At 38.2% G+C, this 72089-nt stretch overlaps 1 protein-coding gene across 1 annotated transcript; it reads right to left on the reverse strand.

Moving 5' to 3' along the window:
• Positions 1 to 9245: 9245 nt before the first annotated feature.
• On the reverse strand, positions 9246 to 23974 carry EDNRB (endothelin receptor type B; the record flags this gene model as incomplete). The annotated part of the gene is given in 9 exon segments (XM_029960994.1): positions 9246 to 9812; positions 11310 to 11418; positions 11971 to 12104; positions 13019 to 13168; positions 13555 to 13759; positions 13922 to 14034; positions 23522 to 23787; positions 23790 to 23833; positions 23835 to 23974. Coding segments are annotated over 9 exon segments (1293 nt in total), but the record flags the coding sequence as incomplete, so codon positions are not given.
• Between the last annotated feature and the right edge of the window lie 48115 nt (positions 23975 to 72089).

Below are 72089 nucleotides of genomic sequence, written 5' to 3' on the forward strand. Positions count from 1 at the left end.
AAACACAACAAAGGCAAAGATTTCTGAGCAACAGAATTACTGCTTCAACATCACTTGAAATGCATACAATTGTCTATGGGACAAAATGGAGGAAAGTGTATACAGTAGCTCTAGTGTCACTTACAAATAAGATATTCCTTTGCTTTTTACCCTCTGAAAGAAGCAGTAGTTCATATTATTTAATCCAGTTATAGAAAAAAATATTCAGAGAAACAAATTCTTTAGAGATCAGGGCTTCATATTGGCTATACAGTGAATTAATGCAATGAGAGGCCCAGTCATAACTTAATCCCTCTTGAAGGATATAAAGTGGTAGACAAACCCCAGATATGCTAGTCTACAGAAAGAAGACATGCAGACTTTGAATATTTATTTAAAACTAAAAGTAAACATACCTACCTAGTATTATTAGCACTATATCTGATATGCATTTGCCCACAATAAACTAAACTAAACTAAACTAAACTGAACTAAACTAAACTGTTTTCTAAGAAAGCTCAACACATCTTTACCTGGCAAACTTCCATTTATTTCAGCTGTCCAGCTATCTCACAAGGAAGACAGTTTTGGTGCATTTTAAGAGAAGCTTTCCAAAATATCTACTGAATCTTGTAGTTACAAGTACCTCTTCTCTTGCTCAACGCTGCATATGAAAACATCAGTTTTTTATCTATAATCTCTATATTTTTAATAATTAATTAAAGAAAAGTGATTAATGAAAAAAACTTGACCAACACTGAAATATGAACATGGAAGGGAAAAAATGGAAACTTTTTTTCTATTGCAGTAACCTGTCTGTCTGATCTCATGTCTATTCTCTGACAGTGGCAGTGTTTTTAGGTCCAGATGGGACTTACACACTTGATAGAATGGACTACATTTGAATCACTGAATTGCTGAAATTGGCAGCGACCTTTGGAGATCATGTACTCCAACATCTCACTCCAAGCAGGGTCACTTACAGAGAGGGTGCACAGGGCTGTACTCTGCCAGGTTTTCAGTATCTCCAAGGATGAAGGCTCCACAGCATCTCTGAGAAACCTGTTGCAGTTTTCCACTACAGAATGTTTTTCTTATAAGTGAATTTTCCTGTGTTTCAATCTTTACTCACTGCCTCTTGTCTATTCACTAGGCATCACTGACAGGTGTCTGGCTTTGCTTTCTTTACTCCCCTGTCAGGTACTTTACTCCCCTGTCAGGTATCAATGAGATCCTCCCCCAGCCTTCTTTTCTCCAGGGTAAGGAGTCCCAGATATCTCAACTGCTCCTTATCTGTCAAATCCTCCTAAAGTGCATTTAAGTAATGAAATACCTTAAAACAAATATTGCCAGTTCTTTGTTGATTCTTTCAAACAAATGCAATCAAATGTATTGGAGAAGTATTGGAGAGGGACTTTCTCAAGGGCATGTAGTGGCAGGACAAGGGGGAATGGCTTTAAATTGAAAGGACAGGTTTAGGTTAGATGTTAGGAAGAAATTCTTTATGGTGAGGGTGGTGAGACACTGGAACAGGTTCTGAGAGAAGCTGTCGATGTCCCATCCCTGAAGTGTTCAAGGACAGGTTGGATGGGGCTTTGAGCAACCTGGTCTAGTAGAAGGTGTCCCTGTCTATGGTTCCTTCCAACTCAAAGCAATCTATGAAATTTCTGAATATAAGCAAACAACCCCCTTTTTTTTTTTTAATACAGCCAATAAATTATGATGAACTTGCTATATTTGTACAGTCAAATGGTTCAAACACTTAGCCTTGCTTTTGTAAGTAGTTACACATTGCTTAGGAGCCACCTGCATGACAACAGATTGACACTAGCTCATTCTACCCAAGATCTTAGTCTGCTTAGCTCTGGAAGCAATTAAACTACTTCAGCTTGAGCTTGGAGCACACGGATGTCTGCAGCTCATGGCTTTCTACACTCAACCTTGTAGACATCCTTAATGCTTATTCAAATAATTGAGCACTATTTAATGAATTCCAGATTATAATAAATCTTTCTAACTATACAACTAAAAGTTACACAAAGATTTAAAAGCCTTTTAAAACATGTTTATAAAACTTAACAAAGTCAGTTAAAAAGGGGTGATTTAGATCCACTTAACATTGAGTTGACATATGCTTAAAGAAACTCTGAGTGTTAAGATACTGATTTTACATATAAATTTTGCTTTTCATCCTGAAACACTCCCAAATATTCTAAACTGACAATGGATTTGGAAGGCTCCCATTTTCTAGTATTTAAATGCACTCTCCTCCAGTGCAAGACACAGCAGATGTCTCCCTGCAAAGTGTGAAACTGCAAAACAGGGCAGTATGCTCTGCTAACTCATGCACTGACAGGAAGAGAGAAGAACAGAGGAAACAGATTTTAATTTGTAATTATTTAATTTGGAATTTGGCCAAAACCCCATAGTTGGCAATCCTGCTCTTGTGTAGGAGTGCCATGAAATGTGATTCTACTGTGGGTTTTGCGACTCATTGGGAAGACTGGACTAATCATGCTCAGACCTTGAACAGTTGGAAAATTTGGTTACTTCTATGAAAGCTGTAAGTTCTTCAGTTCAGGCAAAAGCACAGAAGTCTCAGTAAATTACATGTACTCAAAATTTCTGGTATTTTTACTCCCAACTATACCTTCTCTAGTTTTTTCTTCTGCATCTTTTATGTTGTGACCAATATTTTTGCTTACGTAATATATGTATATTTGTGCATGTACGTACACACAGAGATAAAAATGCATTATGCATAGATATGTTTATAAATACAGTAATTTAAAGGTATTTGACTTGTATTACAGTATCAATTTATTCTGTCAACTAAAAATAATTTGATTTCTCTCATAAACTGAGTATATACCTAAACAAATATTAAATAACCTCACCTATATGTGACAAATAGATCTTCCTATGAAGACATTTGTAAGTGAAATACATCAACTAAAGTATGAATGCTTTTATAAAGGTCAAATGCTTTTAAGATACTTAATAATGAGTTGCAAATATTAAGGAGCTTGCCATATTCTTTGTCTGTTTGTTCTTTGAAATTTTGTCAAACAAATTTAACAAGATTGTTTTAGTAGTTAGTTCAGCAGGAAGGATCTTCAGAACCTATGGAGGTGCTTGAAGTAGAGCATTAATTTCACAGTCTGTTTCCATCTCCTATGAAAATATGAAGTTCTAAATTTTTTTGAAAATAATATTTTTCTGTTGTCATAAAATGGCCAGGAAAGTTACAAAATTTGATTCTATGAAGAATTTTAAATTATAAATTCTTAAAATGACAAAGTTATAAAATTATTTCATAACCAATTATCTTTGGAACTTATTAATACCAGTTAATAAAAGTTTAGACATATTTTCATTACAATTCATAATATAGCCATGCGGTGTGAGTACTACATGATTTGTCAGTATTTCAAATTTTTATATCCACTTCAGAAAACAATAAAAATATTTGTCAGTGAACAGTTGTCTTTATTATTAATGCTAATGAACACATAATTTAAAAATGCAAAAGACTAGTCCAATAGTTAGGCAGACATTCATAATTTGCATGTGTGACACACATAGCTTACATTAGTCATATTCTGGCATAAATTAATGTAAAATTTTTTACAAGTCTAATAAAAACTCCTTAAAAATCAAACAACAAAGTTATAGAACACATTAAAAGTGGCATGTTCAGACTTTTTAAAGAAGTCAGTGGACTACATTTTGTTCAGATTGATATGGTTTTTAAAAAATTCTTGATTTCATTGTAAACTTTTTCAGATAAAACTAATGAAAAACATTTTGTATACTACACGTTATATTACATAATATGCAATATAACTCGTATAAATATGCATCAAAAGTGTATGCACCTGGTGACTGTAGGTGTCAAGTATTCGATTACAGCAGAAGATTCCTGCTATGTCTATGCTAGTACATTAAGAAGACCAATGGGGCCAAATCTGTAGGACGTGCTGCCTGCTGCAGGTGCATTTCAGGGAAAAGCTTCCGGTATCTTTGGCAAACTCCAGTCTGGTTCTGTGAACACCCAATAGTAATTACGATGTTTGTTTTTTTTCATTTATGAAAAAAAAAAGGAAAGAAGAAAAATCCAGTTTGCCCCTGAATTCTGCCATCTCGCAGCTCAAACTAAAACTTACCAAATCCTCCAGTTTTGATTTTGTCAGCTTGGCATGTTTCTTTCCTGCCCCTTCAAAGGCTGAGCATGTATTGGGAAGACGTGAGCATCTTGGGGATTTATCATCAACCTTTTTCCTAAAAGCTTCAAATGAGACCCATTGACTGCCTGGGTTTCACCACTGATCTGTTTCTTCAGGGTAAATAGACTTATGAGCGACTCACACAAACTGGGAAATGAAGGTCATGAAAAAGTAAAATGGCAACAAATGCTTCCCCCCATTCCGCTCACCCAAGAGCAAAACCAGTAGAAGCGATTTCTGGAGGATGTGGCTTGCGAAGAAAGTATGGTTGCCCTAATTTTTTATCAGTGTTTCAGGTTTTACTGGGTTTCAGGATTTGACTCCCACTTTTTTCCAGGGCACTCCTCTAGGTTGACTATAGGGGATGTGAAGTTTTATGGCAATACTGAAGTCAGAGTTGTAGATATCCACTGATGGGTATAATCTAAGTATTGATGTGTTTTCCATATTACTGTTTTGAAAAATTTTGATGCAGGCCTTACATGCCACAACATTCATAGCCTCGTGCTGAGGTGTATGACCTGACTACTTGCCACGTCATACTTTAAAATTCCTTTCAGATACTACCTCCCACAATCAGGACACCCTTGGATTGTCACAAAGATTTCATGAAGATTTAGGATACTGATTACTAAGGTGTAATTTCTGAAGGTTTTACTTTTTATTACAGTAGATTTTTCTTGCTGATAGTTTTATTTTTCAAGAGAATGAAAGAGGACTGGGTGGGGCCTGTGCCCTTTCATTGGTAAGGGTGATCTTTGGGACCTCCTTCACAGATAAATGAGAGTATATTAAAAAAACTGGCAAGACCAAACAGATGTCAGGGGTTTATTTAATGTTTTTAAGCTAGCAATTGCAATCCAGTAAATCATGTGACTACTGCTGTTATATAACACAGTACTCTTACCACTGCTGACTGAGAAGAAAAATGACCAGCAGAACATATAAGGCTAATCTTGAGTCCTTCTGTTTCCTTTGGTCTTCTAATGCGTTCAGCAACTTGGCTTAGAAATTTAAACAGAGGTGCACAGCATGTACATGGAGAACTCTCGGGCCTTCTTGAGCAGACTCCAAGAACCCAGTGGTCAGAGCAGCAGGCTGCAGAAGAGTGCAGTAAAAAGTGAACCACTCTATGGACCAGACCCAGGCACAGGTTGCCAGTTGGACCATCCTGCTCCACCAACACCAAAGTGCCAAATCTGCCCTTCTCAGGAGGGGTCAGAGCGAGCCAGTGTTTGAAGAACATAAGCTACATGTATATGCATGTTGCTGGGAAAGTTCTAGTGTGTTTAGGAAACTGTCAACAAGCTGCAGTTAATCTCCCCAGTGAAAGAGCCAAGACCACAGTAGATAAAAAGTTAGCTGGGCTGTGAAGACTATGGCCTACCTGTAGAAGGCTGTAGGATCTTCAAAGAAATATGCAAAAAATGCTTCTTCATAGTGAGTGGTTGGTGAAGACCTTGGACCATAGGACAGGATAAAGGGAAAGGAAGTGAAGAGGCCAGGAGAGATATTAAGTAGAACATTTACTTGCAAGGTATCTCCTTTCTACAGGTGCTTCTGTTCCAAGCACAGGGAAACTTGAAACTATGTGCTAAAGGTGCTGGGACCACGAAAAAAGACAAATCTACATGGATGCAACAGGCCACCAAGTAAAGAGAAGGAAACCTAACTATTAGGAGCAAAACAGCAGTGGTATCAAACACATTTTGGGATGTACAGACACTGCAAACATCTAGTTATATATTTGACCAGTTACAGCATATTTAGTCTGATACTGTTTTCCACTGCTTTAAGAAAGGTAAATGAAAATATGCACAAAATTACACTGTCAGCATACAAAGGTATGATGCTTTTCAAATGGCATATTCCACCATAGAGTGCATACACTTCTAAATTAATGAACTAAAAGCTTAGTGACTTTTATTTGTGATGTCCCTAACATAAGAGAATTTGTGACTATATATGGGTGTGTAGAGAAGAGACTGAGATGGACATTTTGTGCAAAAACAAACAGAGCAAAGATAAGCACGACTGTTCCAATAAACATCGGACAATTTTGCAATGCATATGCAAGTCTGAACTCTTTTCAACTAGCTATATAAAACCATCCCCCTCAAAAGCTTTGATATTTAGTTCTGAATTGCTTACTTCTTTTTATATCTCTGTTACTTTTTAATAATTGAGACCCCCCAGAAGAAAAAAGGCCAGACATCTTTTTGTAATGAATCAAAACTACAAATATTTTATTGGTAATTTAGTATGTTTACACTGCCTGAACCACAGAAGTTCCTATTTTAAGTGAACACAGAAAATGAAATATAGAATTATTTTACACAGCTATACAGAACAGTATTAAAAGATCCTTTAAACATTATTTCAGTTCATATGACATTTTCTTGCTAAGCCACTTATGTGTTGATTAAGAGCTGTTTGGGACACTGAAATGTCACAGCTCACAGCAGATGCTCCGTAACTGTCAAATTTTGCATTTGATTCTCTGAGTTGTAGTACCAGTGTTTCCATTCAGTTTAGGCAGAATTCAGAGCAGCTGGGGAACTAAAATCAAACTACTCTCTGAAGGCCAAAACCCAGAGTTGTGATGTAGTTTCTTGCAAGTTTTTTTCATCTTGAGCCATTCTGTATCAACTCATCAGACCACTGGGACAGATGACTCTTACTCTGTCATACCACTCTCTGCAAGCACATCAAACTCCTATAAAGAAGGCTGTGCCTCTCTGCAGTTGTTATGCTACCCCTGTTTGGGGCTTAGAGAGCCTTAGACTGGGTGTTTTACCCCACAAGCTTATTTTACCCTCTTTTCCCACCTTTCCTAATCAACTCCTTAAAAAAAAAGTAGCTTTTTTTAGTTCAGGGTAGCAAATGTCAGCTAGGTTTTTCCAAGAGCTATGTTCCATGTCCCTAGTTCTGCTCCAGCTGAATTGAATGGTTAAACATTCAGTGATTTCAGTGAATGGAGGCATAGACCTATACTGAGGATTTCAGAAAACACCTGTATTGAGTATTAAGATATTTAATCTTAGCTAGAACTGTATAGGAGCAGAAGTTTTGAAATTTTTCATTAGGGGAAATGAGAATGTCACTAAAAATACTGCTTTGAATAATACTGAAAAAAGGACAAAAAGTGCACTAATATTTGTATATTTCATTTGTATATTAAAGGGGGCAGTATATATTGTCTTTATTTGCAAAACCTAAATATCTGACTTAGCAGGACTTGTCTTAACTAAGAATTAGTCCAGGAAAAAATGAAAAGTATGTTACACAATTGCCAATAGAACAGCTATATTTTAAATAAAAATAACAATAATATAAATGTACAATATTGTAACGATATAATTTGATGAAAATAACACTGATCAGTATCAAACTTAGGATTTAACTGATTATCCATCCTTAACAGATGAAATGCATTTCACAGAAATAGATGCAGGTAGGGTGAAGTGAAGTAATATTCACAGCTTACTGTGAGAAAGTTACCATGAAAGTTAAGGTAAAAATGTAAAGAACAAACCTTAGAATAGAATTATATTTATAAAAGTTCAGCATTATAGCAGTTGAGTGCATTTGCTGCAGAAAGGTGGTAACAGCAACCTAATGGTAAACAACATACATGCTTGCACACAATACTCACACACCCACACCCACACACCCATGTGCCCATGGTCAAATGCATGTGCATAGGTTCTCCTCAGCTTGATTATACAAGCATACACTTACTAGCTTTTGATGGGGGCAACACCACAACTGGGGTTCACCTCCCCCGTTATAAGCTGTCTGCAAGGTAGCTGTAGCTACCTAAAGTCAGAAAATCACCTAAGTTAATATCATCAGTTGAACATTTTAATGAAAGCTGTTTTCATGCAGAGCATATTTAAAGCACTTTATTAAAAAATCTGGAGTTAATCAAAATTGGAAAACAAGGTAAAAATCCTTACATGAGAAATTTGGAAATTTAAAATAAAAAAGTTCCTGAGTTTTGATAAATATTTGTATTATAATAAAATACCAAGCCTATTGAAAACATGTATTTTATAAAAGCACGTTGTATGACAATTTTTCCTGAAAAACTCATGCTTTAGTGCATGAAATACATTAATAAGTCTTTGGGGACATCTGTAACAAATTAATAGGAAACAAAAAGCCAAAGAATGACCTGTCACGTATGTACAAAATGTGCATTGCTCCTGGCAACACACACCATGTTTACGACAGGTATCTTTATCTTTCTGTTTTCTTACAGGGTCCTGCCCATATCTTAATACTTTACAATTAATTATGTTTCTCTAAACTATTTACAGATGCAGAAACTAATCACACGTCTTCTTAAGCCATAAATATGGAACTAGAGAAGTAGAACATATTTTAAAACAGTATGAAGATGAGCATGCTACATAGTACTGTTCTCTAGAAGTACAGTTCATGAATTATTTTCTTTATTAAGATTTAAATCTAAATGAAAATAGCAGTTCCAATTCTCTCTCTGTTTTCCTTGGTTAAATTTTTTTCCACCTGATCTTTCTAAAGCATTTTTCCCCAAGACAGTATTTGGATTGCAAAAACAGTTGTAAATTGTTGTAAAAGTATCTCCAGTAAAGAACCATCAGGCTCTCAAATGCCCACTTTTTACATGGAATACAATCAATTTGTTTTCAGCTAAAAATAGCTGAAATATCAGCCATTGTTTGTATGTTTCTAGTAGTTACAATTTTTTGGTTTTGGTGTGTTTTTCTCTCTTTTGCTATGAGTAAACACAAATACTCACACCCACAGTGCTGCCAAATGCCCTAAACATGCACAGTGGTTACAGAATGGTATTTAGAGAATCCCTGGGAGGTTCCTTCTAACAATAATAGGTAAAAACAACCATCAATGTAAAATGCACTTTTGACTTCACTGCATCCTTTAATATTTTCAGTAGCTATCTCTATAGAATCCCTGATAAAAATTCTACTTTTTTTTACATTTAAACATCTATTAAAAAATATTTAATGCTTTTTAAAAAAAAACTCACAATAGTGATGGTGGTTAATCTGCTTTATAAAAGATAATACATTGAGTTATATATAATAATGGCTTTGATCCAATTAACTTTATATTATACTATTTAGTAATTACTGTGACTTCAGTTCCTATAACTGTTACAGAGAATACAAATGACCGTTTAATGTACAGGAAGTGGGGATCATTTGGAAGTGCTGATTCAGAAGTATTCAAGTGCTAACAATGACTCCTTCTTTCTATGCTTTTCTTCGCGTTCCATAAATGACGATTTTATAAATGTCCGTGATTTTCAATGTGACACAATTTTAGGGCAATTTTTTTCATGCTCTCTTTTTGTGCAAATACAAAACTATATATTTCTGAACATTACCATCTTGTTAAAAGTAATTGCCACTTTTACTTAAAAAGGCACCAACTTTAATGTAAGAGAATATATCTTTTATGCTTGTTTTATGAAGAGCTGTACTTGTTACTGGAGCGGAAATTATCATATCCGTGATCATTAGCTTTGAACTTTAAACAGGACTGCCTTTCCTCCAGGGACAACAGATCTTTAGATTGGCACCAGCAACACAAGCATGACTGTTAAAACAAAAGGAATAAACATATTACATCACTTTGTTTTGCACGTGTGGCAAACTGCACTGAAAAGCTGCCCTTCTTCAGGGGTACAGTAGGAAATGGCAAATGTACAAGCTGCTGTTTTGGGATTACAGTGTAAGCAAAGAAATGGGGTTAATCTCTGAGTTGCTCAAATGGCCACTACTAACTACTGGGATGCCCCATTAGCAACTTGAGTGCTGGAGAGCAGGAGGAGTTATACTGAGTTATACCTGATAGCAGCCACACACGTACCCTTTCAAATCTGGTCTGCAATTCTAAATGCACCTGAAAATAAAATTAAGACTCCTTGTTGTCCTTTCTTTGATAATCTTTCTCGGGAAAAAAATGTATGCGCATCTATACTTTCTAAGCAAGATATTTAGCTTATTTTTTGAGGTGCAAAAACGAAAAGTAGAAGAATGGTGAAAATCTACATAAATTCATACATTTACTAGGTGTACTTGCAGAACTTTTAATGACCTTTGATGCTACTCTCTGGTCTTTGGGTGCTGGAAGTATTCCTCACACCCACTTACTTCCACACTCAGGATGCTAGAGACCTCTTACATGCTCTCAGCTCCAGTGACTCTTTCAGAGAGCCAGCAGCATAGAGAGGGAAGACAAGACCAACACTAAAACATCTGCAACATGTGCTATCACAATTATGAGGGAAATACATTAACATTATTAGATGTAGGGCTGGCTAGCTTCTGGTTGAAAGATATAGCCAGTAAGGAATTTACACAGCCAGGCAATAAACCTGGCAGTGGTGAGTGGTTAAATGTTTGTCAAGAAAAGAAAAATCCGAGAATTTGTCAATGTAAAAACTCTGATACAATGTCTGAAGATGGTAAGAGGCCACAAAAAAGTCCAAATCTGGTCATTTTCCAAGCAGACATGAAGGCTAAAGGTCCACGTGCAATCTAGAGCCTCAAATACTGCATGGAGAATTAGTGCCCGGGTATATTTAGTCAGACCAGGGCAAAACTGTGAACAGGTCTGTCTCATAAAATGTTGGCATTGCAAAGGGATGAGTGGATACTCGCACCCTCTGCCTTACAAAACTGATTTAAGTGCTCAGGCAGGAGGGGGGAACCCAGGGTCAATGCCCTCCCAAATGGGTTGCAGAGGATATGGCTACGTGAATCTCTGCAGCGCGGTCTGAGTCTGCTTTGTCAGTGTTCTGGAAGTGGCTGAGTGCCAGCTTCAGTCAGGAAGTGATGTAGCACTGATTAGCATGGTGCTGAGAGGGTTTATTATACACTCTGCTCTTTTGCTTTCTCTTTTTGTTCCCATTAAACCTTAATTCCTTTCTATGTAGCTTCAGCAGGACAGGGAGAGAACACTTACCACAACCCAGTTAAAATTTCAAGTCAAATTTAATGACCATTTGAAACAGTCTGTTCATGTTAGGGAATGAATTTTACTGTTGACATCATATTTTAACAAAAGGAGCAGCTCCCAACAGCCTCTTACCTTAAAGCAGTTTTGGAATCTTTTGCTCACCAAATACAGGGCTATTGGATTGATGCAGGAATTCAGTGAAGCCATGTTAATACCGATGTAGTCCATCACAAGAAAAAAGCTGTGTGGAAATTAAAGTGAGACACTTCTCTTAAAAAGCTTAGTAGAGGTTTACAACTATGAAAATTGGTCTCAGCTTCACTCAATCAAGATTAACTATTAAATGTAATAGTAAGGAGTCTTAAATCAGCAGGATTAGCTCATGGTGAACACAGTTGTGGTCAACATTAAAGTCTGAATCAGTAGACTGTTCTCATGAAAGTAAATTCAGAAGATCCAACCACCTTAATTTGTGGAAGAAAATGTTCATGAAGTTTTTCTGCACAAACTGAATCCTAGCTGTTCTGTTGAAAGGGAAAACAGGGACAGAAATCTCTCTTCTACTCTCAAGACAGTAGTACAGTCCCAAAAAGGATCAGGAGTAAGACAGGGAAAAGTGAGGGCATTTCTCACAACTTTCTTTCTCTGCTACTGGAGTGAAAGCAGAGGGTCCTGGACGAAGAAGCAGGGACAACTTCAGAACTAACACAGAACTAAGTTAGTTCATTAGGAAATCCAGATACGCATATGGAGAATGCCAGCGTGTTTAAGCATTTTATTTTTGCAGTCTCACCTTAAAAGTTCACATCTGTTGGGGTCCTTCTGATCATAAATAGTGAGTTTTAATATTCTGCTTAAGTGAAGTGGAAGCCAACACAAGGCAAAAACAAGTACCAGACAGAACACAGTTTTGGCCACCTCACGTCTCTGAGAAAGAAAATTGGACAGAATAGTGTTATAGTTTCTGATTCTCTCTGGATTGTTGTTTTCTAATATCCAAATGTTTAATAAACAAGATAAAAAAGCTTATCAAAACAGGAGTTACGAGAACATCAAATACCTTATTTTCTTGGAATATGTACTTAATCTTTTCTATTGTTTTAGATGTCTTGCACTGATTCACTGTATCTCTTACTTCAAAAAGTATGAGTAATAATATGAAAAACCAAGGTCATGAAAACAGTGATTTAAATTAAAATTAGGAACATATTTGTCTTCCCAATCACTTTCAAATACCAGTTTGCTTTCAATTGCATTTTCTTGTGCTTTGATCTCAGGTCTTATTTTAAATGCCCCAAGAGATTTCAATTACAGTTTTAACAAGGTAAGAGGAAAAGAGCATATTTATGCATTATAGTACAACTGTAGTTTAATTCTAGTGATGTATGATGTTTGTGTCTGATGCACTAATAACTTGGAATGTATGCTGGAATGTGTTTTGTTCTGTTAACATTTACTGCTAACCTCACTAGAGTTTAGCAAGAACATGCTTCAAAATAATTAACAGTTTCATAGCACCATCTTCTAGACTATAGCATACCTTCAGTTTGCATTACAAAATACTCAGCTCTAATTATTGTAAAGAAGAAATAAAAACTATAAAACCTGAAGCATTAAAACCAAACAAGAAAGAACAAATCCTGTAACTATCAGTTAAAATCTTAGGTTTCTGAGGGCTCTGATGCATACACATGTATATGAGTTCAGCAGCACCACTACTAGGAAACTTCTCTTTACTAGTAATTATACAGGAAGAGAAAAATGATGTGTCAGTAAAGTCAGTAAAGGTGTTATTGTTATCCTGTCTACAGTCAGCAGAGTTGTCAGGGATAAATGTTTACCTGTTTTAAGTGGTCATTTAAAGCAATCTGCATCCCACTTTTCTTTCGTAACATCTCACAAGTCATGAGAGTATAGAAAAACGCTGTGATAGCCAGTGGCAAACAGAAGTAAAAGCTGAACAGCCACCAGTCTTTAGCTTGCTTGTAAAACTAAAATGAAAAAGAACCAAAGCAAAAACATTGTTAGGAGTTGAATGCTGAGCATTTTGCTAAGTGTGCTACAACTAGTTCATCAGTCTGTCCTGAAAAGCATCTCTGTAAGGTGTACATTACAGATGAGAAAACAGGACAACAGGTTCAAAGTTCACAAAAAGTCAAACGTTTCTGAATGCTCTTTTTAAACCAATATATTTAAGAAATGACAGTATTTCATATGAATGCTCTTTTTTTAACCATTATACTTCAGAAATGTCAGTATTTCATTTAAGCATTATATTCACCTACATGTCACATACACCTGTGCACATTACAATCCACACAACACTGAGAAGATCCAAGGAACTGCTCCAGAAATTTTATAAATGTCAGTGTATTACCATCATAAAGGATGTTTTCTGTGTGGGGTGGAGCAAGCAGATTCTAAGATCCTTTCCTCTATACTCCATCGTAATCATGTCAAATGCAATAGCTTCTGGAACAGCCAGTATCACTGATATAATCCAGATCAGTACAATTTCAACAGCAGTCCACTTCGGCACTCCAATTCCTTTAATGCGACTCCAAGAAGCAACTGCTCGGTACCTGAAGCAACAGCACACATTTACAAATTAAAAATATGAGAAACCCCACCTGATTTAATGGCTTAAACTCATCTTCTATTATATCAGCTGAGTGGAAAGGTGAATACAAGCCAGTGCCCATATAGAAAGGAAATTATAGAGTTTGATGAAAAATGGGTCTCACCTATCTATACTGAGGGCACACAAACTCAACACTGTGATGCCAACTGATGCCTTTTGAATGAAAGGTACTAATTTGCACATTTCCACACCAAAGGGCCAGTCCTCTGCAAGCAGCTGTGAAAAGAAAACAACAATTAAAGGTGAAATAATAAAAAATAAAAAAAATCCCCAAACTGAAACATGGAGTTTTGTCTAGACTGTTTTTCTTTTCCACCATGTTTTGCCCTATGAAGACACACTGAGTTGGCTTTGTTCAGACTGGAGAAGAGAAGACTGTGGGGAGACCTTGTAGCAACTTTTCTGTACCTAAAGGGGGACTGAAAGAAGGCTGTGGAGGGACTTTGGATAAGGGCATGTAGTGATGGGATAAGGGGGAATGGCTTTAAACTATGAGGGTAGGTTTAGGTTAGATATTAGGAAGAAATTCTTTACTGTGAGGGTGGTAAGGCACTGGAACAGGTTGTTCAGAGATATTGTGGATGCCCCATTCCTGGAAGTGTTCAAAACCAGGTTAGAGAGGCCATTGAGCAACCTGGTCTAGTGGAAGATGTTCCTGCCCATGGCAGAGCATTGGAACTATACGACCTTTTAAGGTCCCTTCCAACTCAAACCATTCTATGATTCTATGTAAAACTTAGTCAAGAAGAACCTTTTCACAAGGGACTCTCTGAGGTGTGTATTCTAAAAACTGGACAGTAGCTTCAGTTACTCCTTGGCGGGGCAAGGATATGAATTAAGGCTTAGTCCTGACTTCTTAAGCCCACAAACTCCACTCTTTTTGCTTTTATCTTCATCATCTCAGTGTGATGCACCAGGGCAGGTGAAGATCTTCCTCATGTGTATTGGCTTTATCTCCCCTGAGTGTTCATTGCTTTTCATACATGTTCCAAGTAACTCATCATTTACTAGAAATACAGAAAATTACTTCAGGCTGATCCGAACAGGGACAAAGCCAAAAAGTGCACATCTGGGATGGGATTTATTTGAAGCTTAGTGTCTAGGCTCCATCAGCTGAGAAATCAGGCAACAGTGGAGAGAAAATGTATCCCCCATAGTTTTTAGCTGATCTTCTGATAACAGAGGCCCACTGGACACACAGGGAGCCTAAACAGCTAGTTTGATCTAAATGTTTCACAGCAAGTAAAGACAGACCAGATGAATCTCTCACTAAAGATCTTTATTGACCAGTTTTCCAATGATTCTGTATAACAATACCAAAAGGACTATCTGCACATTCGACATACCTATAAGTGCAATGGAATAAAAAAAGCACAATGAATTTCAGGTGGGTTCAATTACACTTTGAGTCATACACTTTAATGGAAATCTTGTCACATACCCAACTGCACATTTTATGTGATTTAGGAGATAAGACTTACTGGACATGGGAAGCACCTTCCTCACAGCTGATGCTATGGACTGTTTGACTGCAGCTTCAGTTTAGAAATATTTAATCTTTGAACTCTGCTGTGGGCTGCTCTAATGCCTCAAATACACCACAGCAGCAGCCAAATCTTCCAGGTCTCATAAAAACAAGACTCTCCAAAACAAGGGTTATGCCAAGAAATAGAGATGCAATTGTTATACATAAGAGTAAGGTTTCTGAGTTTCTGTAAGTAGTTAATCTAAGCCCATTTATGTTTTCATAACTTTCTTCAAATGAGGCCTTTTCGGTCTGCTGCAGATAGAGGGCTACAAAATGCAAAAGGAGAGGGAAGAAGAATGATGACTACACAAAAGAGACTGAAAAATCTTTCCTTTGGCTCAAGTCTCTTCAAACATCTCATTTAAAAGTGTTGTAAGAAAAGAAGAAATAGCTCATCATACTGTATAGACTTTGTTGGGTACCAAAATGAGGGTACGAATGCTCTACTGACCATTCTGGACAGGCTGGATTGATGGGCCAAGGCCAACTGTATGAAGTTCCGCAAGACCAAGTGGCAAGTCCTGCCCTTGGGAGGACAGGACAGCCCCATGCAGCACTACAGCCCTGGGGAACAGTACCTGACTGGAAAGTGGTCGGAAGGATCTGGCAGAAAAAGACATGGGGGTGCTGGTCAACAGCTGGCTGAACACAAGCCAGCAGTATGCCCAGGTGGTCAAGAAGCCCAAAGGCATCCTGGCTTGTATCAGAAGGACTAGAGCACTAATCATACCCCTGTACTCAGCCTGGTGAAGCTGCACCTTGAGTCCTATGTCAAGTTCTGGGCTCCTCACAACAAGAAGGACATTGAGGTGCTGGAGCATGTCCGGAGAAAGACAATGGAGCTGGTGAAGTGTCTAGAGAGTAAGTCATATGAGGAGTGGTGAGGGAGCTGGGGTTGTTTAGCCTGGAGAAAAGGAGGCTGCGGTGAGACCTTATTGCTCTCTACAACTATCTGAAAGGAGGCCGTAGTGAGTTGGGGGTTGGTCTCTTCTCCAAGTAAGAAGCAACAGGAGAAGAGGAAGTGGCCTCAAGTTGCACCAGGGAAGGTTTAGATTGGGTATTCAGAAAATTCTTTGCTGAAAGGGTTGTCAGGCTTTTGAACAGGTTGCCTAGGGAAACATTCAAAAAACATGTACATGTGGCACTTGGGGACATGGTTTAGTGGAGAATGTAGTAGTGCAAGGTTGATGGTTGGACTTAGTGGTCTTAGGGGTCTTTTCCAACCTTAACAATTCCATGATTCTGTAACTGAAGACTGACACAGAGTTGCCTGCTCACATCAGTTTGGTTCAGCAAAGTCCTTACGCACAAATGACATGTGCATCTAAAGATAAACACTTACATGGTCCACAAGAGTTTTTTGAAAAGCCCTGACATAATTTAAGTCTCATTTTATTTGAACACCAAGGGAGTTAAGTACATTTCATGACAATGGGCTTTTGGAAATCTGTGAAGTGCCCACCAGTATTTTCAGATACCAGAATGCTCCAAATACCTGCTTTAGCCCTGTGCTATGATGGAGTGTTTAAAAGAATAGCAGAGAAACTGCAACATGGCCCAGCTCTGATTTATTTCCTCAATGATCTACTTAAGTAAGACAAAGAACATGATGCCTCTGTAGAAATGAACCAGAAAGATAAATTCTAAGGATTTATGTTTCTTGAGAATTTTATGGAAAGTAATAAAGCAGCAGAAGCAGGGATGAGGTTGTAATAACTATAAAGTATCTTTTTCTTATGTGATGTGGGAAAATAACTCAGTCTGCAATTAAAGTATTTTCAGCAAAGCCTCTCCCTGACTCTTCTCCTGAATTGCTGTGAGGGGGTGACAGTAACAATCACTATGAAACTGCAATGTGAATAATTACAGGTGTTCTAAATGTTCACTCTACAGAATCAAATGACACCTGAACTAATTTAATTTATATAAATCAGGCAGTGAATCTCCAGCCTATTACATCTAGTTGCTCCAGAAATCAAGGACTAGATAGCAAGTATATTGTATACTTGTTTATGGTACCTCTTGTACATGTGTGTATATTAGATGACAGATGACTCATTAAAAAAGCAGTTCAAAAGTAAAATATTTCTTTTCTTTGTAATTTAAATTCAGAACTTGGTCAAATCTCTGTTGGCAGATTCTGTTGAAAACTTTTATCTACATCTAGCTGGTGTACATGCAAGACACTCCCCGTCTCTTCTCCCTAAAATCACAGTATGATTATCACAATTCAGCCCTATGCTGGAGATTTCCCTGAACTTATCTCTCAGGTGCAGACAGTCATACCTGTGCTCCAAGCTGACTGGATTGGAGCCAGCTCCAGTTTGGGACCCCTGCAGCTGGATTATAAAGGGGTGGCACATGAGTGAACGCCTTCTACTGAGAGAAAGGATGCCTGGGTTTAGCATAACATCAAAATATTATATATATTACTTGCATTCAGCCAGCTTAAATCAGGGCAAAATGGACATGCAGCTGCTGCAGTGCACTGGGAAAACATGTCCTTTATCTCTTGCAGCTGATGGATTTTGAAATTTGAGCATTTTAATGCATGTCACAAGTTTACCATGGTATTGCAAATGGTTAATGATATGCTTTACACCAAAAGCTTGAAAACATTAAGAAAGTAAAAGGAAAAAAAAGTAGAATGTTTTAATTGCTGAACTGTGTTTCCTTGGTTTCTGTTTGTTCTCTGTATTGCCATCTCCTCCAAACACTGCCTTAAAGTACAGTGAAGATCCAATGTAAAGTATTCAGGAGCATCACATTTGTGGACAAGAGCAACAATTATTCTTAGTGAAGTACAGATGTAGTGTATTGCAATTTTGTATAAGTACAATGATTTTCTTATGATTCACAATAGGGTAGTTGTAAAAACAGTGTCATTTTATAAATGATAAACAACTTAGAGCCATGAGATGAGATACTGCCAAGTGGCAGCAAAGAGGAAAATAATGTTGTGTTTTCATCAGTAAAATGCCAAGAGAAGTCTACCACTGGCTATATTCCGAGTGACCTTTTCCAGTTTCAAAATTATGTGAAATCATACTTGAAAGAACCAATACCTCTGATTCATTCCTAATCAACACTTTCTCAGACCAGACAGATCTGAGCCTAAACTGATACGCAAGCTGCACAGCTATGAAAGTAGCCCCAAGAGATGTTGTGACTCAGAGAGACACCTGCGAATCACAATTCCTGCTCTGCTTCCTCTTGGTTGTGTAAGAACTGAAAGATGTTCACAATCTGCTGCTGGAACACACCAGCATGCAAGCACAATACGCTGCTCTTGAGGGCTCAGCTGCCGTGGTCACCAGCCAGAAGGCTGACACCATGGCTCCAACTGGTGACCCACTGCAGTTGAGCAGGAAGAAGTGGCAAAGCGTGCGAATATTTATGTCAGTGTTCTAGTCCAGAGCAATGAATGCACATGGGAAATGCAGGGCAGGAATTTATATTTCCTCCTAGCTGTGTGCTCACAGCAAGTCCAGTTCACAGGAGAGTAGGATGTGATTTTCATCACTATGAACTACACTTACAAGGGAAATCAGATATGCAGTGGTGCACCTAATTCACAAGCAACGGTTTTTCAATATATCTATGAAATTACTAGCAAATTTTCACCTGATATTTTTATGCAGATAAAGTATTTTTAAGTATTTTATAGGACCGTTTTTCAAAACAGAAAATTTGCCCAGGAAATTAAGCTTATGGTAATGGATAAGTCACACAGCATTACAAAACTTATTAATATTCAGCTATAATTATGTTAGGGTGAGGATCTTCCCTCTAGACAAGAACATGTATTTCCCGCTTTCTAGTTAACTTAACTATCCAATAAACTATATCAGTCCCATAAACTGTAATTCTTAATAGGAGGCATGCAATTAGTTTCTTGTATTTTTATTAGTGACTTCTGCTTAGAAACTTCATTTAAAAATACTTAATGAAGATTAAAATTACAGAAACCTCATAATGTGTTGTCAGAACATTTCTGCAATTTCACAACCCCAGTGAACAGACTGCATCAAAAGTAACCGCTTAGAAAGCCATGCTGCTGTCAGATTGGGATATATAAACACAGGGTAGAAGCAAAAACCGAATCAGATGAAAACTTCTCAAATTTGTCACATATATCTTTTAAGTGAATGTATACACAACAAATGTATACATAATGAAAAAACTACTCCCCTAAGTTTACAAATCTATATTAGCATCATCTAACTTATTTCAGTTTGGAGATCCATCATGAAAACTACGTATGTGTACTTTTAACAACATTCAGACATTTCCAGTAGTCCATATATCTGACTTCAGAGTAGATTGTTCCCACATAACTACAGAACCAAGTTACCTTGCCATTGCCTGCAGAGTCCAGACAGGTTCCTCCACTGGACAATTCAGATCCTTTTTAAGTGCCTATAAACCGCACTTGTTCACCAAACAAACTTCTAGCTTGATACGGCCAGATGTCAATAAACTTTGCATAAGAAATTCTGAGATGAACTTTGCAAGATCCCAAGTAAGTGGTTCAGAGGTTGAAAGAAAGGAAATGATGCATTTCTCCCAGTTAAATGGCAGTTATCTTTAACATCAAAAGAACCAGTGGCCAAGAGTTCTAATATGGAATATTAGCAACGTTTTCTAAAGACAAGCACCTTGATTTTTTTTTTTTTGAAAGTTAGGCAAGGGTTGGCTTTATCATGATGCAGGTAATTGCATTACAAGAGTTAGTAAGATCATCACAAACAAATTTCCATGGAAATCTTGCCTTTTTCAGAGCATTGCTGGATTAAAAAAGGAGCCAGTTTGTGTCTGCATGGGATATAGAGTCCCTAATCTGGTCTTTCTTGTATTTCCAGTGCTTGATAATGCTACGTGTTAACCATAATTTTTATGTAATCCTTAGAATACATTACTGAAAAGAAATCAGTGCCTACAAAGCTGAGTCTGGCCTTTGATCACTAGCTTGGATAAAGACCAGATTTTTTTACTTCCCTGGAAATTTTTTTATCCACTTTTCTATTGTGCTCTGAGAAAAAGGAACCTATGACAATATTACCAGGTAGATATTTTTGCTTAGTCATCTGTGTCATAGCAAGTTGACAGAGTTCAGAAAGCCACACAATAATGTGCAGAGGATAGGTTGTTTTTGTTGTTAAAAATCCATGGGACATGACAATAAATTGGATTTAACATGAGAGAATAAATATCACAAAATGAGAGAGTGAGGTGTTGTTTATGTATCAAAAGAGAAAGCATGTTTCTGTGCTATTTCATTATGGCTTTTTAAGTCTATGAGAAACAAAGCTAATGTATGTTTGGAATTTTCAGTCCTGATGTTTTGGTGCCTTATACACGGCACTTAGCAGCTTTATTGACTTGGGAAACTGAGCATAAGCCTTCCAGAACTGCAGACCTGTATTGTCAGGTGTACAAGCCACCATTGTCTTGTCTTCCAAAAATTAAGTGCAGAGAAGGACATAAAAAGCTCACTGACCAGCTACTCTTTCCTTCTGCTCCTTAATTGCTGTTTAAGGCCTCAAATTAACAAAGACATGCTAACTTAGTCTGTTTAGTGAAGCAGTTGACCAGGCACAGGACCACCTGCACATCCAATTAGTAACAATCTTGCAAAGTATCTACACTGCCACAACATTACATACTGCAGAATGATTGCCTCAGACTTTCATCTACTTGCCATTCTGCAGTTTGGAGGTTCAGCCGAAGCCAAACCACTTACCAATGCTGAAAAGCTCTGCCAGGTTCTGCATGCTGGAACTGAACACCCTTCAAGCCCTCATTTCATACCCAGTTGACTGACTGTGTGACAGATTCCAGATACTTTCCATTTTCTACTGAAAGTATTGATTGATATTCAAATTTATGAAGTGCAATGGGCTAATTAGCATCTTATGCATTGGACGGCATTTGCCTCACAATCTAGATAACACCTGCTTTTCTTTAGATATGCTTGATTTAAGAGACATCAATTTTCATTTGTGTGGTTTTTTCCAGCTACTTACATATTTACTTATGTAGTCACAGGGGATATCTTTTGCAGTTATCACTTTTAATACCTAATAAAAAGCTGCTTCTGGTGTGGATTCTGGATTGTGTCCTATGGGTCTGTCTGGAAAGCATTCACAGACACTTTCACACTTTCTAGGACAAGTGTTGTGGAGCGAACTGCTGGCATTTTATTAACACAAGAAATTCTCTCACTCTCTTTCTCATGCAGTTGCCTAACTGGGGACCTGGCAATTCTACCCCTGGATCTGTTTCATCCCATCTTAAATGGTTTCAAATTGCAACTTTCAACTGTTAAGCATATTTGATTTACTAACCAAGCTTTTGCTGCGTGATAACAGCCAGTTTTTGATTGCATTTTCCCTCAAAATATTGCTCTGAGGATGGAATTAAATGGGATGTGGAATCAATAAAAAGTTAACAACTCAAACCACCCTCAAAATCTTGATTAAATAAACATAGTATCTAATGGGGAGGGGTTGTTTGTTTTTGTAAACTTACATTTATTCAAAAGTCCTATCTTAAACCAGTAAATATTTAATTCATTATTATAAGGGATAATATAAATTGATTATGGGCTCTTCATTAAGATGAGTAGCAGCATGGTAGATTTAGAACCTGAGAACTACTGTGCAGCCCCTAGCATTATGAACAGCACCATAAAAATCCTGGACTTGCAGCTGGTGTAATATTTATCGGTTTGCAATCTGACCTTTTATTTCTCCCGCTCCAACTTACTCATAATGATATACTTGATGACATTCAATCGAGATAAAAACTGAGGTATATTATTGCATGCTACCAGTAATTAAATTTTGAGATAGTATCGCTGAGATTGCAAAGTCTTGTACTGAGCAGCTGTTATTGATACAATCTTTTTGATTTTTCTGAGAATAGGTGAAAAAAACCTTTTTGTTCAGTGTATGTTATTACAAAAACACATTTTTAAAGCATGTTAAGGGTTTTTTGTTTTTCACCCTCGTTGAGAAGAGTCACTCCTCTATCAAGAACTAAGATAAACAGTAAAAATAAAGATATAATAGGTAAAAAGTAGAGTATAAAAAACATTGAACTTCAAATCTAAGAACTGTCATGTAATCCAAATTAACTGGTTCATGAATTTAACACAGTGATGACATTCCCTGCATTGTAATACTGCAATACTTTAAAAGACTGAAGATAAAGGATTCTTCTATTTCAGCAGCTTCTGAGAGTAATCATTATGGATTCAAAACCTAACCCTTTGACGTGGCTTTCTAAAGCTAAAAATAACAATTCCCTGTTTACAATCATATACAAAACTAAGAGAAGATGACAGATGAAGGCTATTTTGTCCACTTTATGAAGTAACTGATAGGTGCTTAGGGACCCAGACTGTAAACTTTCAAAGCAGAAGGAGCTATGTTATTTCCAGTATCTCTCGCAAGAGTACTGATTGCAGCTAGAGGCTGGATTCAACTTCCCAACTTATTCCTAAGGATAAATGGACTGCACAAGCTGGGTAGACAAGACAGGGGTTGTACTCCTTCCATGGCAAGTCTTATTACGTCAACGGACAGACTAATGAAGGTTCAAGAGGAGCAAGCTCCCTTTCGGCTGCCCATGGTGCAACACTGGCGAAGGGGGGAAACCGTTCACGGCTCAGAAAAGCATCGTACCTCCCAACCGCTAGATGCATAAAGCCGCTCAGCTGAACGATCTTGGTTTCTTTGAAAAACCCCCATGCCAAAACCGACTGTACAGAAGTGAAGCATCACGACCAAGCCTGCAGCAGCTGAGCAGGAGGAACCGAGCGGTACCCAGAGGAAAGGAGCTTCTGTCTCCCCTCCAGTCTTTGCGGGAAAAGAAGGAAGTGACAAACGCATTTATTTTCTTTATCCCTGGGACAGCAGCTGTTTCCAGGGGATTTTCAGAGCCTGGCCACCCCCATTCTGACCCATTCCCAGCTTGGAACGCTGAGATGCGACTGGGGCACAGAGAGGGTGCCATTTGCGACAACATCTGATCAAAATACCACCTTCGGGCGGTATTTGGCGTGAGGCGAAGTCCAAGGATGACTCCTAGACAGGAAGGGACGCGTCTCCCCGCGCCGTGACCACCGCACCCCCGCACCCGCTCCCGAATCCATCCCCGACCCCTCCTTACCTTGTAGACATTGATGGGGATGTCGATGATGATGTGGAGCAGGTCGCCCAAGGCCAGGCTGGCGATAAGAATGTTGGGGCCGTTCCTCATGCACTTGTTCTTGTAGATGATCCGCAGCAGCGTGGAGTTGCCGATGATGCCCAGGACGAAGACCAGGCAGGACACCACCGTGTTGATGTACTTGAAAGTCTCCTTGATCTCCGTCTGCCCCGTGCACATGGGGGGCGAGGCAGGGCGAGGCCGCCCTCCAGCCGCCCGCCCGCCCTTGGTAGCGCGGCCGGGCGGGACGAGTTGTGCTCGCGCCCCGCACTACGGGGCCCCGGCCGTCGGGGCCGCGGCGTCGGCCCGCACCGGAGCGCTCTGCCTGCCCGGGCCCGGCCGGCGCAGGGAACCGTCGCCCTCGGCGGCGGGCGCGGCAGCTGAGAGCAGCAAGAGGAGGAGGAGGGCGCGGGCATGGCTCCGCGGCACGGCCGATTCCCCGCCGGCCGCCCGCCGCCGTCAGCGCCGACCTGCGCGGAGAGAGGGACAGGGCGTCAGCTGCGGGGACACCGCGCCCGCCGCTCGCCGCCACCGCCCGGGGCCGAGCCGGGGCGCTGCCTGCCCCGGGCGGTGGCGGCAGCGCGGGGGGTGCAGCCGGCAGGGAGCGCCGGGGCGAGCAGCCCCCTCCGGCTGGACCGGCTCGCGTCGCCCCGCTCTGTGCCCCGCTCCTCTCCCGCTCACCTCGCCCAGCAGAGCCGAGCCGATCCTCCCCGCCCCGCCGGCCAAGCCAGGGAAACGCGCTCCGCCGGCTGTCGCCGCGCTCGCGCCCTTCCTGTCTGTCTGTCCTCGCCGGGCCGGCCTGCCGTCGCTCTCGACAGCGATTCCCAGGGAGCTCCCCGCCGAGGAGGCGGGAGGGACAGGCGCTTGTGCAGAGCCCGGGGGCCGTCAGCGCGCACCAGACCCCGTGGCTAAAGCCGCGCCGGCGGGGCAGGGCCCCCCCTTTTCTAAAACATTCAGCCGCATCTGGCCCATCCATCACAGCCGACCCCACCCGCGCCCTCCCCCCGCGGAGCCCAGCCCAGCCCCCCCGCCGCCAGCCCGCCGAGCTTCCCATCACAGCGGTCAGGAGTGCCCCCGGGCCAGAGGGCTCCCCACCTCGGTACCGACCGGACGACATGCCCTGAGACCTGCCCTCTTGTCTTATACTAATCTGACTGTGGCAGCCTAAAGATGTAACTTTGCCGGCTTTGAAACAATTTTTCAGATCAGAAGGGTTGTTACAAGAGGTTTGGGCATTACTGAAGGAGAACTGGGAGAAGGAGGGCATTTCCCTGCTGTCCTCTCCGAGGCTAATTCCCAATAGTGGGTACGGGGTTCTCCTCCCTACCGACAGCCCTCTTACACGCCCCGAGGGGCACACACACTGGAGAACCTGCTTGTGCAACGCCTACGAGATTAGTGCCACGTTTTAAAGAGCTTCACAAACCGGGGTACTTTGTATACCCTTCTTACATCAGAAATGGTATTTTGACTGCTCTGAAGTTGCAGTGATCCAGTTCGGTTTTCTGGTTGGTTGCCGCTTTGCGCAGCCTTAGCAAGGCATCTGATCTCAGCTAGCTCGTTCCAGTCGTTGCACCCTTCAGTGAAGCGTAAGGAAAGGCGCAGAGATTTGTACAGGATTCTCTGGAGACTAAGAACAGCCTCTGCAGGCTGGAGACAGTTGCATGTCTAACTAAAAAGAGCTGAATTTATAGCTGTTTTCTGACACCTCTAATCTTATTTTTTTTTTCTTTAATCATGCTGGATGCTAAATCCTGCATATATACATGCTTCATTACAGAAGTGACCCACTGACCTATATTATTGACATACCCATAGCGGAAAACACTGAAAACTAAATGCTTTTCTCAGAAATTGGTGGGCTGATCTCATCTTTCCAACATCTCCTGCTAACGTTTTCTTGAGCTACTGTAGCAGACAGGCTTTTCTCATCCTCATTTAGCTCCCTTTTCACATATCAAATACCTTTTTTATTTAATCATTGTTGATCCATTTCCTAATTTATGTCACACTGATTTTTCATCCCATTTTAAATTGTAGTATTTGTGGAATAAAGACACCAAAGTCACTTCTAAACTGAACAAGAGTAACTGGAGGCTGATCCCACACCAGCTGGAAGACTGATCTTTCCAGGTTCAGGCTTTTCAAGACTGTGTTTTGCAGCATGATTCATTTTGCAGGACTGATTCCTCTCCCAAAAGTATGAAGATTGAATTCAATATTATATTCTGAGCCCTGGGGATTTAAACAAAGTATTTTCAGTTTTCACTTCTGTATTTTCTCAATTTCCACTTCAGCAATCCATAAGTGAACAATGTTTTGCTAAATGCAGTGTTGATTTGTATTAGAAAGTCTCACCAATTAACATAGCATTAACTTTTATCTCAAATGCTTTTTTACTTGTAAGGTTCCTGCTAAGTCTCAAAGGCTTCTGTGCTGATCCTGACCATCAAGAAATAGATTGTGACTACATTGAGATATATTTGCTAACAATTTTGTTAGCACAATTCCACAAGATATGTTTGTTACTGTTCAGTAGCAACACCATTACTGCCACTTACTTCAGCTTCAGAAGTTTTAGTAATAGCAATTTAGCTTCTGAAGTGTTTAACATTAGTATATACAGAACTTTGTGGTGGCTGCAGATGCCTGAAACATATTACTCTCTAATTCACAAAATGAGTCTATGTGACAAGGCATCTAAGCTGTCTCTGGCTGCAACTATCTTAATTTACCACCCTTTTTGCTGCTAGTAATTTTTTTTCAGATATTTGAAAAATAAAAAGAGCATATGCTGTGGCACAAGTCTGCTTAAATTAATGAAAATTAAAGGAAAACACAGTTTCACAGAAATTTATGTGAGGATTAAATACTGTATTAAATACTGAGAGCATAATGGGTATCTTGGCAAATTAACTGTAATTTAAATGAAGATCAACTAACAAGTTTAATCTGGGTTTCAACAAGAGAAAAACATCTGTAAATATGATAGACTGGTGTCCCTTAAGCTGCCTCTGCTAATTAAGCTATGAAATCAATTCCTCAATGAAGTGAATGAAATACATTATGTAAGATTATACAAACTGCTGCTAGTGTATCTGGTTTTTTTTTTTTTAATTCCTAGGCAGAAGAAATGCTCCTTGTCCTATGTAAAGTTCACTTTTGTACAAAATAGGGAAAGCTGTACCCCATTCTCAAAGATCTTCCAGACTGGCTGAGATTCATTTTATTATATTCTGCACTTCCACTGCATTCCATCCCACCAGCTATTAACAATCATATGAATTGTTGCCAGTCACTATTTTAATGACTGATGCAACAGTCAGATGCAACATTTCCATCAATAACTGATAATGTTCTGACTTTTTTTTTCTTTTCTAATTTGAAATGTCATACACAAAGTAAAGAGACTGGATAAACCGTAAGCAGCACCAGAATGATTGTTAACAACAGAAAGACTTTAAAGATTATTATGTTTTATGTAATATAAATCATGAGAAGTAGTCACAATTATGGCATCAAAAATCCTTTTATTAACAAGCTCATAAGACATACCACAGGATTGTATACTTTAATTCCTGTTATTGAATCAATGACAATTTTGTTATGAGTTTGCAGGTACTTTTGCAAATCTCATTCATTTTCTATTTATGCAGTTCAGCAACTAAGTAGTCTCAGAAACCTGCCCCCTCCGGCCTTCTTTTCCTTTTGTTGTGTCTGGTAGAAATTTGCCCACTAACAGGGGCAAGTCTAGGATGAATAGAAAGAATAGCTGTCTCAGTGTGAACCACTCATTAGATGTATGAGCTGAACTGAAGTCAGAAAATAGTTTTCTGTGTTTCAGAAGTTACCATAGAAACAATTCCAATGGCAATTTTAAAGGAATAAAAATGCTTTAAGAAATTGTGATATTAGGATATTGCAGTTTTGTAGCTGCATATGTTTATATACTGGACAAATGACAAAGAAGAATGACATTATCTGTCTCCTTTTTTTTCTTAGTCTAAATTTATGCAAAAATATGAAATTCTTTTTAATATGATGTATAGCTATGCTTTGTCTCTTCTTCTACAAAGCTAAGCAACATCCACAAATTATAATGTTGACTGTTGACTGCAGTGTGTTGACATTAAACCTGATTCTTGAAACAATGAAACAATATTTATTTTATCATAAAAAAATATAATAAATAATAATGGTAGATACTACAAATGAAACATGAAGTTTGAATGCAGATACCTCTTTTAATGTAGATTACATTGTAAATGGTTCTTTATTTTAACTTAAAACTACAAAATGCAAAACAATGAAAGACAATCAAATTTATACTAAGGAGAAAACATTTGACTGCCTCTTATAGTCCTTATTTATAAGAGTTCAATGATTTTTATATGGAATAAAGTTCAAGTCTTTGAGTCAGACTGATTGCAAACTGAAATTCACTTTTCCGCATAACTCCAAGATTAAAACCAATATGCCACATAGTAAAATTTGCTTCTCTCATTCTTCCTACTCAGCAACAGCAAAGGAAATCACAAAGTAAATTACAATTCTGAAATTGATATAGCAGCATGTAATTAACTTGATGTATAAAATACACCGAATCAGTGTATTTCTGTAACTTCTATTAAGGTAGAAGTTACTGAAATATATTTGTGAAAGTAGCTGCAGATTTGAAAGAGCAGCATTTCTGAATTCTATGGAAATTATTAAAACCACTTCTTTTTTTTCTTCTTCCCATACTACTTCAATAGAATAAAGGTGAACAAGTTTACTTTTAAATTTCAGCTGTAGTAGGAGTTTGGATTAGAATCTTCCAGAAAGCCTAGATAAGATCTGTTGTTAAAAAAAAAGTACATATTTCAGCTGCTGGGAAATGTATGAATTTGTACAAAGGAGGTGATAACTGACCATACATTGTTTATGTTATCACATAGAGATCACTCCAGTCAAGCCTTTCAAGTCTGGATTAAATTCATTTCCAGACAAAATGTCTGACCTCAGCAAGGGGTGCAGTGATTCACTCATCCATGGTTTTCTGAAAGTGTGTCCATGTAATACAAACACAGCATTTATCTGGATTTAATGAAGCTGCCACCACATTCTGACTTTAAAATGTACTGTCAAGCTGTACACCAATAAAATCATACAGTTAAAAATCATTATAACAAGGAAATCCATGCTGGAAAGAAAAAGAGTGCTAGGGAGGGATTTCAGGTGCAAGACAGCTGGCTGTCCACAGCCGCCTTATTTGCTTCATGCTTATACAGGGTGGTTCCAACTAGCTCCAAGTGAAATCTATTACTGCGGGGCCAGCCCAAAGTAGTGGTGATGAAAGCTGGTTCTTGCTACGAGGCACTGTGGGGCACCTTCTGGGCAGTAACATGGCTGTACTTCCTAACAAGTAAAATAGTCTGTGGGATCCTCTGCTTGGGTTGAAGAGGGAGACACTTCCATTTCTAAAGTGGAAGTTGTTTCCTTGAGGGGCCGTAAAGATCTTAAGCGTCTTTTCCAATGCAAGTGATTCTATGATTCTGTGACTATCACCAAACTGCACTGACAGACCTAGGGGAATATGCAAGAGGTAGTGTTTAGATGCCATATATCCCAAGAGGTAGGAATATTCTTTATGTGGTTGACTGGAAGCTACTCAAATGCTCAAAGGTCTAGAAAAGGTTTTCTACAGATTTACATCATGATCTTGGGCTCTAACATTTTCTCTTATAAGACCTAAAAAGATTTTATATGTGCAAGTAGGTCTTTCCTGATCAGACCTTTGAAGAAGTTCTTCACTTTTATTTGAAACAAATGTTGGATGTAGAATGCGAAGCAGTGCTTGGTGATTTTCTCAGTTTGGGATGTTTGCCATGGAAATAGATTGGTAGCTCATCAGCTCTCAACCCTGAGAAGGTCAGAGCACTCTCTTCTCCAGGTCAGCAAAGACTGAAGCTGACTTATATCTTTTAGGAAGTTCCTAACACTACTGGTTCTACTAGACACCACATTTTTGGTAAGGAGGTACTTAAGAGGCCCAGATCTAATGAACTGAAACCACACTCTTTCAAATCAGTGCACCTGCTTGATGAGATGGCTATTTAGCTACATTTTTGAATAGGTGTTGCTGAAGGATTTGTATTCTACACAGACATTCTGTAGTTACTATAGATGCATGTCTTCTCAGGACCTCAACAAACACCGTCCTTAATATATTGAAAACAGGCATGTGTTATCGTTACCTTGTGCATTTTGCAACAAAATCTAGCCACTTAAAAAAGTGGTAGTGGAGAAACAAGTCTTCTTTTATGTAGTAAAGGCTCAAACTGTTAATACCAGTTTTTACATACATCTATATTTAGTGCTAAAAGATCGTATGCTGTCAACGAAGGCAAAACAGGAATTTTGTCTCCAGATGCTGTTTTATTTATAGAAGGTGGCCTCTGGAAGAAGCCTCGACATCTGACATTTTTATTGATGTTACCAAGATGATTCTAGGTTCAAAAACTTTCTTTCCATTACAAACGTGTTTTACATTATATTAACAGACTGAGCATCTGGGCTTAAAGGCCTAAGTGGGTTCCTTTGCTCAGATGCATGGTCACTATTAGAATAATCCTTTAACATAACCCATACAGGTATTGACCTGCAACCTCAAAGTCCTCCATAAAAGACAGAGTACTCTGTTGCTACACAGTGCACTCTTTTAGTTTGCTGTCCTTTTTTTTTCCAGGTGCATTGGAGTTGTTTTATTTTGTTTTTCTGGAATCCATTTTGGTTTCCAAATACCGTGATTTTTGTGTGATGTTTTCTCCTGCTGTCTTTGGTCCTTCAGTTGAGTAGGTTTGTTAGCCACAGGTACTGTTATCACTGCCAGGATCACATAATGATTGAGGCTGGAAAGGATTTCTGGAGGTCATCAATCCACCCCACCTGCTCAAGCAAGACCAGATGATCCTACAGAAGTGAGTCCAGATGGCTTTTGATGGAGACTCCACACCAAGGTACATATATACATTAATAAGGTCCACCCTGAGCCCTTTCTCTGCAAAGAAAAACAGTCCTAGCTCTATCAACCTGTCCTCATAGGAGAGGTGCTCCAATCCTTTAATCATCTTTGTGGCCCTTTGCTGGTATCTATCCAGTACTTCCATATCTCTTTTGTACTGTAGAGCCCAGAACTCTCACACCCAGCTGACACAAGCATGTTCTGTGACACTCGATCCACTTGCAGCCATTAACAGAACATTACCTTGCTTGTTTCTGAGTTCGCAGATCTGTGATAAGCTACAGATACTCTAGTAGCCTGGTCACGTATTTGTTCTTAGATTAACCCACCATTCTCTGAAGTGGACTTCTTTGCTCCCAACTGCAATCTATTTTTTATCTCCAGGAAATGGAGTATTCATGTTTGAAAAGGAACTCTTCAAAGCTACTTCCTGCTCAAAAATACTTTTTGGTTTCTCCGGGGAAAAGATCACCCTAACTTGTTTTTAGCTCTCTCCCCATCCTTGACTTTTAGGTACCATTTTATTGTGACCTCCCCTTCATGACCCTTCCTTCTTTCTCTGCTTTACTAGAGAGAGTACCTATATCTCTTTCTCTTAAGTTCCGAGCCAGCAAAATCATATTCTTCCCAATATCAGATAGAAATTAACTCCACTTTTTTAAGCTGGAGACTTTCTGCTACTGCCAAGCAAACTACCCTATTATGGCACTATTTCAGTGAAAACTTCATTTCCCCTTAGTTCTCAGGGGGAAAAATGTAGTCTTCAAGGTTCTGCTCTATCTCTTTTCCATTTTTAACTGTTCTCTAAAGCTACTTTCTTCACTTTTTCCTGATCTTTTTGTTATTGTTTTGGGCCTTTTTATCATCCAGGCTTTGAAACCCTACTGTTGGCGTATCTCCTTCTGTAATATCTGATATATGTTCTGTAATCTTCCCACAGAAGAACTTGAACTTTAGAAGCCACAGCCACAAAATACCATTTCTTCTCAGAGTAACCCTCTGGTTTCTTCTCCAACTCTCTCACTTCAAAGCTTCTTAATATGACATGAATGTATCATCCAGACAGACCTTCATATTGACAGATTTGCAGCTGAATGGCATGACTCAGATATCTGTTTTGACAAAACTGATATTCAAACATTGCTGCTATCATCTCACCCACTCTTCATAGATTAAATTTGCTGACACTTCTTCTATGGTTTCATTTTTTAACTTCGGAAAATAGATCTTGGTTCGTTTCTGTTTGCAGAGACTTATACCTTCTCTGAGTTCTTCATAAAGCCAGTATTTTCTTATAGGCATATTTATAGTCTTTTCACTGTAGCTAAATAAGGGTTGTGATTCTGTAGCAAGTGGGCAGAATAAGTGTGTTTAATTCTGTGCTGAAATATCAACTTTAGGCTTCAGAAAGACTTTACAAATAGGTGAAAAATTTGCAGAAAGCTTATTCCAAACTTAGCTACAGTCCACATGAATATATCTTGATAAAGACTCTTTGTCAGAAGGGAATAAATTCTCCAGGGTTTTTCACCTGCAGATAATGAAAATGTTCTTAAAATAAATAAATATTCAACATCTTGAAAATAAAAGGAGATGTTGTGGTTTTCCACATTCTTCTGCATCATTCTCACCATTCCAGGTTTGTAATGTTCATTCTCATTCTCCACCGTGCCAGTCTCCTGGTGGCCTACAAACCCAACTATAGCATGTCTTTGTCTTCCCGTGTTCATTATTCTGGATGGTAGACGAAATGGATCACAGATCTACTCTTATGTCCTGTGTTCCTCTTCTTTGGTGTGTTGACATTTGTATGCAATTGTCTTTTAGAATGGGACCATGTAAAATGTGCAATGTAATGGAACAGAAATTCACAGCACTGTATTAACTCAAGTTAGCTGGAGTGTGCATTCAGCTTGGGTTAGCAAATGCAGCTCTGGGCACTTTTTGCACTTTTAACTAGTGGGTTAAAGTTAAAGCAACTTTAACCCACTAGAAACTCAGTCTATGTCCATTTCTAATTTTTTTGTTTGTTTGTTTCTAGTCAGGAATGAAAGCATACAATAACTATCTTGCTTTCTCATCACTTCTCTTTCTGGTTAGCAGTTGAGGAAGAAAATTAAATGACAACAAAGAAAAGCAAGTGCAAATGTTGTGTCTTCTAAAAGAGTAATTATAATTTTGGCGAATCGTCAAGGAGAGTTTCAATATATCTGAGCCATTTCCCCTATTTCTGTTCATAGTCAGCAGAACGAGCTTACTTCTATTATGCTAAAAATAAAGTACCAAGGTTGCATTTTATGTTAAATATGAGAGTATGATAACCCATTAGCCCATGTCCTCATACAGATTCCTTGGCTACCTACTCTAATGACGTGAATGAGGATTATTCCTTCCTCTGTTTTTAAACACAGAATGGCTTTGCAAACAAGACACTTTATTTTAGTGTGAATTTCCTGGTTAAATACAAGTTACATCCCTCAGACATGATTCCTATGCATTTAGATTGATGCAACCCTTCCTTTGAAACACTTGACTGAAACACACATTTCTTTCATAGCTGTGTTATGCCAGAAGTCCACACGAAAAGAGCAAAAAGCCATGAGAATTAGGGCAAAGATAAGATGCCATAACATTTAAGAATGCGATTGTAATTTTTTCTGCTGTATGATAGCTTGTGTAGTAACATCCAATTTGCCAAAAGTATCTTGTCAGTACAAATGTAAAAATGTCAAAATTAATTTCTACTAAATTAAACCTTTTTTATGGACTGATAATGCAGAGAGGCAGATTTACTGCTACTTATTGATGGTATAAGACAGTTGGGGTTAGTTAACACTGCTATGCTTCAGACCAGCAATGAGCTTACCAATGTGCTTGCCCTCACTGTTAAAAAAAGATATGCTCCACTCCCTTTCTCATCATTCCTTTTGCAGCTGCCATTTTAAGCTACCCCTTTGCCCCTTTTAATATTTTAAATCCCAGCAGGCTCAATAGGTGAAACATGAAACTAGTATATATGTCTTGCATCTGGAATAAAAAGGAAGGGAACAGCCAGAGAATTGGTTTCCTTCCCTAATTTTTCATATTAGCTGTAAATGTGTAACCAGTGGTTCCTACCACATACCAGCAGCTGAGTGATGAATATATTCTTAAGAATGTAAGTCAGCCATCATTTCTGAGGGCTTCGCGTCCCACTTACTGCTTCCCCCTAGGCAGGTGATTTGCTTCCTGAACATGCCAGCCTATTGGGCACCATGAGCAGTTATGGATCTAAACATTATTGTGCAAGAGCAAGTCTTGGGAAATGGGAAAGTATAATTCCACATATTTCTTATTAACTGATGAGTGGATTAAATTCACCACTCTTCAGAGAACCACCACACAACAGCTAGAGCTACCCTGGATAATGCCTGTGCGTTATGGGGGTAATGCATGATAGAGACTGTTCCAAAAGGAATCTGGACAGTCACTTTGTTTTGGTGTGTATGGGATGGGGTGGGTTGCAGGGAAGAGGGTTTAGATGTATGCAAGTAAGTTGCATGATGCCACTGATCCTGGGCTTTCTGGCTAATCCTATTTGCTGATACAGCCATATCCTGCAAGTTCCAGGGAAGCCTTGAGGACAGGGTTACACTGGACCTTGGTGTTGCCTTCTACACAGTTAGTGAGTCACTCACTCCAATGTAAGCAGACAAAGCTTCAGAGCTGGATCCACTTGTAACGCAGATAGCGGAGATGAGCAGCTGACAGAAAAGGGTCATCTGGAAAAACAGTGGGGCATTTCAGTCTGAACTGTAAGGGAATTGGCACCTGTGGAACACGGGAAAAAAGAACCCATCCCTTTTTAAAGCTAGGTGGAGACCTAAGTACCTTAATGAGTCTGTGCAGATTGGCCATAGTATGTCTAAAGAGCAATTCTTCTGAGTTAATTTTCAAAGAGTATGAGGCAAATAAGACCTTCATCAAAGACTGGACAATAGTGGATGTTTTCTGGCTAAATGGAACTCCGTTTTTCCTGATCTCCTTGTTTACCCACAAAAAGTGTGCTGGAGGCTGTACTCTGCATTAGAGCAATTTCTGAGCTAGGCATCTGCATGACAGAAGCTAAACCTGAAGCAGCTTTTATAAGATTTCTTTGCATTAATATAATCAGTTGTCTCTGAAGGTGATTAATTGCATCTGGACATTAGGGCATAAAGTTGCTCAGAGGATTTGACTTCTGGGTAATCTACTATTCTGTCTCCTTTAGGTCTAGTGAGAGTACAGTGATTAGCTTGGATTTAATTTTCAATCTTTTAGTTGTTTAAAAATAGATGAGGTGAAGCCTGGTGTCTGAGTTTTAGCTTGAAGAAGGTTTAGGATAGGATAAATAAGTTAAAAAGAAAAGCTTTTTCCTACATCTGTATGTTGAGTTTATTGAGATTTCTTACATTTGTCTGTGTCTTGTCACATAAATTTTAGATCCACTCAAGGACAAATGATGTCATATTGTCTCTTTTATTATTTATTCCTCATCTGAACATGTTTCCTAACCAATTGTTTCTCCATGTCTAACATTATTCACCATTTAAGCCATCGGTAAATTATGATATCTTTTTCTACACAATGGCTCGTTGCATGTTCCATATAGTTTTAATTTCTAAAATCACTGAGTGTAACACACATTTTGCTCCAATGGGTTAATATTAATGATAAGGAGGAAACATTTCCTTTATCTCTGTTTTTGGCATAAGGCACTAGCCATAAGATCAGATGAAAACAAGCTTTTTCTTGGCATTGATTCAGATAATTTGGACCCAATTCTACTCTTCTGGAAATCAATAATAGTACTCCCACTGGTCTTCTGGAAGGACAAGATGGGGTCAATCACAATAAATATATTTGGTGAATTCAATTATCTCGAAGTTAAAAACAGTGATACCAAAATAAATAAATTAGCCTTGCCTTGCCTTGCCTTGCCTTCCCACCCCACCGCATCTACCTGTCTTTAAAATACTCAAGGGATGGTAACTCCACCACTTCCTCAGGCAACCTCTGCAATGCTTGATAACACTCTCAGAGAAGAAATTTTTCCTAATGTCCAGTCTAAACCTCCCCTGGTGCAGCTTGAGGCCATTTCCTCTTGTCCTGTTACTGGTTCCTTGGAATTAAAGATGGACCTCCACCTCGCTATAACTTCCATTGTCACTGGAGAGGTTGTTTCAGATGTACCAGAAAGTTAGCACTTCTTGCCACCCCAAGAACATCTAGTTGTGTCTGTATAAGTAAAGTAGACATTCCCAGAGTACACAGGAATTTGGAGGTCCATGCTGTTAAAGTGTGCTATAGTCCATGGCATGCACAACTCTAGCGACTAGCTATCACCCTCCCAAACAATACTTGGGCATGCTTCCAGAGTTATCAGGGGCAAAAACTGTTCTCTACAAGCCGTTAGGGTGTAGCTATTTTGTCTTGGAAACTGACAGTTGAACTGTATGGTGCTTGGCTGTCCCAATAGCTCAAGCCTGCTTATTTCGAGCCCGCTTACTTCACTGTTACTTCACATGTGGCCTCAGTCCAGGAACTAAAAATTGAAGTGACCCTTCTTGCCTCGTCTTAACTATATAGATAAAGTAACATTGCAACAAGAAACTGCTTCTGCCATTCCATCATCTAACTGACACCAGCATTTGGCCATTCCCCTTTAAGTGTACAGCTATAAATTTTTTGACCAAAAGGGAATAGTAAAGATTTGGATGTGAAGATATGTAAGATCTAAACCCAAAATAGATGACTGCTGATACTGTGCTACCTTATTTCTCTTAAGGACTTCAGAGTTTCTTGAAGTGGAATATATATAGTATCCATAGGTTCATGGAGAAGCACGACAGAGAAGCTTGGGACCATTGCCCTTGTGTCTTTCTGTCCCCATGTGACTCCTCCTTCATTTATGTTTCCAAGAATTTCTTATGAATTGCAGCCTTGAGTAGGAACTGGACTGTGTTTGAGATGGCATTGGGATTGTAGGACTTTGGGAGTCTGGATTTTTGTGATATTAATTTGTTAAACTGGTTGGTTCATCCCATCCTTACCCACACCATGCTTGGCTTCATCAGGACTCTCAGCCACCAATTTGCATGAGCAACGGGACTCTGCACCAACCAAAGAAGGGCCTATATGTATATAGTATGATTTAACATGTAATAACATTAATGTAGTCCTTTCTAAACAAAAATGAATGTTTTCAGAGGAAAAGGAATGCTACAGCTTGATGGAAGTTTAACAGCAGCTCTGTGTGACTCAGAGTAGATTTTTAGTGAGTGTTGAGAGATAATAACCCACCGGCCTTAGCTAGAATAGGGGATAAGCATTTCACTTAAGATTTTGTTGTCATCAGTTCACTTTAACAGTGTAGTGGCAGAAAGGAGGGAAAGATGCCAGGAAGGAAACTATGAATAGGTGTTTTTGCAAAGCTTGACACATCACCACTTTGGACTGGCTGAAAACTTAAAAAAAATATTATGATTATCACAGCAGAGTGTGGTTATTTTTTAATTAAAAAAAAAGTGGGACATTTTTCACTTCTCCACTACACTTTCTGCCATCTCATAGTTTGTTGTTTATCTTGATTTATTACAAGTCTCTCTAGCTCTGTGCCTTTCTAAATAAAAAAAAAAAATAAATTTTTCAACTATACCTCACTGCTTGTGGATGACCCCAAATATGATAACCTTAGGCATATGTTGTCTGTTTTCATCCCAAGCAACTGATTCCCAAAGTACAATGACAGGAATTCAAGTTAGTAAGTAACAGGGCCTTTATTTCCCCAGAGATACAAATGTGGAAGTCAAGGGAAATACAATGACGTTGTTAATGTTGTATTTATAACCTTAGTAGTCCCACCCTTGGCTACATTGTCTGAAGTGTTACTGTTATTTTCATAAAAAACACAGCAGGCAATTTCTATTTTATACAAATGATTTATTTCTACACATGTGAGGAAAAAACCACTTATTGGCTGTTTGTGATTAGTAAAAGAATCTTGTCATAATGTTTTATGCCGTAAAACACTTTGATTATATGAGCTAGTTATTTACTGGGCAGCTTTTTGAAGGTGTAAGATTCTGGTCATTAATTTTCATCTCACAAAAGACATTCTAACTTTAACTGTTACTTCTGTGCAGATAAATATTCTGATTAAAGATGGAAAAACTGATGCAAACCATCATGGAAGTTTGCTGACTTTAGCATAATTGATTGCCAATTGCTCAGTACTTTTACAAAATAACTTACTTTGTAAAAAAGAAGATTATAGGAAGCACAGTTAGACTCATCATTTAGAATACCAACTGAATTGAAATAAAGACTTTTCCAAAGAAATAAAGACTTTTCCAAAATCAAACAATCAAATCTGGTTAACTTTGTTTTTAAATAGTTACAGGGCATCATTTGCTGAAGAGTTAGATATGCATCTGTGAGCATATTTTAAGAAATTACAATTTTTGCGTATTTTTGGCACAAGCATGGTTAGCAAGTATTTGAGAGAAAGTCATCCCATGAGGTTGTCACAAACACAACTTATTAAGTTCAAACTACCTTTAAATAATCATTTGGACATCTGTTGGTTTACCCAAGCTTTCCAAAGTTTGCCCATGATTTTCTGTATGAAAACACTTCCCTAAGTACTTAGCCAGTTACCAACTGAAGTGAATGTGACCTGACAGAAACATCACAAATCCTTGGCATGTGGTTTTAAATATCCAACCACAGTAACCTGAAGTGAATTAATAACAAATTGTGTGATTAAGCTGCTAATCAGCTAAACTGTTATTTGGAAAAGTAACAGAACAGTGTTTTGCTTTTATGGTGTTTTGCAGATCAAGCAAGGTATTTCCTTTACGAGACTGCTTAGAATAAAGGAAAACTTTAGGTTCCATCTCAAATGACTCCTGTGAACTCCAGTGAGATGAACTCATGCCAATACTATGAAATATGGCTCTTTCTTGAACTTACATGTGAATGAAGGATTGGAAGATTTCTTTGAGTGGTATATGAAGATGAGTACTTAAAAAATAACTAGGAAGTGGAAAAAAGTGTCTAAGGTATTTTACATCATGCAGATAGAGACTACAGAGATTCCCACAGATATCCAGGACTGAATACAGGACGATTCTGTCTGAAAGGCAATCAAAGAACTATCTTAATAAAAGAGCTTCTTGAGAACTGTGGAGAAAAAGGAGGATTATATGCTATAGAGTGAAGAATTCTTTGGACTTTCCTTTTCCTCCTGAGGCACTAATCAACGCCGAAGGAAGGAAAATTTGGCTTCACCAGGGAATGAAGTTAAAAAGGAGAAGAGGAAATCTGAAACAGCTGCTGCATCTGACATCAATAGGTAAATCTCACTGCTACAGAGGCCCGGAGTGACCACTTTTCAGATATTTTTGTGGGGATGCTCTTAGTGTCTTTCGTAAGGTTTCCACACTTTTTGATAGGGACCAAATCACAAAGATATAAGTATAACATAAATGTGGCAGATATTTCATTTTGAATGTGAATTTTTTTCTGGATTATCATGCAGAAGTCCAAGCAGTCTGTTCTGCTGTGTCTTCACTCATTCTCAATTATCAGAAAAAGCAATGCACATGACTGAATTTCAGCAGGCTCATGTAGCAAAATATGCAGTGAACAGGATAAGCTGAAGAGTTTATAAAATGTATCAGCTTATAAACTGATAAGATGTAGCCTGAGATTTCTTTTCTTGTTAAATATTTGAACTTATGCAAATTCCCTTTCTGTCCCAGCTTTCTTTTTGATACTTAGCCAGTTCCATATCCTCCTTTCTTTCAAAGTCTTACCTCATAAAAATTTTTTTTGGTGTTGAAGATTACACTACCACATCATCAGGTAAACACTGAAGTCGAAAGGGACCTCTGGAGGTCATCTGGTCCACTCCTCTGCTTAATGGGGCCATGTACATCTGTTTGTCCGTGCCCATGTCCAGGTGACTTAAATATCTCCAAGGACAGAGATTCCACAACTTCCCTGAGCAACCTGTGCCAGAGCTCAGTCACCCTCACAGTAAAAAAGTGTAACAAAGTGTTTCCTGGTGTTCAGATGGAACAGGCAGAGATGCAGGGAATGATCTAGATTACATGTTTGCAGTGTCTGGAGATAGTTAAGGAGAAATCTAAGTGACGTGATGCAATCTCATTATATATGGTTGTGCAATTTTCCTGTGTGCTGAGAATAAGCTTCAATAAAAGGCTTCTACCCTACTGAGAGTCTAGAAAATGAAAAGCTATTTTAGGCAGTTCAGCAGTAGGAAATTACTATCTGAACTAGAATTAGGTTTAGTCTCAATATATGCAGATGTGTCGACAGAGTGGAATAGGTGGGAATTATACTGATCCTAGTAAAACACATTTATGCTGTCACTGCGGAGATAACCCTTAACAGGTACCTTTTGCCACATGGAGCAGGGTTCTGTGCAACAGTAATCAATTTACCATTGGAGGAAAAGTCATACAGTGACAAGTGGCAAGTTTGGAAGACCTGATAGATCTTTTCCATGCCCACTGAGATTACACTGCTTTTTACCTAATACATTCATGGAAACCTTTTCTTCCACTAGCAATAATGGAAGTATTCCCTTACATTTTTACTGTTAAAATCATGCTAAAGTTGAATGATAGCTGTCTAGGGGAGCTGGCTATCCTCCACATTACTGATGACCACTTAAGCATAAAATTTCACTAGTTCATTATACAATATGCTGTGTCAGTAGTTTCTTTTTGTTTCTAAACTTCTAAACATATTTGATTCAGTTGTGCTTTCGTTTTGTGCTAAGCAGTTTTTTCCTTGGCTGTGACTGAAACGCAGAAAATAACAAAATAATTATGAGCCCAAAATAATTACATATTAATAATTTCTCAACCAAGAAGGGCGTGTTAAAATGTGTTCTGGTGGTGCCATGTGCTCCATTCTTTACCCTTTGAAAGTGACTTGGGTTCTCTGTGAGTCTCAGACAATTTATGTGTTTCCCCATGTGTAATGCTAATATTTTTTTTCTCCTGTCTGTACAATAACAGAAGAGAAAGCACTGCCTTTATTCTTCTATAGCCCATCCTGAATGCTTGCTTGTTCCAGAAATGTAATGTACATAGTAACTTTAGAGGTTTCATATAAGGTTTTTTCTTATTAAAATACCACAACAAGTGGACTTGATCTGCCAATGTGCTGATCACTCTTTTCCTGACTCAGTAAAACAGTTAAACAAGTACTCCAGTGGATTCTGGTCTGAACTTCCCTTGACTAAGGAGGGTCCAAAGGCAGGGCTAAGTTCTTATTTACGTTATACTGACGAGCCCATTTCAAGGCTTATAAACAAATGATGCTCTCTTAGCCAAGGAAGAATAAGTCAAGCAAAAGAACAAATGAGCAGCTAGTAATCTGATCCAAAATGTCCCTCACTGGTGTGAAATACTTAGTACTCTAGTGTTTTTGGTTATATATCACTAACTGTTTTGAATAAAAAAGCCCCAAAAGATAACAATAATTTAAAACCAGACCACAGAAATATTTGGAACATTTTTTGTGACAAGCTGTAATTTGTTCCAGAACAGACAATAGAATAGAAAAACATTCTTAATTTGAGTTGTTTTGATTTGTCTCTCTTACATCTTTCCTTTTAAGTATAATCCTTTCTTTTTTTCTGCCAATGCTAGTCTGACTTCCAGAGGACCACTAACAGAGGACTAAGTTTCTGTAAGGGATTGATTGTCTCATGAGAGTCAAGACCATGTCATGGGTGGAAAACAAAGCAATGATGTTTTATCCAACTTTTTTTCAAGGCTTTAAAGAAGAGTTCGTAGGAATTTACCAGGACAATCCTGTGGCATACTGCACGAGCTTTTTATGCTTTAGCCTGTCATGCACACTGCTTTTGTTATTGCACTGAAAGAATGAAATTTACTGGCTACTGACTGCTCATAAACCAGTGCAAAATAGGCAAGTCTGGGGCTTAGTGAAATTAATGCTGAACTTTTTTCTGTCTGCTGTGTTTCTCAAGAAAGTCTAGCCAGCTGGTATGTCAGAATCATAGAATCATAGAATCAACTGGGTTGGAAAAGACCTCTGAGATCATCAAATCCAACCCTTGATCCAACACCGCAGCAGTTAGTAGACCATGGCACTAAGTGCCACATCCAGTCTCATCTTAAAAGCCTCCAGGGATGGTGAAACTACCACCTCCCTGGGCAGCCCATTCCAATGTCTGATTACTCTCTCTATAAAAAATTTCTTCCTAATATCCAACCTAAACCTCCCGTGGCAGAGCTTAAGATTGTGCCCCCTTGTCCTGCTGCTGGTTCCCTGGGAGAAGAGACTGACGCCCACCTGGGTACAACCTCCTTTCAGGTAGTTGTGGAGAGTCATGAGGTCTCCCCTAAGCCTCCTCTTCTCCAGGCTAAACAACCCCAGCTCCCTCAGCCTCTCCTCATAGGACCTGTGCTCCAGTCCCTTCACCAGCCTCATTGCTCTTCTCTGGACCTGCTCCAGGAACTCAATATCCTTCCTGAACTGAGGGGCCCAGAACTGGACACAGTACTCCAGGTGTGGCCTCACCAGTGCTGAGTACAGGGGAAGAATCACTTCCCTGGACCTGCTGGCCACACTGTTCCTAATAGAGGGCCAGGATGCCACTGGCCATCTTGGCCACCTGGGCACACTGCTGGCTCATGTTCAGCTTCCTGTCAATCCAGACTCCCAGGTCCCTTTCTGCCTGGCTGCTCTCCAGCCACTCTGTCCCCAGCCTGTAGCGCTGCATGGGTTTGTTGTGGCCAAAGTGCAGGACCTGGTACTTGGTCTTGTTGAACCTCATCCCGTTGGAATCAGACCATCTCTCCAGCTTGTCCAGGTTCCTCTGCAGAGCCCTCCTGCCTTCCAGCAGATCAACACGCCCCCTCAACTTTGTGTCATCTGCAAATTTGGTACACTCAATCCCCTCATCCAGATTATCAATAACGATATAAAATAGAACTGGGCCCAACACTGATCCCTGGAGGACACCACTGGATGTAGCACCATTCACCACCACTCTCTGGGCCCGGCCCTCCAGCCAGTTCTTAACCCAGCAGAGTGCTCCTGTCCAATCCTTGGTCTGCCAGCTTTTTCAGGAGTATGCTGTGGGAGATGGTGTCAAAGGCTTTGCTGAAGTCTGGGTAGACACATTCATAGCCTTCCCCTCATCCACCAGGCGGGTCACCTGGTCATAAAAGGAGATCAGGTTGGTCAGACAGGACCAGCCCTTCCTAAACTCGTGCTGGCTGGGTCTGATCCCTTGTCCATCCTGTAGATGTTGTGTGGTTGCACTGAGGATGATCTGCTCCATAACCTTGCCAGGTTATGGTATGACCACTGAGTCAGGCTAACAGGCCTGTAGTTTCCCGGCTAGGGAAACTAGGGACCCTGTAGGTCCTCCTTCCAACTCTTTTTGTGGATCAGCGTGACATTTGCCATCTTCCAATCATCTGGGACCTCCCCAGTGAGCCAGGACTGTTGGTAAATGATGGAGAGTGGCTTGGGAGCTCTTCTGACAGCTCCCTCATCACCCTAGGAAGGATCCCAACTGGTCCCATAGACTCATGAGGATCCAAGTGGCTCAGCAGGTCACTAACTGTTTTCTCCTGGATTACAGGGAGCTATTTGGCTTCTCGTCTCTGTCTATCAGCTCTGGAGGCCAGTTGTCCTGAGGACAACCTGCCTTGTTGTTGAAAACCGAGACAAAGAAGGTGTTAAGTACCTCAGCCTTTTCCTCATCCTTGGTGACTATGTTCCCCCCCATGTCCAGCAAAGAATGGAGGTTTTCCTTACCCCGCCTTTTGCTAATGTATTTGTAGAAGCACTTCTTATTATCCCTAACAGAAGTGGCTAGATTGAGTTCAAAGTGTGCCTTTGTCTCTCTAATTTCTTTCTACATGACCTAACTGTATTACTAAACTCTTCATGAGCAGCCAACCCTTTTTTCCATAGTCAGTAAGTTCTCTTTTTCCCCTAATTTCCTTTAAAATCTACCTGTTCAACCAGGCTGGCCGTCTTCCCTGACGGGTTGCCTTCCGGCACACGGAGACTGCCTGCTCCTGTGTGCTGAAGACTTGCTTCTTGAAGCATGTCCATCCCTCCTGGACCCCTTTGTTTTCAAGGGTTGTTTCCCAGGGTATACTCTGAACCAGCCTTCTGAGCAGACTGAAATCTGCCCTGGGGAAGTCCAGGGTAGAAGTTTTATTGACAGCCCTCTTTGCATCCCTGAGTGTTGAAAACTCTATTATTTCATGGTCACTGTGCCCCAGATGGTCTCCAACCACCATATCTCCTACCAGCCCCTTTCGTTGTGAACAGCAGGTCTAGCAAGGCCCCACCCCCTGGTAGGCTCATTTACCAGATGAAGTAGGAAATTATCCTCTATACACTCAAGGAATCTCCTAGACTGCCTCTTCTCCGCTGTGTGGAGTTCCCAGCAGACATCCGGCGGGTTAAAGTCACCCACGAGAACAAGGGCTGGCAATTTTGAGACATCTGCTAGCTGCTTGTGGAATAATTCATCACCCTCATCATCCTGCCTGTGTGGTCTGTAACAGACTCCCACCAGGATGTCAGCCTTGTTGGCCTTCCCTCTGATTCTGACCCACAGGCACTCAACCTTATTGTTACTGACTTCAAGTTCTACAGAGTCAAGAGACTCTCTAACATATAGAGTCACCTCTCCACCTCTCCTACCTTGCCTATCCCTTCTGAAGAGCCTGTAGCCACCCACGGCAGCACTCCAGTTATGTGAGTCATCCCACCACGTTTCTGTGATGGCGACCACATCACAGCTTTCCTGCTGCATGATGGCTTCCAGCTCCTCTCGTTTGTTACCCACACTGCATGCATTGGTGTACATGCACTTCAGCTGGGCTGCTGATATCACTTCTAACTCAGGCTTTCCACCCTTAGGCTCATCTCTGGAGAGCCTGGTTTCATCTCCTTCCTCCTTCAAACCTAGTTTAAGGCCTTCTTCATCAGCCCTGGCAACTTATGGGCTAGAGTCCTTTTGCCCTTGCTAGATAAATGAAGCCCATTTGACTCTACCAGGCTAGGTACCATAGAATTTGCTCCAAGGTTGAAAAAAACCAAAATTCTGCTGTGGCACCAATCCTTTAGCTACCTATTGATGAGTTTTCCTCTCCTTATTTTAGTCCTCTGCTAACCTTAAAAAGACTCATGTCCTTCTTGTGGGGAGAAGCAGTTAAGCATTTCTCAGGAAGGTAATTTTTATCAGAAAACTGTAGTTGAAATAAAAAACCTTTGGAGAAATGTACTGTGTTAGTTTAAGACTTCATAAGAAAAGATTTCTCAAACCAAAGACAGAACCACTTTTGGCATGGGTTTTGACATGCAGCATGAGCAATTCTGTTTTGCCTAAGATATTTCAAAAAGGTCAGTTCTTCTGCAGTTATCTTGCTCCTTTGAAATTACTACTTTGAAAGAACTCCTGACTTTGGGAGGCCAAGTCAGATAGGAGCTGTTTTCCTAGTGCTGTGTGACCAGTTCTGTTCTTATTTTGTCGGTATCTGCCATAAAGAGAAATGAAGAAAGAAAAAAGAAGGAAAAAAGCTGGCATAGTTACATTAAGAACTCAATGACAACACAGGAATTATGTAGGTAATGGAGAGTTTAGGCTGAAATTATATGCATACAAATAAGACTACACTCAGGTATCACATAACTTGAGACCTTGAGACACTCAAATATTATAGAAAATTCACTCTCTGACTTTCATGTTTCCAATCACATATAGGATTACTCCGTTTTTAACAGAGCTGAGCATCTGAGCCTAACTGAGTTGCAATTTGGCTAATGAATATTCCTTTGCTATGTTCCCTAATAGGCCCAATACAACTAATATATTCTGAGAATGTATAATACACACTTACACGTTTGGCTGCCACTTCTTTCCACCAGGATTTTTACTGTGTTTAATTTTACCCATGCACTGAGTAAACTGGAAACAGGGGTGGGAGATTTAGGCTCTTCTCTTGTCACTGTTTCTGACCATTTAGCTAGACCATCATGCTGCTTGGTATGCTTTTCCTTTCTGGCCTAAATATTTGGCTGCACCGAGTAGAAGTATTTTTTTATATATAATTTTTTTTTTTGGTAGGAATCCAGCTAGCAGAAGGAAAGACTTCATCTCGGAAGAGCAGCACTCTGAATGCACATAGACACAATGACACAGAAAGAGCCTTGATTAATCCTCTGCTTTGTTGACTTGCTTAGGGCCCATTTTAATAAGGACATGCATATCGGTGTGCCAATTCCAGAATGTATTTTCCCTGCCTAAAGCTGGGAACTTTTTGTAAGGAAATTGTAACTCCTTCTCCAAAGCAGAGGGCAGCTAGTTACCAAATAACACTCAGCTCTTTTAACTGGTACTTTCAAAACAAATGTAATATTTTTGGTTTAATAAGTCTTTGAAATCTTCTGAATTATAATAATGAATTTAAGATACGATAGAAATTGTTTTAGCCTGTCAGCTTAAGGCAATTATTCTTTTTAAATATTAACTAACTGCAGGGATAACAATTCAAAAATAGTGACAAAAAAATGTTTTGTACCTGTCAGAATTGACTGTGATTCTTAGTTTTTTTTTTTTTTTTTTTTTTTTTTTTTTTTTTTTTTTTTTTTTTTGTCAGAATTGACTGTGATTCTTTGGTTTGGGTTTTTTTTTTTTTTTTTTTTTTTTGTTTTTTTTTGTTTTTTTTTGTTTTTTTTTTTCTGTTTTGTTTTATATTTTTCATTTCAAATTGTCTCACATTTTGCAATGTCTTGGTTCAAGACGCACTACACTATTATTATTACTACTCTTACTATTTTACACTATTATTACTATTATTATTCCTCCAAACAAGCCTAGGCCCACCAGAGAAAACAGTTGGACCTAAATGGCTTTTCCTTTTGGGTGTTTTGCCACTTTACAGCCTTGTGAGTTTGAAAATTCTCTCACCAAAAGTGTTAAAAAAAGGTAGTTGGAAGGTTTTTTTCTGTATAAAGGAAAATAGTATGTGTAGAGAAGGAAGGAATGAGAAAGAAGGAGACAGGGAGAGGAGGGTGAAAGCCTCAAATTCTGTTCTCAGCCACATGTGCAGAAAATGTGAATGTTCAGGTCTAGAGAATGGTCCAGTGGAGGGCCACTGGAATTGCCCTTTAGAAAAAAACCCAAGGGATGTGGGCTTGTTCAGCCTGGATAGGAGACAGTTGAGGGGGGATCTAACAGAAACACCCCGGTACAGGGCAGTATTCAGGAGACAGAGACAGACTCTTTGAGGAGTTGCATGGCAGGAGAACAAGAAACAACAGCAGTACATTGGAATAGAAAAGTTACAAAGTCATAAAAACCAAAAATAAACCCCAAACTGCGCACCTTGAGGACAGTCAAGCAGTGGAACATGTTGCCCAGAGAAGCTGTGCTATCTCTGTCAGGTTTTTAAACTCCAGAGTACACAGTCCTGAGCAATTTGATCTGACTTCAGAGCTACACCTGCACTGAGCAGCAGCTTGCATTAGAAACCTGCCAAGGTCCCTTTTCACCTCAATTATCCTGTGATCTTGTTATCCTACAGTTACTTCCCAAATACCAACACCATGGTTAAAGGTGAAACATGGTAATGTACATTTTCAGAAAGTTGTCTGAGAACTTGATTAACTGTTGATCTGAGTGGAAACTGAGGTACTGGGTCATGTGAGATTTCTAGGACTTCCTTCTTCCTTTTCTCAGTATGTGTTTTATTTTCAAACTTTCAAACAGACACATCCAGTGGCTAGATTTTACACATCACAGGTTATACCCTCTTCTACAATAAACCTTCAGAAGAGCACAGCCTTTTGACCTGAGCACCAATCCTGGCTGTTTTATGGTGTAGTACAGATATAGCCTCTGGGTACAATCATTCACTGCATGTTAGCATAGCATGCTCAGGGCAGGGCACACGTAGGTGGACTCTTGGCCCATGTGGTACACATATGAACATGGGATATTCTGAAACAGAAGCATGGTCTCATGCTGCTTCTAAGATGTTAGTATTGAAGACAAACAGCCACAGCTATAGCAGCAAGGGCTGAAATACTTGACAGCATTTAATTAGCTTTGTAAAAATCATGCAAAAATACAGGCTTATAGGGGAAAAGATGACCACATCCTTGGACTTTGTGAAATGAGGCCATTACATTCTACCAATCTCTAATTTATTATCTCTCTTTCAGACTGCTCTAAGAAAGCATATGCTGCTAAATTAGCACTATGAAATACCTATGAAATAAATTTTCTGTGGAAGAAGAACAGAATATACACAAAAGAAGTCTGTAATTCTCAAAATTTTTTACAAGCAGGGCCCCTTTATGGCCTCATTTGTCTCTATGTAACCTTTGGTTGCCTAACTAGCTTTAATTGCTGGCACTATTTGAAGCCCTGCTGGGCTGGAGAGTTAAGTGACAAATGTAGTAGCTGGCTCTCAATACAAATGATCTCTCTCCTGCCCTAGATTACTTGAGTTGGTGCCAAATATGTTGGCATACTGTATTTGTGTTGGTTTTCTTGAGAATTTTCTTCTTTATGTAGGTAGTTGGTTTGATCCACTTACTTATTTAAAGCAACTAAAGCTGTTATCCACAATTTGGGAAAAGCAGAATTAAATTCTTGATCTTTTCTATCACATTAAGCAAAACAATGTAAGTTCCATAGTTTTACAAGTCAGGTTTATAAGTCATTCCTTGGTCACAGGACCATTCATATCATCATAATATCTCTTGAACCATTGGTGTACTAGCAAGGTTTTCTTCAAAATAGAATGACAGACAGAAGAAACAATTTTACTTTTTTTTTTAAAACGGCAGAATCCTTGTCAAATGTAATAGATGAGTAACTGCCATTTCATTAAGTCTGACTATGGAACCAGGCATAGTCACTCAGGAATGTGAGGTTAAAAAGACTTTTATGTGTTTCCATGTCTTGCTAAAGAAAGAAAGTCTCTCTAGGTTCATCAGCCATTGTCTTTACATCTTCTATGTGGATTTTTTTAAACCCTGCTGCAGAGCTGACTTTAACTTTGGATCAATAGTGCAACTTTATCTTCCTGACTGTCACTTATGTACTTCTGGTTTTCCTCTTGATAAAACAACAGTAAAATGTAGATGTAACATACTTCAAAAAAAAAAGGAAATTAAGAAAGGGAAGAAACCTATTCCTCCTAGAAAGTTTTCTAGAAAGTGTTTTTCCTCTACAACTATGATTTACTAAATTCTCCAAAATACATTTATAAAACAAAAAAAAGGAAATTGAATTATTGAATTTTTGTGCACTTCTTTCAGGAACGTGCTTGTACATGCGACTCCAGTAAACTCCATATACCCAGTCATCTGAGCTGGGCTTGTACTGCTTTGCTCAAACTGTGCCAAGCAGCCAGGACTCCACAGAGAATTGGGCCATCTACATGCTAGAAAGTCAGTGTATGTGCTGTTACTCTCTTCCCTGGGTGTCTTGGAATGTTATTACTTGGCGCAGCTTAAAAATACCACTTGAAAAAGAAAAAAAGAAATGTGATTTAGAGCCAGATTCACTGACACATTCCAGTTGCTTTGTGCTTGTCTGGTGATAGAAAACAGCAGTAAACTAACAAACTAAAGTGGATTTATGATTGCTTTGCATATCTGACATGGCATGGGGCTATTAGAGCATACCAGAGGGAGTGCTCTCTTCCTTAGTGATGAGCTGTAGATAAAGGGAGTGTTTGTTCTTGCTTATAATAGAATTCGTGGTGATATGAAATAAAATCATAAATCTAGTTTAGTCATATATTCATGGTATTTTAGTATTGATTAGATTATCTTCTCCTGCTAGTTATCAATGGATGTTAAGACAGTCTAAATGTCCCTTTAGGTCTAAAGTGGAAATGGAGTAGCAACCCACTGATAAAAGAAATATTTGAAATATTTTTTAAGGAAAGACTGTGTGTGTATCACATGGTAAACTGTGCATGGTATGGGCTTCATGTCCTTCCTGTTCACATAACTTTAAATGATCCAGCCTAAACAAGAAAGTCCATTGATATCACGAAGGAATGTCACCAATGTCATACAGAGCAGATACATGTCTGTCTGACATGTGACATGAAAGGTTTCACTGAGCCCCAGCAGCATGAATTGCGCAGTGGAGGGCCTTTGTCATCTCAGTTGAGGGGTGCCTTAGATGTTCAATTGGCCTTGGCATCTGACACGATGATAAGTGTGCAAAAATATTTGTATATTTTTCCAGGCAATGGATTTCTATGTCTTACTTCAGTGTGTGTGCATTATCAGATGCTGTTAGAATTCCTCCATTAAGGCTTTCCTTCCCTGCATTTGGAGTGTTTTCCTTGAGACAGTGTCACCACTAATTGAGAACCACAGATTTATGGATTAAGAATTTTATACTCTGAAATGGCTCTTGTGTGACACTTGCATAGTTCCCTATGAAACAATCAAGTTCTAGGACTCTGGATATGGAGAGCTATTCTGCTGGCAGTTGAATGAAGTGAATCTATCAGCTGGGAACGTATTATATTGAAATGTTTCTCAAAGTAAAGGGGACTGAACTTACTGTGTATAGGAGCTATACATACCCAGGAAAGGTGTAAGTGTGTCATTCTATTTAGAAGAAAACCTTGCTGCATAAGAACTGCAATCAAAGCAAGGAGAAGATGATGTGACTACATGCTCAGCTGTATTTACTTGGGTCACAGTTCCCTCTGTATCTGTATGCCATCAGACACGAGATAAATTTTTTACTTTGGTACAAGTCACATAATTCCTGGCTGGATGGCATGCCCAGCTCTTCCCCCTGAATGTCTTGTTCAAGTAAGGGCTATGTACATGAGCCGGTATCTCCAGATGAAACACAGAGAACTTGTATTTTCCCGGTGGCTGTCTCCACTAGTAACTAAAATCAAATAAATTTTAAACCCTGAGACTCAAATTTGAACACAGCTGCCCTTAGTAAGGGTTCAGTTGTCAGAATGCATTTTTTCTGGTGTCTTACTAGGAAATCTAAATCGACATTTAAAAAGCTAATTCTCAGATTGTTCCATGAAAACTGTGTAAACCTAAAGTTTAGTTGACAAGTATTATTTAATCAACAGTTCTTGGAGGGAAATATAAATACCTCTTATCTCTGATGAAAATATAAATAGAAATATATCAGCATTGTGAAATAGCTGAATGGTATGATGTACATAAACATCCACAGCATTTTTGGCCTGTTTTTCAAGACCTCCCCTGTCTTGTCAGAATGTTCAGGGTGATATATCAGCAGTCTGAATAAGAATAGATTGCTGTGGCAGATCATAAAATTTCATTATGCTAGAACTTTAATCTGAGATAAACTTGGATGTCTCTGATGGGAAAATAAGTGACCACCAAAGCAGCCTGGCCACCCAAACCAGGGCTGATCTGGTTTCAGATATTTTGTTGAAAGCCAGATGTAATGAAATAAATTCTTAATTCTCCTTTTGTCAGATAAGCTTGTTGTGAAAAATATTTTCAGACTCAGATATTTAGCAGATATTCTACACATTTTCCAGATAGCCTATCTATTGTGGACTCTTTCTTCAGCTTTGTCCCTCCTTCCTCTTGTTAGCACATGTATCTTCACACAGTTTCCATCATTTATGCATCAGTCTTGCCTTACCTGTTCACTTATTTGCCAGCTTTGGCACTGTGTCCACAATATCTAGTAGACAACTGACTACAAAAGAGCTACTAAAGTTCATATTGATGGCTAATAGTATAATTCTAAGTCCAGTATGTGTTGACTTTTATGAGAAATATTTCCATTATCTTGAAGGTTTTTCATTTGCATTTATACTGCATATTAGCAAGCTGCAAACATAGCAGGGTTGCAGATCAAAGCTGTGTCTATTTCAAATCTGGTCCTTATTCTGAGAAATCATATATTACTTTCTTTCCACTAAGCATGTGATGCTTCATTTATAATAGAAAAGTAAAAGATAAATTGTTGTCTGAATCCTTGAAAGAAGAATGATTAAGTGGATCATGAAAGTAGTTAATCTTTGTGTGTGAAAACTTGGCTGGAACAGATTTAAGATTCAAAATATAATCTGCAATTCTGATCCAAGCACCTGGTATAGTCATTGCTCTAAATTAAGAAGTTCAATAGTGAATGTTGTCAAGCCATGCATAAATGAGTTTTTCAGGTAAGATTCAGAATATGGAAGAAAATGGGCCAGTCCTACCTATCTCACCTGAAGTGAATAATCCTCATTGTTTGACTGGGGGTGTTCATGTGTGTGAGGATTACTGGCAGGAATAAAGGCTTCTAGAATCATGTTTAACTCTGGTTTCAAAGCAGCAGAAATATTGACCATACTGCATATTTTGATTGACAATCCAACCACCTTTTTGCTGGAGCAAAAAGGACTTTAACACGGTATGCTGAGTATAGAACATTTGAAAATTGTAAATTATGACACATGAGACTGACTAGAAATCACAGGTATAAAACAGACAAAATTTTTATTTATTGTAATTCTGCATTTCATAGGACTGCTTTATTTTGATTTCAGAACATAACCAAAACACCACAGTTTTCTAATTCTTCTTTTTGCTAGAGAAGGGCTAAGCATTTCCTTGTGAATATTGCCACCAGGCATGCTACAATGCAACTAGCTCTTTATGAGCAAGACCAGATTCTGGAAATGCAGTCATTGGGGAATGGTGTTACAAATTATGGCTTTAGTAAATTGAGAGGAGAAAGACAGTGGAGGCAAAAGTGCCTTAAAAAGGGAAGGGTAAACTCCCTCTTCCTACTTCTCAGTTTAAGGCACAGGATTGGGACTGCCACTTGCTCAGTCCATATGTTCCAGATCACAGATGCAAAGCAGTTTACCTAAGCTCTCATTGAGTAAACCACATCACTCTGGGAACTTTTTTGTTTCCCTGAACCTCCCAGAGCTCAGCCTGGGGCAAATTAACTCACATCATGCATAGTGTAGTGCTGCGCTTAATCATGCCACTGAGACCATGGAGGAAGAGAACACAGGAAACCTTTATTTTTCTACAGAACTGATACAGTATAGGCAGAATCTGCACAATAATGCTTCATTTACTGCCTTTCTCCTGTTATTTACCTCTTGGTGACCTAGCAGAAACAGAGGTCACTTAGCTGTATGATTGCTCTGAGTTCTGAAGCAACCATAGAAGACTGCCAATTATTCATTGTTTTCCCACAGATATGAATCTCTGTAGTGTTCTGAGGGAGAGATTGTCTAGAGAAACTGCCATTGCCCTCTCTCATCATCACACAGACTGGCTCTTTTCACATCTGTAACAACACAGTGTTCCTGTAGCAGCAACTATGGAAGCATTCAGTGTGTTTCTCACTGTCTTCTAGCACATTTCAGCAGTGGGAAATAGCAAGGAAGAGTCAGCAAGCTGAAGCTGGGTAATAGTATACGAACCATCAGGAAGAGGGACTCCCTTGCACAGTCTGTCTTTTACAGTACCTAGAACTACTGTGTTGTATCTAACAGTCAGAAAGATTTTTATTTCAGCAAGTGTCTAATTTCCTGCAAAAGAGGCAATCACCCATTGCCCATTCCCACTGGTGTGCACTGTAATAAAGCACATAGGAAAGACAGAACTGATAAGAAATAATATTCCAGAGCAGGTTGCCATCATGCAAACTAGTTACAGAGTTTCTGCCTACCTCAATCATTAATGCTGATCAGAGGATTGTCATGATACCTGTGAAAAGTACTGTTTCAGAACATTTATATTTCATATTATTCTCTGAGAAGTATACCTCAGGAAATTTTAAGTTTTTTCTGTAAAGATTTCTATAGGAAGTTACTATATTTTGTGGGGTTTCTGACGAAGTGGATGATTAAGTCAGACTGACAGAAATCACCTCTGTATTTCAGTTGTCTTCCTTTCTAAAGTGTGTTTAGACAGAATGTTATCTATAGATGACATTTACTGTACGTTATTGGCCATCTGTATTTGTTCTGGCTGTTCCTCAAAGGGCATCTGATGAGTCAGACTGTTTTTTTCTAGTGGGCCTCTGGCCAGCTAGAGATGAGAATCTTTAATCCAGACAAAGAAAACTTTTTTTTCCCCCTGCCATTGTGTATTTTACTTTACATTTGTAACTTTTCAATTTTGATTTCTGTTTCAGAGCATATCTTCATGCTTTGCAGTCTGTATTTTCAAAGAAATAGCTACCATAATCTTAAACATGATGCAAGTTAAGTTTACCTCGTCAAGAACATAATTTCCCAAGCCACCTCTGGATCTCGGCCACAAGATTGAATATGTGCTTCTGCTAAGTGTAAACTAAATAAGCATCTCCATGTAAGACCTAGACCCAGCGTGGGAGATATTTGTCTTCAGGTATTGTTCCCTGTGTTGAGGTGCTATGCTTGTCTCCCCATGTCACACATCTAACATGTTCTCATGTATTCCCCAGGAATCTTCCCAGCTCAGAAATCCTTGACAAACTTTCTAAGCACTCCAGGACATGTAAAATGCACCCTCAGTTACTTGTGCATTTTACAATGCACCTAATGGTCATTGTGGTAGGCTGCAATTTAGGAATTGCATTGGAATGAAAGAATGGCAGAAGATAGCAATTCTCAGGATCTTCTGATGGTGAACTCAGTAAAATACAGTGAAGTATTTTTATTTACTCCTTTGCATAACCACTAATTTCACACTGATTACTACTGGCTGTATGCTCTTGTCCCATGCCAGCAAAACGATTAGACCCTAAGTAGCTCCATTCATTATGCTGTTACTAACCTAAGCCCTTTTCCAGGTTGACATGAAAACATCTGGTCTTCTGCATAGTTGACACAAAAACATCTGGTCCTCTGTGTCATTGAGGACTGTATTTGGCTGGAGTCTTTAACAGAACTCCATTGACTAAAACATACATAGGACTTGAAATCACCTTGAAATAATTTTCATCGTGATCCTTTTATTTGAACTGTTATATAAGTTCTCGTCTAGTCTTGACAATCTCACTTGGAAGGTAATTCTTTTGGGGATGTATATTACTTAGATCTGCGTCCTGCTCATTAAGCTTGCTTCACCTCTTAGATATATAAATATATCATTAATGTAAATAAATTGCATTTTCTCATCCTTTTTTGGAAGCATTTTGGGACAAGTGAGTTCAATATCTGACCTGCTGGTGATTAATTCTATGGTATTTAATGTTTCAATCTCTAGTTTGTAAAAATGAAGAAAAAAGAAATAATAATAGTTATAGTGCCAGATGTGTTTCTGGTGAAAAAGGATTCCACGTTCTTTAATCATCTTGATTAAAGGTCTAAATTTTAATTAAACCGTGTATTTTTACTTGGCGGAGGGACAACCGTAAGATAGCTCATCCTTCCAAGGTTTTGGCTGTGTTACATGAGTATACAACAGTATGAAAAATTGTGTAAACTAGTTATTTGCAATAGACCAAACATTTATTTGTCTCTCATGTAAACATTTGTCTGGTTTTCAGGGCAGAAATGGAAGACCCAATCTGTGTTTTTGCATTATATTAAGAGAATGTGAAGTCCCTACCTAAGAATATTAAACTTCAGTTTCCTGTCCTTAAATTTGTTTGCTTTAAGCTGCATAGTTTAATGAACACATTAGATGGAATAAATGAGGGGTAAAGACTATTCATGATATGAAAGAAATCCAAATAATTTTTACATTTGCATTTTGCAATTTGTACTCAATGCAACAGGGTCTCAAGAGTGTTTCTGTTTCTTTTGAATGTCTTGTAAAGATTTTTTAAAATATTTATGAATATATATAATTGTATATATAAAACATATAATCAAATATATAAAATATATATTAATATGTAATCACTCTCCATAATTATAAAGCAGAGTGGGCTTCAAATACATGTCGTTGTACAGAGATATTAAAATTTTTGGTTTATATATCACAGTTAAGAGGTAAGATAGAATTACAGGAACACCTAGGATGTTCTCTACCACCAGTATCAGGTGATATAAAGTTGGACTTCACAGAATCATAGAATGACTTGGGTTAGAAGGGACCTTAAAAAACATCTAGTTCCAACCTCACTTATTGGCAGGGACACCTTTCACGCAGACCAGTTTGCTCAAAGCCCGATCCAACCTGTCCTTGAACATTTAACTTCCCTGACTTACAGGTTATTGTAGTGGTGGTACTCCTGTCCAGTCTTCCATCAACAGTTCAGATACGCTGGAATCTCTGATATTAGTTAATTAATTGATTTAGTTTCAACTCTAGATTCAGTTGCTCTAATATATGTGCCTACTGTGTAAAAATCTATGTGCAATGCAACCTCTCAATGTAATCAAATGAAATCCACATAGGTAGTATTGACCTTTTCAATACATCTAATGTAACTATACAACTGGTTGCTTGCTGAGGTGATTGGAGTAATTTTAGATTCAGAGAGGTATAAAATTGATGCATCAGAAGACCACAAGTCTCTCATTTGTCCTCACATACTTTGCCTGACTTGTGAAGGTTCTAAAATACTGATGGAGTCATAAATGTCACACCTGTCTTAAGCCAAATCTCCCCCAGGATACCTACTCTAGGATGAACTTAGTAGCTCTCCAGACTACAACTGGCACAATGCAGTTGCATAAATATCTGTGTTTGGTGCCATTTTACACTTCCTGGAGTCAGTCTGCCATGAGGAAAATGCTGCTTTTGTGGAAAATCACAGATCTCTCATAGGTCTTGAACCACATCCATCAGATGTGTACAGATATTTTAGCATCCTTGGAATGTTAGATGGCACTCGATGGTTCTGTTCACAGAAATGTATTATGTCTGTGTATTGGCAAAGGCCTCAACACAGTTGCCCAGAATATTCCTTTTTCTTTTTCTTTTACTGAGAAGGATCTAGATCCCATGTAGTTCCTGTCTCGTATCTGTTAGTCCTGTGTGGGATCTTAGCTACCCTTGGATGTTACAGAAGATACCATACTCTTATGTTTAGGCAATTGAACACCATGTCTGTAATATGAAATTAGCTTCATAGTTTGCAAATACAATGTGATCAGAAAATCACAGAATACTGGAAGTGATCCACAAGGATAACTGAGTTCAACCCTTAGCCCTGCACAGGACCATCCCCAAGAGTCACATCATGTGCCTGTGTTATCTAAATACTTCTTGTACTCCGTCAGGCCTGATGCTGTGATCACTTCCCTGGGGAGCTTGTTCCAGTCCTAACCACCTTCTGGATGAAGAACCTTTTTCTAATATCCAACCTAAACCTCCTCCAACAAAACTTCGGGACACTCCCTCGAGTCCTGTCACTGGTCACCACAGAGGAGGGATCAGTGCCTGCCTCTCCTCTTTCCCTTATGAGGAATTTGTAGACTGCAACCTTGTCATAGTAGGAAATCAGGTTGGATAAGGAGGACTTTCCTCTCATGAAGCTGTGCTGGCTGTGATCAATGACTGCGTTGTCCTACAGGTGGTTTTCAATAGCTCCCAGAATAATCTTCTCCATAACTTTACTAGGCACTGAAGTGAGACTGACAGGCTTGTAGTTTCTGAGATCCTCCTTCTTGCCTTTCTTGACAATAGGGACAGTGTTTGCCAACTTCCAGTCAGCTGGGACCACTCTGGATTCCCAAGACTGCTCAAAAATCATCAAGGGGATTCTGGGATAAATCCCATGTAGGCCCTGTAGATTTGTAGGGAATCAGTTGGAGGAGCAGATCCCGCACAGTTTCAGGGTCAACTGGGAGTTGATCATTCTCGCAGTCATGGTCCTCCAGCTCAGGGCACTGAGACCCCCTTGGTGTGTCATCTGTGTTGAAGACAGAGGCAAAGAAAGTGTTAAACATCTCTGCCTTGTGTCTGTCCCTGTTTGTGAGTTGATCATCCTCATTCTGTAACGGGCCAATAATATCTCTGTACTTCCTATTGACATTAATATATTTGAAAAAAACTCTTTATTGTTCCCCGCATTTCTGTTCAGTTTCAACTCCAACTGAGCTCTAGTGGCACAAATTTTCTCCCTCCAAAAACAATCAGCATCTCTATATTCTTCTTGCTTCCACTGGGAGTGCTTGAATATGCAACAAATTCCTACCCACAGACATATTCATATCAATTGTATGATGCTAAGGGCTACACAAACACCTGTATATCTTCTCCTAACACATAGCAGCGATTATACCTTCTGTGTATATCTTTATTGAGAGTTAGTCAAGGTGCTCTTGATAAAGAATTCTTAATAATGTGTTGGATATAGTGTTTGCAATAGTATTGCTAAGCACTTCTTAGCTTCTTTCTGTTATTTGCTTGTGTAGCAGAACAGAAAGTCAATTATTAGAATCCTTAGTGTCTTGTCACCCTGTTTTTCAGTGACTAATCTCAGCACACATTATTTCCTGCATTTTACCTCATGGTTCTTTTGCTCTGCTGCTTGTTCTGTTTTGATTTGACAATTTTCAAGAAACACTATCACTGATAAAATGAGTAGTGTAGTAGGACCTATTGCTTACTCTGAAACAGTTTATAAAAGAAAGAGTCCAAATATTTACATAATGTGATTTGCATGACTAACTTGTTGAACTTCTGGCTGCACCTGAAGAACAAGTTTTTTTAATGTGATAAGATTGCAAATCTTAAACCAAACTCTCTTCTCTGGTACATAAGAATAGGTCTTAATGAAACCAGTGGGAGTTATGTACATGTATCCAAGTGTAAAATCTGGCTCCAGAATTTGGCAATTAGTTCCTCACTTTAATGACACGTCTGGAAATTTGATTCCATCATGGCAGTGGCTCCTCATTTTGCTTTTCTCTTGCATCCTCTTTATGCAATTTCTTTCATTTCTGTTGCTGTAGAAAATACACTGAAAATTAGTCAGTGATTCCCAAGAACATTGAGTCTGTTGGTTTGAGCTGAACAAGAAGAGTTTGGAGAACACAGATTATATCAATTAGGGAGCATGGGTAGGCAAAAAGAAAATTGTTCTATGAATATAAATGATTTCACTGGGCACCAGGCATAGATAAGATTTTATCTCATCGTTACTGGATTGAAATCTCATGTTTTCTCTTACACTTGTGGAGCATTATTTCTATTTCATGCTCTGACTGGTCTCAACATTAAGTCATGAATTAAGGCCTGAATTATTAAATACTCTTAAGTACATGTGTAACTATACAAATGAAACAGAGATTAGAAAGGAAATACTCATTGGTACACCAGTAAACTCTAATCTAAAAGATTTAGATTATTCTTTGTATAAGATGATTTATTATGATTTTTAAAAGTATGCATCCAGGCATCCAGCAATACATTTTTGTGTGCTACAGTATAACTGTATTAAATTTATAAAGCAGTTAGGATGTACACATTCTGTAATTTGAGTTTATATGCATACACACACTCATATGCCCATGTCCCCCCATGTGTTTACACATATTGATATGTACAAAGACTCTATATACACACATAAGTATATAATACATGTATTGTGTATGTTATGTATTGGAATTATATATAACTATATAGGCAACTTGGGCAACCTTGCCTGCTTTGAGCTGTACTGAAATTAAGCATCTAATCTAAAGTAGGCATCTATACTTCTTTTATACTCAGTGGACAAATTATTTGTGGAAGGTTTGTCCAAGATTGCTCGCAAAAATCATACTTTTGATGTTTTTCACTGATGATAGAAAGAGCTTTCATATCTAACATCTGCCATGTATCTAGTTAAACTGAGAAAGATCCTGTCCAAATGCACTTAATCAAAAAAATTGAGACCATTCCACTAATATAATTTAAAAAGTGGTCAACATTCAATTTCTATGCAATAATATTTGTTGTGATAAAGACTGTTCTGATCTTACACGGATTACTGCAGTTGTTTGCTGCTCAGCCTAACTGTGCTTCTTATTTCTTCATACTATGAAGGATTGTGGACATACTGGTGGGAATAGCAGAAGCTGACAGAATTTGTCTCCATTAGAGCAGCTGAGTTAGTATTGGTTCTAGTATGATTTTATTTTTTTTTTAGAATTCTCTAGTTCAGACACAGACCAGAAGTGCACCAATACTAGAGTTAAGAATAAAAGTTATCTTCATTGCACAGTGTGTTTTTTAAGATTGACTGACATGGATAATTTGACCTTTTCATATAAGTGTCTCTTAGAAATCAGAATTGGCATCACTCTTCTATGCTTGTGAAGTAATATAAGCAAACTAATGTAGAGGAGAAACCAGGTAATTCCCTTACCTTCTCAGACTAAAAGTACAGACACAACAACTCCTGATTTGTTACAAAATCTACTAGTTGAAGTATATTTAAGAGTTCTATTAGCATTCTACACAAACACTACCAGAAGAGTAAACTATTAAAATAATGTTATTTGACATCAAAAATGATTAATTTAAGATCTACTTCCCTTCTTAGTCACCGACTTTCTCTGAAGTACAGGGAATTTATTCTACTGTAATTAGTAATTGTTTCAAAGGAGGAATAATACGTGTTTGGAATATGCTATATATAATATCTAGTGACATTACTCTTTTCCACTGGGGAAAAACATTTGTCTTTAAAACATTTGTCTTTAAAACATTTGTCTGAGCACACTAACTGAATCGTTATTCTTCACAAAGTAGGAAGAGAAGAAATTAAAAATAGTTGTTTTTCAGTCTGATTTGATTTCATACTTGCATTAATACAGCAACAAATCACAGTTCATTTATTTGTTCCTGTTACTGCCAGAACTATTACTTAGTTATTTTAAATTATCTGTATTCTAGTCCACACTTCAAAGTAGTGGGGTAAATTCTTATACTTATGAATGCATAAACTTAAAAGAGCTGCTCACTTCTTTTGAGATTTGTATCTATCTTTACGTTTTCCTTTGTCAAATAAAGATTGAGCCTCCAGCTAATGGCTTCGTTGTCTAAATTGTCTGTGAAAGGATACTCTTTCTGGTGCACATCATACAAAGACATACAGATTTTAATTTTTTTGGGGTCCTCACAAATATTTGGACTTTCAAATAGTTTCTCATTTTGATTTGTGATGTGTAAGCTTTAGTACTAAAGGTTTGTTAACCAGTATACTTATATTTTTTGGATTCCAAGAGGAACATTTTATTATATATGACTTGTCAGAGCAGAGGTTAGAGATATCTTGAAAATTTTCCAATATCCCCTGCTAGGTTTCTAAATGTGAAAGAAAAAAAATAAATGTTTTAAGAGTATAAATATAAGGTGAAGTATAAAGAGAAAAATGATAATATTAGGAAGGTAGCATATGACAGAATTGGTCAGAGTAAACCTTTTCCACCATCCTTTTCTTTCATTGTCTTGTTAGGCCCATTTTCAGGGAAATCATTGATGGTTAACATGAAGGAAACAATCATTAGTGCTGCGTAAATGTTATTTATCTAAAAACACATATACAGTCTTTAAATACATTTGTTTGTATGCAGTTGTGTATTTATATATTCGTATATATATTTGTAGTCATCTCACTGCAAATATAGCTAAAGTTGTTTAAGTTTCACGCACCAAGTATTGACTTGAAGGAAGTTAACGTGAAGCAGACGGATGATCTCTCAGATCATCTACTGGGATGGATTCACTTCTCAAAAAATCTGAACCTAGTCCTAGGAAGTGAAGGTGAACCAGCTCCATGCAAACTCTTCAGCAAGGACAACTCTTGGTCACTGCCATCCAGATGGAGACAAGCAGGCATGGAGGTTTGGACCAGACGACCAGACGACCAGACGACCTCCAACCTCGACCATTCCATGACTCTGTGATTTTGTGATGCCATGATTCTGTGAAATGATAGTTTACATTCTACACTGAAGACTATTAGCAGAACTACTTTTTACCCAGGAAATAGAGGATATTGATTGTTACCAGTATAGTACCTTCAGACCTGTTTTCAAGCATTTACAAGCAAAAGCTATATTATGTTCTATAATTTTATTTTAATTTATATTACATTACATTATAATGCTACATAATACTATATTACATGACAATGAAGTGCTGAATGCTGTACTAAGTATTTCAGAATACTTGGTTGGTTTTAGTAAATCCAGAAAAAAAATTTAGATTGTACCTAGAATATAGTAAAGGAGATTCCTGAAGGCTATTGGGATAATGGAGCTGGGAGACTCGCTGAAACACTCACGAAGGGAAGAGTAAGTCTTTACGAAATGCTGGTTCTTTATTCAGTGTAGGTATCTTTTTCTTCCTAAACTCAGTTTAAGATCTCAGAGCGAAAAGTGCAATTGCCAGAGTTCATTACTTCTAATACCCGTAGACCTAGATAGCTGTGTTTGAAACTGGTCAGCATTTAGCTGCAGTTCTGCAGAAAAATGATAAGAATGTAACTAGAAAACCTATGAATCACTTAGTAGGAAAAGGAGGGAGGAAATATGAAGTCTAAATAATTAGGTACCATAGCAGAAGAGAAAAACACAAGGGCATAGGAATCCAGGGTTTAGTGTTTTACAAAATATGTGAGTATTTTAATGGCAAGTTATGAAATATGTGTCTAATTTGAAATTACATCTTGCCCTATCCAAACTTGACCTTGAATGTTACCAGGAATGGGGTCACCTCTCTGGGCAACCTGTTCCAGTGTTTCACCACCCTTTTTTTTAATTCTAAAAGTTTCTTTCTTATGTCTAATTTAAATTGATCCTCCTTAATGGTTTAAAACCATTACCCCTTCTCCTATCGAAAAAGGCCCTTTTATGAAACATATGAAAAACTTAAAGTGACACATGCCTGATTTTTTTTTTTAATATATCTAGGTAGAAATTTTAGTGTTGCTGATCATTTGAGGCATGTCTAGACCACATGATGATCATACAGGAATTTCTGCTTTTGTTCCAAATGTATTAGTAGGTCTCCCTGACAGCCCAGTTCAAAAAAAAGCTGGTAGCTCAGGTCCTGGAAGCAGTTTGCATGACATTGTCCCCGGGCTAAAGCTATGAACTCTGCTCTTAATTATCTCTGCAGATCATCTGACTGGCACAGCCCGTGGTGTTTTCAGTCCTGACACTTCTTGGTCAGAATTTGCACAATATAAAACTCTCCTTCAGGAAATTTTTGTCATCATTGTCATTCTTGTTAGTAAGACAATCTGGTGCTATGAATTTTATGCCAAATATTGTACAAAATACGTAGCACTCTACAGGCCATAAGATAGTGTATGTAAACCATTTAAGAAAATTTAAAATCTTTTTCTTTCCTTTTTTCTTCCTTTTTCTTTTTCCCCCCTTAAATCATCTGGAATGATTTACTTCGTTAAAGGTCTCGTTCCCTCAGAATTGAGAAAACTGATGAGACACGGTCCAGAAATATGATTGATGATATTTTTTGTTCTTTTATGTGATGAATTAAGCTTGTACAATTTTTTACTTTGTCATTCATTCTTTCAGTGTTTCAAGATAGTACTTTTGCCAAGTCACCTGATAAGAACTTAGATTATTTAGTGGCTGGAGGAACTGATAAAAATGTGAACTATAGATATATGGATCTCAAATTCTTTTTTTTTCTCTGCACTTGCCGTTAGAAAGGCACCACTAATGAAAAAAATCTGAATTGTAAAACTTTTCCTTGTTTGTCCTTGCTTTGCCAGCACTTGAATGAAGGTGCAGTGGTCAGAGGTACAAGTAAAGGCCACAGACTGAATGAACACTGGCAAGAGATGATGGAAAAGGAAATGCCAAAATAACGTCAGTACAGAAAAAAAGTGACAAGAGAATTGATATGTTTTTCTGAATTACTTTGAGGTTTAGTAGTGGGTTAGAAAATGTCAAAACACAGGAAGAAGAATCTCTATAAACAAGTGTGGAGTCAATTATTAAGGCCATGACAGAAGTCTGAGATGAAAGGACAGGCCCTGATGAGCCTTCAATATTTAAACATTTACTTAAAATTCAAATATTCAAGAGATTGTTGAATTTAAATTTAGCTCATAATAATAGCTCATAGCAAATAATATCTCATGAAGGGCCAGGAATCACAGAGGATAATTACATAATCAGATTTTGCTATCTAGCAAGACAGTGTGGGATAGCAGAATACAGATTTGACAGATGTGTAATGTTTGTTACTAGTTTGGATTAATTTTTGCTGTAGATAAATATATCTTGCATTCTACAGTTTGTTTCCAAGCAGGAATAATAATATATGTTCAAAGGCCAGATGTTTCGCAGGGGAAAAAACCCCAGAAAATCCTCAAATTGTGAAAACCACTTGAATGCAGAACAACTGTACGTGGTATCTAGTAGGTTTAAACAGAGCTTGAGTAGGTACACAGGCACCTGATGCCCATTGCAGCTAAAGTCAACAGGTTTCAAAATCTGCTTAATTCTTTACACAGCAACTTTCATTAGGTGCCTCCCTACTAAGCTAGAACATCTCTAGGATGCCTAAAGGAAATCAATGTTGACTGCTTAGAAGTTCTTGAGGGATGCCCTTTAAACTCTGCCAACAAATGAATTGTGATCCAGGATTTAGCTGAACACTAAAAAATATTCTAAAATACTATCACTGTTTTTCAGAAATGATGTGGACTAGTTAAGAAGTCTGAACAGTAATAAAGGAATTAGATAACCTTTGACTTGATTTAGTCTGAGCAGGGTATTAAATCCTCATCTTCAAAATACTGGAGAATGTCCTGATCAACAGGCCATAAGGTAAAGCAAGTGACTCTTTCTTGAAGTTGTACTATGTCATGTACAATGTAAATATACATTGCTGTTTGGTAGCCTAGTGCTAAGATAGGAAAATGTCCTTATCCACATTTCTTTGCTCATTGATGTTTTGGGCACTGACTTAGAACATGGGGAATGTTCCTGTCCCCAGGGAGAGTTCCAGACGTATTCACCAGACTACAAACAAACAAAAATTACCTTCCTCTGATGGGCTGCTATAATCTGAGGAGAATGAGAATGACAATGAGACACATCAGATAGTCCAGCTCTCTGACAGAATCAGAGGTTTAATTGAAGAGGGGGCAATGTCATCATCTGGAAGTACCTGCATTCAACAGAAAAAGAGAAATGCTTCTATTAGGAAAACAGCTTTCTTTTACTGTAATCTTCATATTTATTTTAAAATCTCTAATTACTATTGTAGGAAATTCGGACAGGTGTGTTAGGTGACCTGGAACATCCTCTGAAGCTAGGCACGTGCAATTTCAGTTAAATATTACTAAACTAAGTAGGATGGCTTCCACATGCAATTTAACCTGCAACAAACTGAAGAGTAGGCAAATGTCAAACCCTTTGAAAGAACTGGAAGGGGCTGCAACACTGTAGTTCTGATACTCCTTAATGCCACTGTCTTCATAATGTTTCATCAAAATCCTCTTAAGGCATCAATGTGAATGTGTGTTTCTTTGCTTAGTTGTGACAGGGTTTCAGTCCTGCATTTTCAGGCTCTGATCACAGCTTTCACAGAAACCTCTGTTATTAGTGTGTCTTGATTTAGTTCTTAAGGCTGCTAGGTTTTCCATGGCTAGAATGGAAAGCTATATGGTCCACCTATATGAACTAATCAGACCTTTGTCCATGCTACTTACATAGTCAGTGCAGGTGAGGTAACGTGAGCTTTTATTGTATCATCTCTTTCCAATTTAAGGGTTGGGGGAGTTTTTTCTAAAGATGAACTACTATCAAAACACTGTGATCTTGTCAGACAAAGGCTCTGAGAGGTTATTTGATCAGCTTTTCACATGTTTGTTTAACTAATCCATGAATCTTAATCTCTTTAGGGAATGATAGAATATCCACCAAGTCCCTCTCAATAGAATCCATGCCTGGAGTAGCAGTTACTCATTTGATTGAAGCCCAGCAGCTCTGACTTTCTTTACCTGATATTTTATTTGTTTGTATATGGAATTTTTTGTGCTGTCCAAACAAAGGCACGTCTCTCAGTCTTACTATTTTTGTGTTGGTTTAGGTGGAGTTTAATAAGTAATTACTCTTCAAATCTCCTCTTCAAAAGTGCATTTCAGTGGGAAATATGTCTTCAATGTTGGGCTAAAAATAAAGCATGTTGTTATTAATGCTGTTAATTCTGTATTTTTTTCAAAGTTAAACCATGTGTACTCAGTAGCATTTCATAAAGCTAAGCAGAAATTGCAAGACCATGCATTAACACATTTGTGAGGCAAAAAGACAACACAATAACAAGTATTGACAAATTTATATATATCAGAATTCACATATCAGAAAAATTTGGCAAATTTGTCTTCTGGTTTTTGAGTATAGCCTTTTCCTGTGAAAACCAAAAAAACCCTTTTCAAATAGAAACTGGACTCTCCACAAAATATGCATCTGTTCTGTTGCTTACAGAAAGTTGTTCCTGTGGGTTGTAGACCCTAGACCTTGTATCAAATTCAACATAAAATAAGAAAATTTAAACATCATGGAAAAGCCAGATCTATTTCAGAAATTATGCAGACACATAAGTTAAACGTTCAGGGTACTAACTCCACTGAAATAAATAAAAAATATCGTGATTTAAGTATGAGATAGGACTTATCCCACTTATAATCTGGTCAAAAAAACAGGTGTCTGTGATAAAGTGCAGACAAATTTTGATTAATTTTTCATTCAGCTGAGTGCAAAAAGAACACAATTTGCAAGCAAAATATATGGGAAGAAAGTAACGGTCAAGAGTGTAGAAGATAAGGAGACTTTTCCCATCCATCCATAAGACTTTTATTAGCCATTTTTTCTCCTCCCTTTCTTTATTCTCTGATCTCTTACATAATACTGAGCTTTCCTGCCCATCTTTTCCCTGGTTCACTACTAATCCTCTGATCAATTTGTTCCTTAGTTGTACTGCATGTAGTTTCCACCATTTGTCATATTATTGCTGAACATGATACAAAACATTTTCTGAAAGATATTACCTAGACACATAGTTACCCAAAATTCTTTGCTATAGAGAGATACCTAGATCTATTTAATCATAGGTAGGAGCACAAGATTTTTACTAAAAGTACCATCTGAACTTTAATTTACTTGATCAACATCTGTGTAATAAAGGTCAGAATCAGGCTAGAAGCTACAAAGTAGTACTGCAAATGTTTTTTATGAGCTCTCTGGGTCTGAGTTCTGTGCACTGATGGAAGGCTGCCCTCCTTTCCCAGTTCCCTGTCAGTTCTTCTGTTTGAGAGATCTTCAGGTGTGCAATGGTAAATTTAGCAACTAAATATGAAAAGCATGCTAAATTCCTGCTTATTTTAAGAGATTATATTCTCCCATTGGACCATTTTGCAGAAAATACCCAAAGCCAAGACAATGGTTTAAAGAACATACCCGGGAACTAGCAGGCAACGAATTAGCACCAAATTCTTTTGCCAGGCTGAACATTTGCCATTCTCAGCATGCTAGAACAGTGCCAAGACACACATGGATGTTAAATTGGATTAAATGTATAATGATTTCATGGAGAGATAAAGCAGATTAATCATTTCACTGAATCAGGGGGTTCAAATAGCTTACTCTATTCCCGCAATACTTGAGATTATCCTAAAAAAGTGTTACAGTGAGGTGCTTTTCAAAATGTGAGTTAGTTTTGGAGGAAGGTTTTATAGCATGCACAGCATGAATATCAGTTTTTCTTGTGTGAGGTTTTGTGCCTCAGAACTTGTCATGCACTGGGGAAACTTACTTGTTCTCTTGTGACAAGTCTGGCACTGAAACAATATAAAAGAATATAAAATGGAAGGACCTAAAGTGGGATATAGATAATGCACAACTTTTACATCACAGTTATTCCAATTTACACTATTTAGATATTTTGAATGCACTTATTTAGAGATTTGCTTTTGATTGAAGGGTTGACACTGAAATTCCTGAAGAAAGAAACCAATTTCAGAAGTGGGACTAGTTACACATAAAATTCAATATTTCAAGTTTTATAACTTTGAATTTTAATTACTTGTAAAATAATGTTATTTTTTTTCCAAGTTAAAGAAATGACACATTTTGATTATTATGTCATGTATTTGAAACATTGTTCAAGTTAGTTTTCAATCAAAGTATATCTGAGTTAAGATCATGCTTTTGAAAAGTCTGCTTCAGGCTCCTCTTTGCATTCAAACTACCAACCTCGTTTATATTTGAATGGGTACATCTGTTCTGCATCTTTCTTGGACTTAATAATACATTTTTCTAAACCTCTTCATCACTGTGCAGGAGAGGAGGACAGAAATTTCTTACAAACTCAAAACTTTTTGGATGTCAAAACTTTTTCTTTCTCAAAGGAATGTTTAAAATTAAATATAATCAAAGGTAATTTTATATTTTAAAAAAGATACTATGTTAAAAAAAAAATGCACAAAACCTCCCCAGACACAAGCAACGCTTATATTTCTTGAATTTGAAACAATTTACCTGAAAATAGCGGGCTGAAGGCCTCAATATCTAGGCAGATCTTGGGCAGGGTTAAGTATATTCCCTTTCTTGGTTATGAGAAGAGCTGCAGAATGTCACTAACAAGAGCCCACGGTTTCATGAAGTTGGTTGGAGGTGACTGGTTATATGCTCCCCTTTCTTTTGCTATCAATCTGAATCAAATTTTTTAGCACCTACAAAGGTGAACTTGGGCAGTTATACAAGGTTTTGCTTTTTCCTGGAAAAAAACCCTTCTTTTCCACTTAGAAAGAAATGTGGCAGAATGATTTGGTCTCTACTTTTAAAATTACATTCCAGCTTTGATCCCATTTGCCTCTGTCTGCAGTTGATTGGCTTTTGTCATTTTGCAGTTTTCTGGCCCTTTATAGCTCATCTTACAGAAGTTTAAGGCATCAAATGTGCTTTGACTTGTCTCTGTTTTTTGAATAGGCAGATGCGTTTTAGGTACCTATGCCTAAAATTTGTATCTGGCAAGTATTATTAATGTAGGCGTGTCACAAACTCTGCCAGTGTTCTTAGCACTGGTTAAGAAAACAGATGTTGCTAGACCACTGTTACCAAAATATCTGAAAAAAATATCTTAAACATTAGTTGTGATTTCTAGGCAAGTATGAAAGGATTGAGGTGAGGGAAATGGGTAACTTTTTTCATGGTGATGTTGTACAAGAGATAATAGTCTTACTCAGACATTAGCATTTATCGAAGTGAGAATTAAATTACAAGGAATCAAGGCCATTTTACATCTAAAGAATACTCACAAAAAAACCTGAATTCCCTTGAGTGCAGTATACTGTGCCTTTAAACTTTTTAATTTGAACTTATCTCTAAGTCTTTCAGTGGCCATCTACTAAGAAGGTAAATTAATGAAATGTGGACAAGAAATGAATACTGACAGGGTAATTTGGTGCAGGACTCTTTAGTACAGATTTTAATCAGTGCAGTTCAAGCTGTTGCTGATAAGAAAGCAGTTATTAAGCACGAAGCTTCAGGACACTGTCTCATAGTTAGGGAACCTTTCTGAGTGTTTCATTTTACATATAAAGCTCACATTGTCTTTAGAACAGAGTATCAAAAAAGGGTTTGTCTCATGACTGTTTGACATTCCTCATTCCCTTCTGCCCTGTACCAGTTTCTGTGTTGTGTACGTTTAATCGAGCACTGTTCTCTGAACAGCAATTAAAGCCCAATTTTACTTGTTGCTGGGCAAGATGATAAAAACTCTGGCTGTCATCATAGTCAAAGATCAACCACCACCCCATACAGATCTTACTGCAGCTTCATAATTTATTCTGGTGAAAGCTCCTCTGAGAACATAGCAGACTTTGCAGCTGTTGGTGGGCCTCTCCAGTTGTAACTGTTCTGGAGAAAAGACAAAAATCTAGTTATATTATAGCTAGTTCTGGAGTTCCTACTCCTATGTGAAAAAACAAGTGTTTACTTTTTTTTTTTTTTTTAAATTTAAGGAGGTACAAGAGGTCATTTAAGCATATTTAAAAGTTTTTAAGTGCTGTTAGGAAATCAAAGAAACATTACTGTTGCTAAACCCTCCACTGAAAGACTCTGTTTTCCTTCAAATGCATATAAGAGAAATAGGGTCTGAAAGATCATTGTAAAGATTCAATTATCCTGTCATACTTCTTTAGGGCACCATGAGAAAACAAGCAATAAAGCATCTGTGTGCAAAGAATGTCTACTGTATAATGTGAAGTCAATGATTGTGAATTGTCTAGTCATTCCTAGAAAAATGGCTTGAGTTCAGAATCTTCCCCAAATAAAGGACTTATAGAATACATCAGAGATGGAAAAATTATATTAAATCATCAATGGCACATGTTTAAATTGTTTTTTCCTGCAGATTTTCCAGAACTTTGCCTTATGACATGCTGCTATCCTAGTCATTAAACTTTTGCCATTCTTCTCAAGACACAGTTGCAGAAGCATATAAGATATTCACTATAACCATGAGCTAGTAACTTCCTACTAACAACCAGACTGTTTATTTTCATTACCTTTCCGAGTTATTGAGCAATGAAAATTATGCAGTTACCGATACAAATATGTCAAACTTCCCTGATTACATTTAAGTAATTTGGTGTGGATGACTGAAGTTCAGCTCATGCCTTCTCAAGCTTTGCCTGTTTGTGTCTTACATCTAAAGAACTTTGTGATCCAACTTTGAGTAACTGGATCTGCACAGAAAAATACTGAACTAGGGAAATCAGAATGGTTGCTCTAAGTTGTGTTACTATCTAAAACCAAAGTCTTGGAATTTTATCTTTGCTGAGTAAAAACTTCCAAAAACATTTTTTGTTTATTTTTGTTTGTTTTCCACTAAAAACAGCAACAAACTGAGCATCAAAATGGAATACTTTCAAAAATAAGCTTATGAAGTAACCATATTAATAATTTGTGTGTTTAAGTATTCATAGTTGCTTACATTGCATTTTTTATGTATTCCACCCATTGAAAAAAAAAGTTATAGATCAAGATATTTATAATATTTGGAGAACGTAATTTTCTTGTGAGAATGAAGTTTAAGTCTTGAGCTTTAATATTTTGTTTTGTACACACATTTTAATGCAAGTTAGCTCATGTTTTCCTTCTTTACTCCCTCTTTAAAGTTAAGATACTAGAGCCAGCAGCAGCACAGCTTTGTAAACTGTCAGTCTTTCCTTCCTTTTGTCCTGATGAAAGCCATTGATGCTAGACAGTGCAGTGCCAAATACAACTAAAGAAAAAAAGAATGTTTAGAAGTAGATTTTCATTTTTTGACTAAAATTTAGTATCCTTTTACATATGCTGAAGTAGGACATATGTATGAAGTACAAAGGGGAAAAAACCTCAATACTCTGGGCATTTTCATTGTAGTAAAAATAGATACTACACGATTAAAAAAAAAAAAGGATTTCTGCCTGTCTTTTGCATCTGGTATATAAAAGAAATTACTCGAGATTCAAAGCTGAATTTTCCAGAAAAATTATCTTCCTGTGTTAATTTGAAATAGAAACTGTGAATATGAAAAACTGTTTCCCTTTACCCTTTAGTACGGTAAATCTGAGCTCTCTAGAGTTTTTTACATGTAACCGCTTTGAATGAGGTCTTAACAATAGATTCTGCAGCTTGGATAATATTTTTTGTAGTAATGCCTCATTTATTTTAGTTTGTTTGTTGGGGTTTTGTTTGTTTGTTTGTTTTTGATGTATTGTCATTATGGCATTTCAAAGAAGACCCAGAATTTGTTTTTCAATATCAAGCTGTAAAGGTCCCAGGACAACTTTCCTAGAGTAGGGTTTTCACCCAGCATCCTTAGCCAGATTTTCCATTTCAGTGTGATTCAGTCAAACTATTTATCTCCTTCTTATCCACCCCTTTATGTTGATTATCTATCACAGAGCCTGTGTTGCTTTTGTTCAGTGTTTAGTTTTGAACAAACATATCAGTATAAAAGTTATTGTGCCTCATTCGAATTAAATGCTTTACTCATAGAAATGTATTTTATGACATATTTTTATATTTTCAGGTATGCTAATCAGCTCCTTATGCCATTAGGATTCAATGCTGCAAATAGAAAAAAAGCTTTATTTCTTCTACTGCAAAGTAGTTATGAGATTCATAAAGCTGTTATTCATGGTAAAGCCCTGTGCAAAAGGAGACAGAAGAGAAGAAACCTCTTTGTTGGGGCAATTTATCATGGGCTGGGGAATTTCCCCCTAAGCAGTCCTCTAATAATTTTGCTCAGATTGTGGGTATTTCTGTGTGACCAGGTTTCAGACTACACAGTGAGTCTCTAATCCCTGAAACAATGTGAGGTCAATCATGTCCCTACGTATGAAGTAAGCACGAGACAGTAAAGAACATTTTAAAAACAACTGTGGGGTGTTTTTAGTGATTAACATGCAGAACATATTTATAAAAAAATTTACCCTATATCATGTTTTAAATATTGCTTTTAATGGAAGATTATGGCAGCAGTTTAACACAGTATTTAAACATATGCATTTAGAGATGC

The sequence above is a fragment of the Manacus vitellinus genome, unplaced genomic scaffold (assembly GCF_001715985.3).
Source record: "Manacus vitellinus isolate BGI_N305 unplaced genomic scaffold, ASM171598v3 scaffold_2_pilon, whole genome shotgun sequence".
NCBI lineage: Eukaryota > Metazoa > Chordata > Aves > Passeriformes > Pipridae > Manacus > Manacus vitellinus.